The sequence below is a fragment of the Gallinula chloropus genome (assembly GCF_964237585.1).
Source record: "Gallinula chloropus genome assembly, chromosome: 1".
NCBI classification, from domain to species: Eukaryota; Metazoa; Chordata; class Aves; order Gruiformes; family Rallidae; genus Gallinula; species Gallinula chloropus.
Genome location: NC_140085.1, coordinates 45,709,499 through 45,760,323, shown reverse-complemented (window position 1 = coordinate 45,760,323; position 50,825 = coordinate 45,709,499). Strand labels below are relative to the sequence as shown.

Below are 50,825 nucleotides of genomic sequence, written 5' to 3'. Positions count from 1 at the left end.
AAACCACTTTTAATTAATGGGGGTTTTTTGAGGTCTAAGAAATAGCCTTCATTTTGCAAATCTAGGAAAAGGATGTCTCTCTCCCTGCTTTTTTTTTTTCTTGACATGAGGATGAGTTTATGAGTTTTGATGGTATTTCATTAAAAATAGCTGAGCTCCTGTTACCCATTACTGTCACCTTTGATTAGTTTAAATGCCACTATGATTGTATTCTCCCTACATAATTTATGTCCTAGGAAAATACACATCTTTGAACGTCAGATTCTAAACGTGTGGTTAAAGAAGATTCAGAGTTGCCAGAAGAGCAAATTTTGAAATTGGTATAAAAATTTCTGTCCTTCTACCTCGAGTAGCAGAGCTACGGCAAGAGCAGACCGTCTGGTCTTTGCCTACCATGGAGTCTTACTTGTCCTGTCAAACATTTGGTGACAGCCACCCTCGTAGTCATGAAGCCAGATGAAAGAAATGACGGGACAAATCCCACACTAAATTAATTATTGCTGGATGCAGGAGGTTCTCGAGAAATGTCTTTACTTCATCCTTGCCGTTCCAGATGGAGCAGAGCTGCAGAACAGGCTAGCAAGCTCATGTTATCAAATTTCAGGGAAAACAATGCACTGAGCTCCTTTTCTGTTAACTGGTAAACAAACAAATGGAAAAAAAGTGTATTTAAGAAATGACTAAGTGATTATATTTATTATGTAGTCAGAGAAACCAGCTAAAGATTTACGACTTTGTCACCTACTTTAGTCACCGTGAAACTCAAGTCATTGCATAACCATTACAGGCCTGATCAAGCCAAATTAATGATGGCCAGAGGATTCCCAGGAATACCATGGAATTACTTACTTCCAGATTAATATATGTTGTAGAAAGCCAAATACAATTGGCTGTATTCAACTCTGTGCAAGTATCAGATAACTGACCAACATTATCAACAACTGTCCACCACGTCGTCCACAAATCAGGAGCACATTTTCTAGATGGAATGCATATTTCTGTCTCTTGAAGAGGATGAACATTACTGTGTCAAGTATCTTTGAAAAATCAAAATACTTGGCCTTGTTTTTTTTTTTAAAAAAATCTGTTTATTAAGAAAAAAGCTTCTCTTTTTACATAGAAAAGATACAGAGGAAATAGCTGTACAACTGAATCTTAATGACAAAAGTTGCAGAAAACCTAAATAATATAAAAAGCCACCTCCAAAATGAGACTCTGACAGAGCGAGACGCAAAAATGAACATTGAACAACGGTGAATCGCAAGTATGTAGAGAAAGACACAGCCAGTACACCACAGGAGGCCTCATGCCAAAGGATATTCCTGGTTTAGCATTATGCCTTCAACGGGAAAGTTAGATAAATTTAATTATTTAAGACATTTTGGTATCCGATGTATCCTGCAATCTATTATTTAATTTTCCAGCTTTTCAGAGCTGGAAAGCCTTTAACAGTTTGCTTAAAAAGAAACTCTGATGAGATGGATGCTTTGTTTTTCACAAATAGATTCTTATAAGTCTTCTTGGTTTGTCTTGTCTTCCAATGGCATTTATTAGATTATTTTCCTGGTGATTATGCGAAGGAAAACAAGACAATGAGGAATACTGAATCGAAAGCTGTGAACTGGAGTGCTCTTGCATCACCACCTATGACAGCCTTTGCTGAAGCTTGCAGGAGACTCAAGAGTTCTGCCATGGCTCCTTCAGGGCACCTTCCTGAAACCTGGGCGCATCCTCCAGCACTCCACTGATGGCACGGTTAGGAGCACCATTGGGAATTACAATGGTCTCACAAACTGACCCCGTGCAGGTTAAAAAAAGACGGTAATTATATATCTATACATGGGGAAAAGAATGAGAGCAGACACTTGAATGGCAACAGAAGACAAAGATTTATTTTCACTAACTGTCAACTGGTGTTAAGATCGCTCAAGAGACATCCAGCAAATTTGTAAGACCACCACAGATATGACTACATATGCATATTCTGCCTATCTCACTACCACGGCTCTCTTCATAAAGGCACTAACTATAGATATATGAAAATGGACAGATAAAATGCCAGGGGAAAAAAAAAAAAGAAAAGAATTGCTTGTATGGACTTCTATGTTTATGTTTGTATACATTCATGCTTTAAATGTACTATTTTAAAATTAATTTTAAAAGTCACTTTTATTTTGGCAAAATACAACTGATAAAATGAAACATGCAGAACACACAGCTCGACAGAACTCAGTGCATAATTTTGACAGAATGAAGCAGTTCTTCATCACCCTCTGTGAGTTGGGAATACATTCATATCACAAGGCAAAAAAAAACCAAACCAAAACAACCCACCCAAACCGGACAACATCTGGCTTCTGTATAATGCATCTGCTTATCCACATCTTCTCCAACATCTTTGGATAGTAAAATCTACGTCTGACCACAGGTTAAATTGTATGGTTATATTTTAACAGTCTTCATAGTGCAGCAAGGCAAGACAGACCTGCCCGTGTTTACTGTTCTATCTCCAGGCTATCCATTTTTAAGTCGGGGGGTTTAAAGCTCATCACTTCTTCATAGGTAAGTTCTGTAGAAAAGAGGTGAGGGAGAGAGAGAATTAGGTGACAATTCTTTTCAAAAGAAAAAATATTCCATAAAAACCCCCCCCTGGCTCAATGGCTGCACATGACTTGTAGTTTGTATTTGCAGTCCTTTTAGAGTCCAGGTGCAAAAATAGACTGAATTCACCAGGAATCATTCTGTTAACCTCAGATTCTGAACTAAGACTCACAAATACTGTTATTGTACAACATGGCCATCCCCTTCAGCTAATTACTAAAACATATAGGCCCTGAAATGGAACCATCAATTATGACCTGCCAAAATGATGTAATAAAAGAGAAAATGGAATGGCAAATGGAATCTTTAAAAGCACCCAAACTGGTTTTAAAGTGTACACTTTTAACTGTGGGGAATTTTCTTTACCATCTCGCAGTCAATTGCCTTCAACGTAAATCACTCGCAATGCTGATGCCTTGGCATCTAGGTTTTGGGGGGTTTTATATTTTATTTTAAAAAACTTAATTTGAAGGTCTCCTGCTAAATAAGTTCTTTTGTCTTAGAAGAATGTAACCGTTCTAGTCTCATCGAGAAAGGTTTAATTAGAAGCATAGAAGCCTTGCTATTTTACCCTGCTTTGGGAATAGCCCTTTATCTTTTCATGCCCTGTTTTGTGCCTTCCACAGTAACAGAATGTGATGTTAGTGGCTACCTCCTATGTATTTTCTCAAGTTAGATATTGTATTTTAAGGATCAAATCCCATTCACACACAAATATGTAACTAACAGTGCATTACTTCTGTTTTCCAAACAGAAATGCTTGAGGTGATTCAAGCTTGTGTATGAAATAGAGCTCTCTGAGACAGCCGCTACTCATGCAAGCAGACCTTCCACTCCTCTAAAAAGCGTGTAAAAATCTTTGGGCTGAGTCTTGCATACGCTCTGGCTGTGTTATGCTGGAGCACGGTGCTCAGTGACCAGTGTGCCAGCTTCAGCCAAGGATTTCTCTGCAGAACCCCCGAGGCAGAAGGATGTGTTAGGCGACTCCTTCAGTGACTGATCTGCTGCTATTAAGTAGCATGTGGCCACAGGCAGCCGGGGGTGGGGGGGAGCAGGCTGAAGTCAGAGGAAGCCACCGTCCTCAGAAATTGGATGCCTGGGACTCTGTTAGAAGTTATCCCTGCTGGCTGTGCATTTTATGTTTACAAAGCTCCTCACTCTCTTCTCGTACCACCTACTCAGCAGAGAGTACAGATGCTAAGCTGGGATGCATGCGACTGGAGCAGCGGCTAAGGAGAGAGGGTGCAGAGCATTCAGCTCTGAACAGCATACACTTGGCCTCTGAAATTCTGAAATATTTTTTACTGACTAAATGTGTCATAAGGAAATTTGTGACCTTGGGCTGCAAACCTCAGCAGGGCACAATGGAGGCCAAGGAAACTCTTAATTGCATTACACGTGAGAAAAAGAGCCTGAAATCTCATTTTACTTTGGTGCTCGGCCTCTCTTGGGACCAAGTGCTGCTGATTTTTAATTTGAACAGAAAAGGAGGGGAAATAATCCATTGACATTTTGAGAAACTGGGTCAATATTTCATGAACAATACAAACATTTTATGCAAATGTTGACCTTTCATGTCATCTTACTTAAATGTGGCACACACTGTACTTGGGAAAAAAAGGAAAGAAAAAAAAAAGGCAATTCCCCAAGATAAAAATATGGCCAGGAGGAAGAGGTGTATGTCCTGTGCCAGCTTTGAGATTTGTGTTCCAGGGGGAGGGGATGTTTCCCTCTCCCTGTACAAAAATGGAATTGTAACTGTAGTTCCAGCAAGGACAGTGATGTGGAAAGATATGATTCTGTGGTTCTTAGAGAATTCACCTCCATGTCCTCATTTCAGCTCAGAAAGCGTTAAGCCAAGATTGCTCCTGAAATAATTTCAGTGGAGTTTCATCACAAACAGAAATCAGCTTCATGACTCAGAAATTGTTAAATTTTCCTGTTAAAGATGCAGCCAGCAGAAAAAGTAGCAGAAAACCAATCACCCACTGTTAAGTACAGCAGCAAATTGAACATGCCTCTCCATAAACAAGATGTATGGGTGGTGCTCCGTGTGCTGCCGGCGTTTGCAGAGGACAGTATTGTGTAAGGAATAAGCAATACCAGTCGATCCTACTTGTTTGTATAGATGCCACAGGCTTCTAGAGAACCCCTTCCAGGGCTTCAGGAGGTTGCTTTATTGTATAGAGACCCAGGACCCTGCTCCTATCTTTCTTTAAGATGTATTTGCTGTAGTCAGTCTACTTGTCTCCCCTGTGATGTCCCAGATAAAGCTTTGCACAAGTTGAAAGGCATGAGTAAGAATAACACATGGGAGCTTGGTATTTTTCCATCACAAACCTACTCACCGTGTGAATACATTTTCATCAAACCCTTCTGGAGTAAAACTTATAGAATATACAACAGAAACAGAAGAAGATTTATTTTATAGAATACATCATTAATCTTAAGCTACGAGAAGGACTTTGTTGACAAACAGGAACAATTAGTTTTCTAGAACATTATTCTCAATTTAAAATGTCTAGTAAGGGTTTTTAGCATAATTCCTCATAAGACAATGATGAAACTGGACTGTACTTTTCAGTATACTTGCAACCTAAATGTTTATCAGTGTTACTTCCGTGGCACTGTAGTGCAATATGATCATGATGCAAGCATGGAATTAACTAATAAAAAGAGGTTGTTGCACTATTTCTCAAGAATGCGTTTTGGGGTGTCACTCCATAGTAAAATCATCACCTCTCATCTCAAACAGGATCAACAACAGGTTTTATCTATTAATCCCAAGTGCTGGGGTATATAAAAATGATTAGCCAAATACACTTTTATGTGGAAAAATTCCATTTTTGGAACAGAGATGATCAGAATCTCAAATAACATCGCTTTCCCTAGGACAGTTACTCCAGCTGAGGATCTGACCTGCGTGCTTACCAGGTAACTCACATCACCTTTTAGTTAAGATAGGGGAATGTAGTGAGAGCTTATAGAATGGGGGAAGGGGACAGAATCCAGAAAGGAAACATAACCCTTTCCACATCTCCACTCCCACAAGCACATATGCATAATTATCTTGTTTCCCTGAGAAGGCTTAAGAGTTCAAATTGCTGTGGTTGGAAACAGAGGAAAACTGTTACTACAGTAAGGTTTTGTTCTGTTGTGTGTGTTTACTACTGCTTGCAATCCTGTTACCTTTCCACTCGTCTATGGTTCGCTCCTTATTCTCTATTGACTCGTCATACAGCTCGGCCTCAGGTTCATCGTCCGGATCGTGATACTGTACAAAGTAGGGATGTGCAAGTGCTTCTGAGGCTGTAATTCTTTTATCACTGTCTAGTATAAGCATCTTCTCAAGAAGATCTACAGCTAAGAGAAAATGAGAAGTATGGTTCAAAGCCAGAAGAGACTGTAAAAGAAAAGGCAACTGTTTCCATACAATCTATTCTCACTCACCTTAAACAAGGTTAACGTTACTGTTGAACCCATATAATTTAGACCTTCAGATGTTTAACAAGTTTTGAAGATTTTAGACTGTAAGCACAAATTTCAGAGCAGAAGGAAGCTTCTGGTTTGCTTGTGGTGTGCACAAAGGTTTATTATGCTCTATTTGATATCTGATTCGCCTCTTCAGACATCCAAGGCCTTCATTCTGGAAAGATCTCTGCGTGCTTAAAAGTTAAACATCCTGTGTTGTGCATCACATGCTTAACTTAGTCTCATCAGTGTGAGCTTATGTGATTTAAAAGTGCAAATGTGAGATGACACTTTTAATTAGCTGCATCAATGAAATCGTCAGATGAGCCAGCACAGAGAAAATATGTTGACAGTTGCAGAATATTAGAAATGAGAAAGATGTGTAAGGCTGAAATTTGGTTTATATATAGTTTATCATAACTCTTTCAAATATGATGTAAAAATGATTTTCATTGCTTTAATTTTTTGTATTGTCAGTAATATGCCTTTATGATATTAATACATAGCATGCTTTCACGTACCATGTGCAAATAAATACATTTTTTTAATTAAAAAATGTTCACAGCTACTTGTATTTGTAAAAATAAATTTCTCTTTGAATAGGCAGAAAGAGTTGAAAACATTTTAACTCACACTACTTCCCTATACACAATATTTGAATTTGCACTTGATGGAACTGACCAGGCACTGCAGTAAAATAACTCCAGTGACTCAAATGTTTGTCTCCTTTGCCATGTCAAAAGAAATGGATCACAGAAACATCTCTTTTGGGCAGTCAGAACCAATTGGTTAGACATAAAAATGATTGTGCAGGGTCAGACCAAAGGTCTGTCTAGCCCAGTATCCTGTGTCCAACAATGGCCAATACATTCCTAGGAAATAGCACTCAAAAGGGTCATTCAAACAGCTACACTTCCTGGTATATTCTTCTCCTCGCCAGCAATTTACAGCTCATGGCCTTCCTGAGCCAGAAGTGATGTCTCTAGTGTAGGCCCCATGACATTTTTATTTATTCCTGCTATAAATAGTTGGCTTTTGCTTTGCTTTTCACCCCCAGGCCGTTTCCCTTCAGGAGGTTCCAGTAATCTCCACCAGAAACAAAAGACACAGGCTTCATGAAGGGAAAACAGTCTCAGGATCAAAGGTTAAGCAACGCTCTTCCCACTGGCCTGATCATTATTGTATGCAATTATTGTATGCAGCAAAGGAAGGCCTGAGTTCCTGCTAGTGAAAGGTTTAAACTGCATCAGTCTGACTTTCTTACCTAATGGATTTGCACCACGAAATACTGCTTTCAAATCCTGTTGAGGCATATGTGGAAGAGATTCGATATATTTTCTTGCCTAGGAATAAATCAATATACAGACATAATCGTTATGTTTCCTATCGGCAGGAAGCCTTCTTTACATGAAACCGTAACGTGTGGCTTTGTTTTAAACAGTCACTCCTGTATATTGCACAATAAGCACAAGCATTTTAAACAGGTATACTTTCCTCTAAGGGTAATGTGTTAGTCATTCGTGTTTTGACCTACACTTACTGGTTTGCTGTGGTATATCCCCAGGGAACACGTGCATGCAATGTTCAACTAGAAATTACATCTTAAATTATCTTTCATTTGCCCTCAGCGAAGTGGTACAACCCAATCTGTGTCCTTCTCTCCTCTCTCTCTCTCTCCTCTGTCGAGCTGTAGATACACTAACCACAGAACAAAATCCTGATACTTCCAGAGTACAGACCTTCAGATGTTTAACAGAATTTATCAAAGAATCATAAAATCACTGACTGGTTTAGGTTGGGAGGGACCTCAGACATCATCTACTTCCAACCCCCTGCCACGGGCAGGACACCCTCCACTAGACTAGGTTGCCCAAAGCCCCATCCAACCTGGCCTTGAACACTGCCAGGGAGGGGGCAGCCACAGCTTCTCTGGGCAGCCTGTGCCAGGGCCTCACCACCCTCACAGTAAACATTCTTTTTCTTAATGCCTAATCTAAATCTACCCTCTTTCAGTCTAAAATCATTACCCCTTGGTCTGCTCACTACGCTCCCTGAAAAACAGTCCCTCTCCAGCTTTCCTGTAGGCCATTTCAAGTACTGACAGGCTGCAATAAGGTCTCCCCAGAGCCTTCTCTTCTCTAGGCTGTACAACCACAACTCTCTCATCCTGTCCTCACAGGAGAAGTGCTCCAGCCCTCTGATCATCTTTGTGGCCCTCCTCTGGACTCACTCCAACAGCTCCATGACTTTCTTGGCCTGGGGCCCCAGAGCTGGATGCTGCACAACCTGTGGGTCTCTTGAGAGCAGAGGGAAAATTCCCTCCCTTGACCTGCTGGTTACGTTGTTAATGATGCAGCCTAGGACGCAGTTGGCTTTCTGGACTGCAAGTGTGCACTGTGGGTTGATACCAAGCTTTTTATTCACCAACATCCCTAAGTCCCTCTCATGTCCTGACACATGTGCAGGATCTTGCACTTGCCTTGTTGAACTTCAAGTGGTTTTCACAGGCCCACCCCTCAAGCCTGTCAAGGTCCCTCTGGATGGCATCTCTTCCCTCCAGCATGTTGACCACAGCACACAGCTTGCTGCCACTGGCAAACTTACTGAGGGTGCACTTGATCCCACTGTCTATGTCTTCAACAAAAATGTTAAACAGTGCTGGTCCCAATTCCCTGAGGAATGGGGTCCTCCTGGTCTCCATTTGGATATTAAACCACTGACTGTACATAGGTTGTCTTGTCCCTGTAGCTATGAAAGGCTCATCCATACTCAGCTAGGAAAAGACTGTGCTCCTATTGGGTCCACAATGTCAGCATGCACACTGACATGATGTCAGCCCCAAACTTCTGGGCTGAGATTAATGTTTATCAGCAAGAGAAGAGGTTGAATGCTGGTCCCAAAGACTGGGATAGAACAGAATGGAGTTCTGAAATTAATCAGTTGAAGAAGAGGCCAATGACTGTCCCCAAATCCATAGAAAACCCAGCTGGTCTTTGAACAAACCTTAACCCCTTTTAAAACATATTTGTGCTACATGGACATCTCTTCCTGCAATCCTGTGTAGAAGATGACTACCTGCAGGAGACTAATTAAGCATCTCTTGCCTACTGAAGACAGCAAAAGAAATAAAGTTGTTTACACTGAGCAGCTCCATGGCTTCATGTGAGATATGGGACTGAGAACTATCTTCAGGACTGATCATGTCAGCACATCGTGAAGTGACTATAAACCAGCCACGCTTGGGAAATACACCCTCAGTGCTCCCCACCACCATCTTAATTTCTGCAGCTACAGTGAACTGAGAGGGAGGTATTTTAAGCTATTACACATCAATCTCTTTTCAAACTGTGCTTGTATTTAATGGGGCAGACCTGTTTATTTTTTTCTGTTTTTTATAAGATGCAAGCATGATTCTAGCCTAACCCTAGACTACCCTAGACTGCTGTATCATTAGTGACACACTGCAGTCTTACTGAAAGAAGCAAACCCTTATGCACTATGTCCCCAACCTGTTACACCTGTATTAGCATTTGCTTGCTTTATTATGGGGGATGATTTTTTTTTCTTAACAGCTGTAGCCAGTTATGCAGAGAACAATGTTTAAAGACTAATGAAACACAGGCTTTGCTCCACCTATTTTATGCCCCCAAAGTTCATAAAGGCAGCAAACATCTGCTAGAGGGTGAGAGTGTGCAGCTCCTGTCAGTTAAGCTTTCCAGAGCAATAGTTTATACATATGTATGAACAGTGGAGCAAAAGAGAGTTGTCACATGTTCTTACATGGAAGCCATGGACTAGGGTAGAAACGACAGGTAAATTTATCTTATGACAAACATCTGTGGAATTGTGTATCATTTATTTCTGTGTGGACATCAATTAACATCGCTAATCCAAACGTGAATGGTCAAAATTATCTTCGACCTTGTCCACAGGTCCCTTGAAAACAACACAGACCTATCAAAATATACTTATCAACCCATCCACTCTGCTTACTCCTTCACCACAGAAACGTGAATCTAGACATTTAAATTATCCTGAAAAGAATGAAAGGCAATCACCATTTAAACCTGTATTAGCATGAAAGACTGACAAATCAGCTCAGTAACTTGTGCTGAAACATCCCATGAGGTTTCCAATTCTTTAATCCTCTACTTATAACTGAAAATAGGCTTGGTACTTCAGAAAACCTCTGGAATGGGAAAACCTGTCCAGGACTGCAAGCTGCATTTAAAAAAAACAGTATCTAAAGAGTAAAGCCGGACTACAAGGTAAAGAAGAACGTAGGAACAGAACTAATACTCCTTTGCAAGAGGAAAGTACCTCCAAGCAAGGTATGTATCTCCTTTGCCATCACTCCCCTAAGCAGGCAGCAGCAGCCCAGAGATGACCTAGCAGTGCTCCCATTCATTAACTTGGTTTTTTGTGTTGTCTCTATGCTCTAAAGGTATAATTAGCCCCAGTAAAACAGTTTCAGGATTCCTGTAGCTCACTGAGGTATGCTCTGAAACACCAGAAATTAAAGACAAAAGCAGATACTCTCTCCAATAAATATTTAAGGTGCTTAATCTCATAAACAAAAAGCTTGCAACTGAGTACCTCTGGGCAAACCACACATTTGTATACACTACCCTGAATGTGTTACTGCAAACACCACAGGATCTCAGTAACACATAATGGCTACACAAGGACCTACACTTAGGACAGCACAGTCCGAGGTTGGCTGGTTGATCCAGCTCCTAGCATAAGGATGGATCCTCCTCCTGTTTTGGCCATCCCCTGGTGCTGGGTACCTCCAAGCACCTGTGCATTGGCCTGTGTTTCTTTATGCTGGAACATTCCAGAAATACAGTGTTGCTCTGGCTCTCCTACTGCTCCTCCTTACTTAAACCACTGGTATATTAAGTTCAAAGAAAACCCATTAATGAGCTGAAAAAATAGCTGCCAGTATTAGATTTAAGGAAACAGCTGCAGCTCAGGAGGCATCTGTGTGCTGTTGTTTATCTGAATTTTTACAGTGTGCCCATTGCTCGCCTTTATCAATCAATACCACATCTCATTCCTCAGCTGGATATCCACAGTTGTTGCCTAAAATTAATGCTTTACGTGTAGCTTTAGCAGAGGATCCATGGTTATTGCTTAAAATGAATGCTTTAAGTGCAGCTTTAGCAGAAAAACAAAGTGGAAGTTTTTAATGTACTAGATTACTATTTTAGAGAAGTCGTATGGAGAGTTAAAAACCACACCATTAAATTACAGATATTATCGTGAAAGCAGACCTCATACAAGCATTTGGAAAGATGAATAAATATGAATTTTAAGTTAGGGTTCCAAATAACAGCAGTCATGCACAGCACACATTATTTGATTCTTATCTCCCTATTTAGGTCCCTTAAGACAACTGAAAGCCTAAAAATTAAAGAGGCATCAGATTTAATAAGAACAACATAATGCCCTGCCCTGAGCATGTTTGATTTTTTTTTTTTAATTGGAAGTCTAGCAGTAAAATAAAACACCAACTGCAAAACTCATTTCAAAACCAGTACGTGAGAACAAGTATCAAAATTAACCCAGCTGACAGATGAGGCATTTGGGTACCTCTGAAAAGAATATTCTTTTTAATCACAGCATTCTAGCAACAGAAAAGAGAGATCACACTGACATGCTTGCCCATCTCCAAATCAGAACATCTGCGTATCAGAACAAACGACATATGATGCCAATTAGGGACAAGAATGATAGAAAGTCAGTTAACCCACTGAAGCTGTGAACTCACATGCTCTGATGAGATCTTCTTCAGAAGTTCAGAACTGGGAGTGCCCACAACTTCCATTATTCTCTTTAGTTGATCGATATCTGCATGATTTCAGGGAAATAAACAGCAGGTGGGCTTCTGGGCTTAAACAGTTATTGAGCTTTCATGCAGATAGTTAAGATGGTTAAAAGTATCCAGCAAGACAATTCCATCATAGTGCACGAAAGGATACCAACTCGTACCTGCTTAGGCCTAGTCCTGGAGTATCAAATTATCTGTCTGTATGATGTGAATCTCTGCTGGGTATGTGTGTATGTGAGAAAGGTGCACACAAAATATTACTTCCTTGTCCTGGTTCCCAATTTAGCTTAGTTTTAATAGAACATTTATGTTTCAGTGGTCTGAAGGATTTCTGAAAAACAGCCTGTTACAGCACGTAGGGCTAGATTAACAAACTGAGGGCTGCTATGTGGAAAATTCTCATTTGGTAGCTTTAAAAATCTGTTTTATATCACTCTCTAGATTAAAAACTTTAAAATCTTCATTTTTCATTGTCATATGTGACCTGTAAAGTATATTACATTTTCTCTAGAGAATGTGGGTTACTTTACAGCTTTATTTACATTGATGTAATCACATAATTGCAGACAATATTTTGTACCAGAAAAAAAAAATATTTCTCAAAAACTAGATGCATTGATATTTCCAAACACCACCTTTCATGTCATCGGTCTGAAGCACAGTCATCATCCAGATGATGAACATCTGGGCAACACCTGTGGTTACACTAGAGCCTAGTGATGCTGAGCACAATAGAAAGGTCAACGTAGAGACATGGTCTCTCAGCTCTCTTAACGGTTTTGCAGGCAATTCTCATGTCATGTTGTTTTGCACCTGGCAACCGCTCAGTTTTAGCAGAAGTGTTTGCTTTTGGAGGGGTTTCAACCTAGGGAGAAACGTCAATATTCAGTACAAACGCATGTGCCTTTGTTTCTCATACTAAAAGCTTTCCTCCTCTGATGTAGTTATTTCCTCATTATTTGTTTTTTTTTCAGTTTTCTTTTATTATTTCACTACTTCCCTCAGCAATGTTTTGTGTTTTGGTTTGGTTGGGGCTTTTTTCCCCCCTTCTGCTAGCACAGGAAACACCATTGGAAATCCCTGACACTCCATCAGGGACCACAGCACAGCACTAAAGAAAAAAAAGGGGTTTGTTGCTTCCATGGCACTTCTGGATCAGCTGGCTTTTTTTATAATAGGACACACCGTGTCTGTTAATTCAGTTATTATTTAAAAGTTAATTTGATTGCACTTTAGGAACTTCCAGCCTAAAAGCAGTTCTCTTTTTAAAATTATATTAGCCAATCAAAAACTACCACCTTAACTTTAGTTTTAATGTACTTCAGCAAGATACACATGTGGAAGAAACCTGCTCTGTTGTAACCAGGTTATTATTTAAATACAGACACACAACAAAGAGTAAATGTAACTTATGCTTGTTTAGAAACATCTGTTACAGGGTTTTTTCCCTACCCATGGGTCTCATATTCAGCTGTCATATATATGCAACCAAAAGATCAGCAAAAATGGTTTACTGTTTTAGAAGTCTGTTACCTCAAAACCACTCAGGTCACTAGGAAAAAAAAAAAAGAAGAATAAGAGAATAATTTATGTTTTATGTCAAGGATACAATCATTTCCTGGAAATAGGGCCTTCCCTTTCAATAGCTCTGCCATGATGCATCCAACCGACCAGATGTCAACTGCCAAAGAACAGGGAGAGAAACGTGCATGATGAATCGAACGGATCTTTAAACAGAGCTGATGCTCGGTTTGAAACTCTCACTATATCCAGCTTACCTGTTTGGTTGTAGTGCATCCAGTTTAACATAATTTCTGGAGCTCTGTACCATCTTGTTGCAACATATCCGGTCATTTCATCGTCTGTTTGTCGAGCTAAACCAAAGTCTAAAATCTGCAGAATAAATAAGAATTAATAAATACCCCTTCCCACTTTTGTTACAGGTACTGATTTTCCCCATGACTTCTATCTCAGTTTATCCAGCCGTCCAAGCACCTCACCACCAGCGAGGTAAAACAGCAGCGCTCTGTGGCCGAGCTCAGCCGCTCTCCCTGCTGTGTCCCTGCAGCCTACAGGTCCACATAAAGACACTTCCATGGGGATGAGCCTGGCCCTCTGTCTGCTAAGGCAGACTTCACATTTTGCCTGGAGTTAAATTTTCCTCTGGCACTCGTTTGCTAAAAATAAGCAGTGTTGCAATAAAATGAATCATTACCGAGTGGGAACGCGTGTGCAAAATGCCAACAGCAAGTGCCGCTGGCCACTTAAAACATCTGAAGACCACACGAGCTGATGACAAATCCACAGAGTCTCTGTTGTTTCTCTCTCATGTCGACCTTATCACTGTTGCACACAGGTCACATTTAGCCCACTCACGCACCGTTCCTGTGCCACTAGGTGAGAATCATCTATACTGCGTAACAAGGTAGATTAAATCGCCTACCATCTGTTTTCGGTAGAACTCCCCCACTGAAACAACACAGCCGCTCTGTTTAGGTACACATATTACTCACAGGCTCGATGGCAAAATGTTCCCCTCCATATGCTCTCCACTGCTAAGTTTACATTGCAGGGAAATTATTTCAATTACATTTTTCCTCCTCGTTTCTTTGCTTTCCATATTTTGATTGGTCTATGTCCCGCTAATTATGGAGCTAAAAGGTATTCCTGACTCTAAAAGAGACCGTTGTGAAAGGGTGCCATCTGAACCTCAACACTGTTCCTTAAGTAAACAGAAATGTGAATTAAGATCAGGAGCAACCTCCCATGATGAGATCCAGGATTATTTATTAAGATGATGGCTAATCCTTTTCATTGGGAGTGAGAAAATGTTAAGAGCATCATTCAAAATCCCTCAGTTATAATCCAATTTAAATATATAAAAAGCCTGAAGAAGAATATTAAGATATAAATAGCACATTAACATCTTTACTTTTAATACAATTTAACATCATTATTTTTTAAATAAGCAAAACTAAAAGCGTGAGGCAAACAAGGCGTGAATAATGGAGTGAAACTCAAACACTAAAGCCCTTATTTTTATAAGGGTTTTGGAAATATTTTTCTTTCATAGCTGATCCTTTCTATTCAATGTGTGTACATACATTTTTGTTCTTTTTGCTTCTATTTCCTTTGTGTTTGTACTTTCAAGTATCCAGTAGTTTGGTCTATTTCAAAACAATTTGGTATCAGAGGAAGTAAAGCTATAAATACATACAAAGCAAAGAGCAGTGCAACAAATGCTAGGGAGGGAGGTGTACTGATACTATAACAATAAAAAACAAAAAAGACTGAAAGTCTCCTTTACTTGCAGCCCAGGAACACAGCACACATTTCAGAGTGCATGATCAGACCCAGGAGACCCATAAAACTTCACAGATGCTGAACACACATGCATGAAGACATTAAAGGGATAATCATGAAACTTGCTGAGCATCTGCAAGTGCCACTAAACCAAACAGGAACCCGTTCCTCACCACACATCCGGACCAATGTGAGAACCTGACTGTACTGCTTTTATTCACTATTGTGATTTCTTTTTTTTTTTTGCTGATCTTGTAAGTATTTGGAATCTTTTCTTAATTCCCTCACAGCTGGAATAAAGTGATTACATCAGAGTCTCAGTCACAGGGAGAAAGATGTTTCTGGCTGTCACGGAGAAATACTAAACTTCTCATTCTTAGGCTTAAAGGCTTAGAAAGCTAGAAGACATCTTTTCCTTCTCCAGTCTAATGCTTACTATGCATCACACAGATACGTGAATTTATATAGATATATACATTAAAACAGCATTTCAGAAGTGTGAATTATATGAGGTTTGTGCTGGGCTTTCGTTGTTTGTTTGTTTGGCTTTTTACTGCCTCTAACTGGTAAAGTAACTGGTAATACGGGTATCTTTTCCATATGATTATTTAATTTAGCTTGTAGAGTCTGTCAATGTGAAAATGAAAGCTGTTACAAGGCTTCATCTAAACATGGCAGATGCACATGCACAGCACAGGTCAAATTTCCAAGATGCACTCAGTTAAGTATTCACGGGCCAAATTATTAGGCTAGGTACCATCTGCGAGGATCTAGGGGTGGACATTCTGCAAAGATACTGGTGTTCGCAGTAAATTAACATTTGGGAGAAAACACATGGTCATGGAAATGGGTTTTCTGTGTGGGGAAGCAACAGTAGCAAACAGCTGAAAGTAATGGGGTCTGAAATAAACATGGTAGCTAGTGGTTTCTTAGAAAACCCTTGAGAGCTTTTACAACATTCCCCGTTACAACAGCAAGGTACCTACCCTCAATTCACAGTCTTCATTTACAGCTAGGTTACTGGGCTTCAGGTCCTGGAGCAGAACAGTCAGAGTTAGTCAAGAACGATTTTAACCTTTTGAAGTATATAACAAGTATGGTGAGTAACACATCTGATGCACAGAAGGACACACTCCGTTTTTATTATTGCAGCGAGCGAACTCACCCGGTGGATGATTCCAGCTGAGTGAATATACTGTGAAACAAAAAGGAAAAAAAAACAAAGGGTAAGATTTGAAGCTAGAGGTGAAGGAAGGCACAAGTCACTTATCTCTTTGCTTCCGAGACTGATGGTTTTATATACAGAAAAGACGTCACGCCACGTTTTCAGATCAAACAGAGATATGACGAACTTCAAAACCTCTTTGTCTTGTCTTATGCAGAGCTGGATATTTCAATAAAAGTAACCAGGAAGGCTAGATTCCACCATAAAAGATGGCACTTGCAGTGATTCTACTGTTGAAAGTTTCTTACCAATTCGGATTTTGTGCCAGTCTTATTTGAGTGTCCAAATTGATCAGCTAGTGCCTCAGTGAAGGCAGGGACCTAGGGACCAGTATGGTTGAGTCCTGGATGATGTAAGTCACCTTCCCATACCGTGATTGCTGAATGTGGGTGAGATACTCACACCGTGGGAGAGGTTAGTGACCAAAATACCCACCTAAGCCAAAGCACTGCTGCAGGTCCGCTTTCAAAGCAGGGACCTATAGCAGTATTTCAATGGCTATTTAGTGTCTTAGTGTCTTGGCTATTTTATATAAAACTCTCAAACTCAAAGATTGAGAAAAGCTTACTCTGTAATTTCCTATTGTTCCCTTGTTAGAATTCACAGCCAATTTATCTATGTTCTTACTGACCAGGATCAGCAAGACCTTGAAAACCTTCCTTTCTATCCTCCGGAGGTAAATTTGCCTTCTTTTTTTAGGAGCAGAGATTCCATGTAAAACCTGTGTACCAACTGGGAAAGCCCAAAGAAAACACAAGGGCATTCCTCTTGTTCCAGACCTACGCACTGTTTATCAGAAGGGCAGGGCCACCCTTACGTGCTCCTCACAACAGATATGAGCCACCAAATGAAGAGGAAACCAAGCCACACTTGCAACAGTGGAGGACAGAAGGTCTCTGTTGAGACCAGGGCTCCTCTCAGTGCCACCGAGCAGCCCTCTACCAGCCAGCTCGGGAGCCTGCTGAAGTATGCAGATCCACACACACAGAATCACAGAATTGTAGGGACCTCAAGAGATCATCGGGTCCAACCCCCCTGCCAAAGCAGGGTCCCTAGAACTGGTTGCACAGGGAGGCGTCCAGATGAGTTTTGAATATCTCCAGAGAAGGAGACTCCACGCCCCCCCTGGGCAGCCTGTCCCAGGGCTCTGACACACTCACTGTGAAAAAGTTCTTCAGCATATTTGTGCAGAACTTCCTATGCGCCAACTTGAGGCCACTGCCCCTTGTCCTGTCCCCACAGACCATAGAAAAGAGGCTGGCTATTTCTCCCTGTGTCCCACACTTGAGATATTTATAAACATTAATAAGATCCCCTCTCAGTCTTCTTTTTCTCAAGGCTGAACAGCTCCAGTTCATTCAGCCTTTGTCTGCTCAGACAGCTTCTGCAGGCCGTGAAGCCTGCACCCCACACTGCTGAGCACACCTGCCAGTGAGCCCAAACCTTACTCAGGCATGTGAATACACCTTGTAACGACTCCAGCATAGATGTAAGGGAGGAGTTATACACGAGCAAAAGCTCTTTGACTAATGAGACGTGAGAATTTCAATTCCAGAAGAGATGAGCCGCCAACAACCCCTCCCCTTCAAAACAGAGCCAGAAATGCACCTGAGCACATCGGAAATTAATATTCACTTTAGAGCACAACTCCTACTATTATTTAGCTCTGACACAACACAGCCTTATATTCAAAACTGCAAGCTGGATAATTAACTCTGGAATCCATCTTCCTAATTAAGCTATTAACTTAAGTAAATGAGACAAAGCAATTAAGGGCTCAGTTCTGCAATTTTTATTCATTAAAATCTGCACTTAAATTGACAAGAGCCCGCCCGCCCAAATAAGAATTACTGTCTCAGGCACAAGGTGACTTGCTGAAGATAATGCAGTAAGTATATTTCAGTCCTAGTATTTACCACAGCTTGCTTTCAAACATGCAGGTATTTTCCACATCTGAAATATCAGTTCCTGTTACGTTAGCTACTAAAGCGGCTGCCCCTCTCATTTCTTTTTGCTTGTACCTGGGAAAATCAACACTGGTCCAAGAAAACGCTTATCACTGAGTAATGAGAAGTATTTTCTCTGTGCTTTCCCATCTATAGACACGTACATGTTTAATGTCAGAAAAAATTTTAGATCTCTGAAAGAAAATTTTGCTACAGTTTCATTGCCAATTGCCTGTGCTATTTAATTGTATGAATTTTAACTGGCATGATTAAAGGAACCGATGACTCTATACAAACACTTAGTGATTGTGTGCAATGTTGTACTGCGTTAGGATAAGCTTCTCCTTCCAGACATTCCCCACAGAACCCAACTGACATGGTTACCTCTTCACCCACGTGATACTCTCTATGAAAATCGGGGCTTATAGCAGTCTTTCAGACCAGCTCAAAGCACAAATGTGAGCTACTTGCCATATCGTCCTTTATCAATTTCACAATTCTCCAGAAGTTTTTTCACTGTCTTCTCACGGCAGGTGAAGTGCCTACAACACACACCGTGTGCCACGGAACGCGTTCGCTTGAGACGTTATACAGCGAGTGATTACCCTTCAGTAACGAATTAGACAATGATCTAAAGTTAATGTTAAAGGGGACTATTCACATGCACTGTGCATGTAACACTGACAGGCCTGGGCTTTTAGTTCAGGTTAGAAAGACGATCCGACAGTTTCTGAAATGACTGCTGCTACCTGCACACTCTTAAGACATTGAAGAGAAAAACAAACTCTTCAGACATTAAAGAGAAAAATACAAGTGTTTAAGTACGATCACACTGCAACGAACAGGTTGTTACCACAACCTTTGGGTTGCTGACTCTAAAACTCCTGCAGTCAGACAGTACCTTAAGACCTCGAAGTAACTGGTAGATAAGAAACTGTATATGGTCATCTGTTAACTTCTGGCACTTCACAATGTTATTCAGGTCAGCACCCATTAAATTTGTCACAAGATACCTGTGAAAATAAAACAGAGAGAAGAAAACAAAGAAATATGCCTCCTTTAAGAACTGCAGGGTGCAAATCATTCTAACAGGAGCACATCTGTACAATTTCCATTTTCTACTAACATACAGTTTATACACTTTAAATCTGCTGTGAGCTTTAATAATGGAGTAACATGAGATTTATTACCATGAAAAAGAAAAATCCTTATGGTACATTAAAAGCTATTATCTCTGTTTTCTCCATGACACCCTACAGCAGTTCAGGGAGGATAGAAGGAATCCTATTTTGAGATGAATAGGAAGCCTCACCCAACATCAAAGGGGGAGCCTGAGGCACCGAAACTACAGTACCTGCAAGGCCCCAAAATATCTGATGATGGAGATTAACATTGGATTGGTTGAAGAGTGGGGTTTTTTTTAACTTCCCTCCCTGCCATCACTTGAAGTCTTTTTTAAACAAACTTTTCACAAACATTGATTCTTTTCCAAAAAACAAGTGCTGGCACAAAAATACTACATTTCTCATACCCAGTTCTCATCTGTGTAATTTTGCCCCAGAGTCAAAGGGGTTTCACCACTAATTTCCATGGAGAAAAAAAAATAAATTATTACATGTTCTGCTAAATTGCTTAACTAAGTGCATGTGCACAATGTAAACCAAGAGGAACTCGGCATCAATCATATGTCTGAGTAACACCAAAATAAGCCTAGTCCTAGCATAGTCAGGAATCTAGCCTAAATTTACCTTGTCTCAACTAACTAACAAAATACTTCCCTGCATTCCTGAACTACCTCACCTAGCTGTAAATAAATAAATAAATGAAATCTACAGCTATCAAATAATGGAAGTTCACTGGCTTGACAATTTCCCATACACCCATAGTCTTTTTAATTATCATTCAAAAAAGTACATAATCAAGGCTCACCCTCCTGCTTCTGCTTTTGTGGAGAAGTTGGAAAAAGATTTATTTGGGTTCCTCACACAAAGCCAGCTGTGGCTGCAAGTGTATTAGGAGTACGTGCTTCCTTTTTAAAACCAGAGTGGTGTGTGCTTACTTATTAATTAGTCAGAACGATTGTAAAATTTTACTTACACTTCATTAAAATTTTCTATTGATGTTGCAGGTGTAAAAACATCTAGTAATCCTATAACCTGAAAGGTGAGGGAATCGACATTTTATTTTTAGAAATCTGTAAAGAAACATGTAATTAGTATTGACAGTGCTTGGTATTTTTGGGATGAAACAGAAAAATCTGGCATATGGTCTGATCTGGAAATAGGTGGTCTATACAGGTATAGCCTCAGCTATCTCCATGACCAACACAAAATTATGTCAATTACAAAAAGCAACCACAAGACTTTAGACAATCAGAAAGAAAGGCAGGATAAGTAACGTCTCATTACAGAAAGGCTGCCATAAGGCTCAGACACTTGTTATACCTAAGATTATGCACATTTTCCTGTTGTTCTGTTGTTTAGCATTTTTAGCATCTTTTCTTCAGGATACCTTTGGACCCACCATATTTTATTCAGGCTTCAATTCATCATGCCATTTTTAAGCAGGTGGATACTCCCACCGAAATCAACTGTTTGCCACATAAATTTAGAATAGTATTCAATTATTTGAGGCCTTGAGTTCTATTAGTTAAAGAATACCTGTTTCATCTAGCTCTTACACTGCTGTTTATTTCAATGACAGTATTTGCTCTTAGCTTCTTGACAGAATACCAATCCTGAAAAAGCAGATTTGAGCTTGTTTTTTTTTTCTTTCCTGGTCTGATGTTTCAAGGGCATCCAACAATAAATAGTGAGCAGAACACTTTGCCTTAGTTAGAAAAGAGTAGGACCACTTGTTTTGGATTTCATTATCTGCATCTTCAAGATGAAATGAGGTAATTTTTCAGTAAAACACAGCCTTTTACTGAAAGTCTGGTGATGTCACTACTCATAAAATGGCTAGGTCCAGGTATCTTGGGTAGCTCAAGAGTTGCATACGCTTTTGAAAAAAGATTTTACCTCACTGAAATTAAGCCCAGATTGCAAACTTTCATCATAACAATTCAAAGGGAAAGAACTCAGACTCCACTTACGTTCTCATGCTTCATGTGCTTAAGCAACCTAAGCTCTCGGTAGGTCCTCCTTGCATGAATAAGAGACTGAAAAGGTCTTGAGAGCTTTTTTACTGCCACCTTCTGTCTTGTTTTGGTATCATAAGCTGAACTGGAAGAAGAAAAGAAAAAAGTCCACGTTGATGGCATGTTCTACTTCAAAACCCTTAGCTAGTTCACTGGAGAAACCTGTACTCTCTTGGGGAGGTTGTGTGTCTTACTCCTTCCTTTGCCCTCTTTCACCTTCTACTCCAGGACTGCAACCAGGGGAGCCAGTCAATATTAACTTGGAGTACTCAAAGACAGTTCCCTTGTTTTCCATGTAGCAAACTCCTTACAGTTATGATAATGTTCAGGACTCATTCCCGGGTAACCCTTTCCCATACGGCAGGAGAAGTAACCAGAGGATTAGCTCCATTAGCACAGGTCCAGCCTCCAGCTCCACAACAAGGCTCATAGGGAATATGGGGATTCAAACTCTGGGTCTTACTGAACAAACTGGAGTCTTTACTAATTAGAGGCATTGCCACAAAACTGGCAGCAATGCCACAAAACTGGCCTCAAACCAGGCTGTTGATACAGCCAAGGCCATAGTTTCCTTGGGAAACATCAATGACAACTGAACAACGGGTCCACGTCTCACACTTCAGCCCATGGATCCTGCTGACACACAGCCTGGGCTTAACTTCATATAGATGGAGATGCCTCGCTGAGGAGGACACTACACACATCACAGTTTGCACAAAAGGGAGACCCACTGTTTTTTGTGCGTTAGAAAGACACGACAGGTACAGCAACCCACAGAAGAGTGCCGCCTGTTACACGGCACAGGAATAGAGATGATCCCTGCCTGTGTTACTTCATGGCACTACACAGCACGATTACAGAAAGATTCAGTTTGCTGTCTTCTCTCATGAAGAATTTTTTTTTTTAAATTGTTACTTTTATCCATTCAGATAAAATTGTGTTCAATTAAAATACCTTGAAATTCTCTGTTTAAAGTGTGGCTAACGCTGTCTGTGCTTGCTAGAGAGCGTTAGCAAGCTGAGAACCGTCACACATTTATCTTACAGAACTTTTTTGGAGTTGTAAACATTGAAAATGAGATCGTGAAAAATCCACATAGCACAACCACAACAGTCACACCAAATGCTATTAGCTCCTTATGAACAGTGTTTTAGACACTCCTGCGAACTGTGGTAGGAGACACCTCCTAGAGACAAAAAACCATCGGTCGTGCTTGGAGTAGCTCCCAGACTACTCCACTGAGTCTATAATCAGCTCCAAGTAGGTGGAATCCTACACTTATTTGGTGCTTTGCTACAAAGTCATGAAGAGACACCGAAAGAAGAGCAAAGCCTCTTTATTTGCAGGCAGCTGGAGGACAAGGTGGTGTTTCTAATGAGCAGCAACGAAGGACACAAGCAACAAAAGGGCAGGATGAACCGTCTGGCATCCGGAAGATGACTGTGAGCCAGTTATCCTCAAATTCACCCAACCTCCGTGAAGGCCAAAGCAGGGCACAATCTAACAGTGTTTTTATTTGATAAAAACAAAGCAAAAGGAAATAGATTTAATCAACAGGTTTCTCACAGGCAGTGTGGAAGGACTGAGTCACTCATGAGATAAATTAAATAGATAAGCAGATTACTTAGCTACTTTCTTGCAAGCATCACAGAAGCGGATCATCAGGGAAGCTTTGAAGTGTACAGGGTTGTGGCTTGGCCAAGCACCTCAGGAAGGGCATTTCCTGAGCAGAAGAAAGCAAGCGTAGGAAGAAGAAGAGGACTGGTATCGCTCTGCAGAGGGATACAGCAGAGTTACTTGTTCTGACAGTACAGACACAGTTATCCAGGATACGAGGACGCTGTGCAGCTCAAATAAATGGAGAAGCTCAAGGAATGAACAGTGTGAGAACTGACAACAGAGATATCTTAGATTCCATGTGACTGGCCACAGGAGCAACATGAAGATTGCACAAGTAAATTTGAAGAAATTAAAAGGATGCCAATGCTTAGCTGTTAATGTAATAAAGATTAGATATAATTTCTCTTTGTGTAAACCTGGCCAGTGAATCCAATGGAATCTTACAAATATATTACTCTCTATATCCTTTCCAACTTTTTTTCAGTGAAAAAGGAAATGTTTATCCAGATAAATAAATACCATCGCCCAAAACAGCAGTCTGTGCTTAACATCTCAGCTCTTCTGGTAATCCACAAGCCTTCCCACTCATGCTTGCACTGATTTGGGAAAGACTGTGTACATTATACAAGGCTAGGAGGAATTAGGCTTTAAATCCTGTTATCATGATAAACATCCCTTTCCTTGCAATTCTAAGGTCAAACGTGGGTTTCAGTGGTTTAAAACCCACTGATCTTTAAAGATGGATTGCCTTTTACCCTCCATATATATGACTCAAGGCTGTAAAGCTTTCAGACGGTATAAAGCAGTATTTTTTTAGCTTCAGTAATTCTTTTGACAGCAGCTTTTAGACCCGGGGTGGAAGCACATAAAGCGAGAGAGCGGTGAAAGAAGGGAAAGGAAAAAAAAAAAAAAGGAAACAGACAGCAGCTTGAGTTCTGGGAGCTCCAATGGGAAATCATGAACTGAAGCCACACAGGCCAGGAACTGACTTGGTTTAAATGAGTTCTTCCACAGTCAAGAAACTGTACCAAACGATAATGAGAGCTCAGGCTTGTTCCTTGCCTGGTTTACCATCACTGGAACGCAAGTCATTAACAGCAGAGCATTCAAAAACACAGATTTTGCACTGTTGAACTCTCTTGTTTGTCAGATTGGAGGATGACTTCCATCTGTGGTCTCTGCTACTGCCTCTGCGATCACATTTTGCAAGTAGCAGGCCACTGCCTGCATTCTTCCCCATGCATGCTTATGCTGCTTATTTCAGACTCAGTCTCCCCCTCTTGCTGTTGTATCATCACAGCAGCAATCTGGGCTGTACCCTGAATATCCCCTGAGTAAACTGTTAGGTAGCAGGAGGAGCTGCTTTCCTTTCTGTGTGATTTCCCCACAAACATAGAACTATCAGAGTAGGTCCTGGATAGGACACCTCTGGTCCCAGTCACAGAAAAAATATGGGTGCTTGGCACCTACAAACCCTTCTTTTGGGGACCTGTAACCAGCCTGACTAAAATGATTCAAAATGGGTTCTTAAAAAAAACACCAACCCATGCTGTTCACTAGGTATTTAACAGGGAAGAAAAGGGGTAGAGCCGTCCTCACCTGCCTTTATCCTGAGTGACACCCAACTCACACACTCCCACCTTGACATCTAGTCTGGAGAGGGCTTCTTGGCCAGTCTCTCGGTGTTGTCATCACCTCACAAACAACTGCCAGCAACGTACAGCACCTTGTTCTTTCCCAAGGTTATTTCCTACAGGCTTCAGCTTTGGCCAACCACTTGTGTTTAGACCTGGTTTACATTCACTTACACCTAGAAATAAGTTCTCCTCTCCATGGTTCAGCTACTGTTTCCTGAACTTCTCAAACTACCTATTCCGAGGTATCTTTCCTCTGATTATGATGTCACCTCAGGTAGCTGGACAGAACAGTACAATGGAGATAAACTTTGATACTTGCAAAGGGATATCATCTCCCATTTCTAATTTATAGCTGGCATTTAACTTGATGTAGGCAGTGAAAATAAGTGACTTTTTAATTGCATACTGTCAGTGAGTATCTTTTACATTACGATAGAGCAATATGCTCACATGCCTTGAGAGTATACGGGAACACCTGTTTATACAGACCTTCTACCATAACTTAAAAAGAAACACAGATCTATTTTTTGCTTTATTTTACAAGAAGCAGCTTTGTAACAATCTTAGCAACAGCTTTTTCAGATATGATCGCTCTTGACCCAGAACCCACTGCAGTTATGACACATTTTTTGCTGCCTGTCCTTTCAAAGATCAAGGATAAAAAGCCATTATTCTGCTTACAGGGATGCCATCCTTTTCACACAGATTAGAGGCTTTTGCTGATCACGATTTTCCATCATTGCTTAAATTAGACCTACCTTTTCAGTGTTGTCAACTATGTTTAATAATTCTATTGAAGTTACACTAGATGAAATAGGAGTCGCTATTTATATGCACATTTTCCCAGTCCTTAACCTTTCAGAGAAAAGTCTGAACATCAGGAGTTAATGCAGCCCAAGAACTCAGGGGGCAAAAGGCACATGGATTTTAACAGCCTCACCCACGGGATTTTTGATGAGGCATGGATCCTTCACAGCTGATGTTTATAAACACAGCCATACATACAGTCATTTCCCTTGCTACTGGACAGACAGGCCATTCATGTGTGCAGCCAGCCCAGACCCTTCAGTGCCTTTGGGATTAGGAGCCTATTATTTAGCTATGGCTGCTTCACCTTCAGGATCAAATCTACTTCAACAGCTGGACAGCTGCTTGCAGGAGCCCAATCTAACAAACTGAGTGGAGCTGACTTGTATCCTGTTTACAAACTCCAGTATCTGATGCAGGAAGGATACTAGGATCTCCTCTGTAGTTGGTCCTTCAGCTACTTAATGCTTTATGGTTGGAGAGGGCTTATTAGCCAGGCACAGTACTATCCAAAATCCCTGGAGAAAGTTCTGCTCCAATGCAATGTTTTGTCTAGTGAGGTCTCTTCATTCCAGAGCCAGCTCAGGCCTAGCTGATGCAGAATGAAGGCATGACCCAAGCTGGTTGTGCATGGTACCAGTCTCATGTCTGCAGCAAACTCTCCCTTTACTGCAGGTTACCTGTGTCAGCCAATATTTCACCCCCATCACCCCCAGACAACCACACGTTGTTTGGGTTGTCTACAAAGTGTGATTTTATATCTATAGAATAAATATAGCTAATTATTTGTGATTGATTTAGGGTTAAGCATAAAAAAATACAGAGAAGATTACCTTTTCCAATTTATTTTATATAACTCAGTGTCCCAGCTTTTAAGGAGGCTGTTACCCCTTTATCACCACAAGTTTGACAAATGGTTGGACACACTATACCAAAATTAAAGAGAATGCAGTAAACAAGCAGATCCTTAAATATGCTCCATGTGACAATGATACTGAGTCTGGGTTTTCCCCACATTGTTCTAAGGCTTCTAATTTCTTTCTTTCACTGCAGCACAACACAAGTTTCTTTCCTGTACTGGCTCACATTCCTCCAGAACACGTGAAGATTCTCCACTATATGGAAGTGTTGAAGAAAAAAGAAAAACCAAAGAAGAAAATGCAATTCATGTTCAAAACACAGATTCAGATGGGCAGAACTTTACTGATTTTGGTAAGAAAGAAGGTAGCATCCAGAGACCAAAATGGAAAATAATTTCTGCCACATATTTTGTACAGCCACAACTTTGAGCTCTTATCCACAGACCTCAGCACTCTTTCATGTACCTACTGACTCCTTCCTTCCATGACAGGAGGCATGAACATCCTCATGGCCAAATGTCCCCCTAGTTTGCAAGGCACTGACTTACTAAGAAAAACAAGTAACAGCAGCAGCAGTTGTGTGCAAACATTGAGGAAAAGGGATAGAAGACAGGTCAACGTGCAGGTAACCTAATCATGGAGGCAAACAGCCCTTACTGCTCCATGCACTGGTAGGTTAGATAGAAAAGGAGACACAGAGGACCAGTGTCTTGGGACATTTTGTAGTCCCCAGTCATATCACCTGGGTTCCTCACAAATGCAGCAAGTGACAACTCTTTTTACATCTTTCATAAACATTCTGTAAGAGAACAAAAGTCACCACACCAGTAACACAGGGTTTATTTTTTGTTTGCAAGGTGTAGTTTGTGAGCTTTGTCTTCCGGCTTTTCTCCAGGATATTCTTCTTTGTTTAAATGAAATTTTTGGGTTTTTTAATGAGGCTACTTTTTATTGGGGTTTGGAATAGTCTTGAAAATGGCACACACAGCATCTACCCGGTACCAGAAAATGGGCTGTAACAGCTATTAGGAGCTCAGCAGGAGAACAGGAAAAGGTCACCCATGGTAAGCTTCAGTTAAGCAGCAGGATAAACCCAGGAAATAGATAATTTGTTTCTGCTTTCTAAATGTTTTGTTTCTTTACCTTGGTTATTTCCACCCTCTAAAAGCCAGATTTAAGGTACAGAGTGGGTATTTGTTTACTAAACCGCAGAAATCACAACAGAAGGAAACAAAGAAAAAGTGAGATGGTAGCAAGACAAAAGGTAGGAGGATGAGTAATGGGCAGCTCTGAAAGGACATGTTAATCTTCTCATTAGAGAAAAGCATCCTTGCTGGATGATGACAGGTTATTGTATTGTAAAATTACATCCCATCACTTGGATATTATTCCAACACACCATGCTGAGCACTGGCATCAATCGCTTTGGCTTTAGCACAATCACTGTCAATTATCTCAGATTCATTTACCACTACATCTAAACATAAAAGTATGAAAGATCTCCTGTATGTGAAACATAATTGAACCACAGTGAACATAAAAGTATGTATGTAGTTTTAGGGGACACTGAAAAAATACTAAAAAATAATTACCCTCCATATGTTTATGCAAATACATCACCAGTTTTCTTCCAATGCAGCAAAACGACCATAAAAACGCTGCATCAGCCTCCGAATCCACAAAGCTATTTTTGTTTTCTGATCTGTCTCTCATGGCTCCACAGCACCTTAAATATTCAAGTATTTACGGAGGAAGAGACGCGCTTTTCTAGGTGGAGTTACAGACAGTGTACCACATGTCAGTGGGAGAAATGCAAGTAAAATCATGCTTGTAAAAATATCCAAAACGAACAGAAGACTGGGGTCATAAGCTGTTAACTTCCTCAGCACATGTAACCAACTCGTGGATACTAAAATAATAATTCATTTTAGATATCCAATAAGCCTAATGTCACTATTTGAACAAGAAAATCTGTCAGCTGCCACTAAGCCAGTACCCTGCTAATGATAAATGTATTCTGTTCATCATTTCATTAAAAAAAAAGACTGCTAGGTAGTTAGAAATTGTGGGCATAAAGCTAAAGCTAGGAATGCTAGTGGCTAATCCGGATATAGAGTTTGATGTGAAAGATACCAGCACTTTAAAACACATTACATAAACCTAAACAAATAAAATCTCACTCACATTCTGGTCCTCCTTTTTCCTATTCCTCCCCCCACTTCTTCACATTTCCTGTTTTGTCTCTCTACGGCACCAAAAATATTAAATAGTGGCAAATTGGTCCCAGGCCATGTAGAGGTTTCGAAACACCCTGTCCCATCCTGACTGTACAGGCAGATCTAAGCCACTGGATTTCTAGTATGACTGGTTAATAGGTTCTGAGATTGCAATCAGCTCCTTGGGAAGCTGTGTTGAAGCAACCATGCCTAAGACTTCAAGGGCTCAGGAATAGGGACAATGTCCCCCAGCCCACTGCAATCACAGTCATGACTGATGGCAGGAGAGGAAAGCAGATAGCTAGTGCTACTGCTGCATCACATAGTCTACAAGGTGCATATCATAACAAACTACATTGAAGTAGGGATGGAGGACACCCTCCAGTGAGGATTTTTATTCTGCTACTGTATTCCCACAGCCACACAAGAGGTTGGAATTCCATGATCCTTGCTGTCTCTCTGCCAGAAGTGGCTCATCTTGTGCTGCTCATCTCTTCTTCCATCTTCTGCCCCTCTCCCTAAAAAATACCTCATTAATTCTCCCATTAAAAAAACACGCTCTATACAAAGTGCTCTTCCCTGCTTCTTGAGCTTGCCTTTTCCTCACCCTGCCTGCAGCTCCTTCTAGCACCCTCCTCACACACAGATGTTTCCCATCCACTTTCAAACTACTCCACAGGCTTTGTGACAGCATCATAATTAAAGATCTGTCACAACTAGTCTCATCTGTCTCCACAAACACCTCCTTCTTCATTCAATCTCCTTCATCAAAAGCTTTCTTAGACACTTTAATTTTAATTAGGAACCTTGACTCCACCAATTACCACCCCGCTTCCCTTTCCAAAAATCAGTAACCACGCTGTTCCAACAACTGGAAGATACTCAGGATGAAAGTGGACAAAGCAATGATGACCAACATGCATTCCATCTTCATATTCCAACAAAACCACTCTCAAGCAGCCTTCTAGTGATGTTTCCCTGGCCAATGCTCAGAAACACTCTTTCATCTTCCTTCATGCATCTTTCTCAACATGCCTTGAATTCTTGATCTCCCTTGGCTCAGTAGCTGCAAACCCCACCATGTCTTCACTCCTACTAGCTATTTCATCACTTTCCTTCATGATGGTCTTTCTCATTCTGCTACGTTTTTTGTTGCTTATTTCATCCACTGATTATAGCAAAGCTGTTGCAAAGATCCTCCTGCTAACCAGTAACGTTGATCGTGCAACTCCTTTTATTTCATTCTCCTCTCTATTGCAACCTCACTTTCAAGACCTTACTTCTAAGTATCATTATTAAATATACTTCCCCTTGAGAGGTGTCCTGCGTATGACTGGACTCACACATCAGCCTTCATCACTCAGTTTTCAAGTAATTACTTGGATAAGCTTAGAAGGGCTCATTGGAAATATCTGCAAAACTAATGAAAGGCTTCTAAACTCTCATTCTGAATGATGCATACTAAAAATAGACAACTGCTAATGGGTCTTGGACAGGAGTATTTTAACAATATTGTTTGAAATGTTTCCAATTAAAAAATACAACCACAAACACATGTAGGACGAAGTTCACCCCCTGGACTTGCACTGGAAACAAAAGACCGAAGCCAAAAAGAGCAACAGCCCACTGAAATCAACTGGCTCTACATGTGTTTGGGATTCTGTCTTCAGCCTGTAGAGATCTATATGGTTTCCAATTTCCAGCTGCATTTACATACAGCAGGTGTGTGTTACCACTCCTCTAAAAGCTTATCTCAGCATTTACTACTTCAACTAGCATGTAACATTACAGTGATAGGTATCATAACTCTAGTAGCCCGATCTTGTCGTTGAAATCATACACTACACAGATCACTACAGCTAAAATGAAAGGCCCCTTAAAAACCAAAACAAAAGCCATCCTAAAGTCATCAAGTACAATGATGGATGAAGGCATTTTTCTCTTTGTCAATTTATATCAGCTTTCAAAAAAAGCCACACATTACTGAGTTGACTCAGCATCTCCTAATGGTCCTTAGCCTGTAAAGGACAGTACCAGCAATGTTATACTCCCATCTTGCAAACTGCTGCCCTCAAAACACTTGCGAGGGACTGTCTAACCAGAAGCACAGGACAGGGTTGATGGGGGGGAAGAAAGAGGTTAAACTTCAGGATTCAGGCCTTCTGATTTTATTTTTCCATTTGTACTTCCTTAAAGCAAAGGAAAAAGCCTAAACTCCACACCATCTTTCCCCATTTGCCCCCAAAATTAGCCAGGGCAAAAACTTAATGGATCCTAAGCGTGCACTTAAAAGTTAGGAGAACAGGGGGACCTGCTGAGTGCTGTACTGTGTAGAGGACTTACAGCAGGCTTGGCTTTCCCGCTTTTATTGATCTGAGGCCTGTGCCGTTACACTGTGACTTAGCAGGCCGCACTTCAAAGCGTGCGATGTGTAAAATGGGGTTAGGCATTGCATACTCTTAAAATTAGAGGAGACTGACTGCATGATACAGGTACTACTGATGCCAACAGCCTCTGAGGAAGCAGAGCAGTAGTTTCTGGCTGCAAAGACGCTCTGGACTCACTTTGGTTCATCTTGCAAGGTCTGCTCTTTCCAAAGGAGGCAGAGCACAGCAGCCTGCAATACGCTAAAGGGGAGCAACCTGTTGGAGAGACAAGCAATCTGCAGAAGGCAGTCCATACCTCCCAGGCAAAAATAGGGCTAAGTAGGTTGGAAGACAGTTCACAAAGAGCTGGATGAAGAGAAGCATACAGGCTTAAAAACAAACAAACACACACAAACAAAACAACAAACAAAAAGGACAAAGCAGAAAACAAACCACCAGTAAACCAAGACTTTATCTAGGTTACATAATTTGTGGTATTATAAAAAGTCTTCAAAAAAGAGAAGAGATGGAGCAGCTCTTTCTCAGGCTTCCAGAGGAAAAGGCAGACAGATACCAAACCATAGAGGACCTAGCTCAGTAATACAGCAGGGAGGCAAAGATCCTGTAAACCAGAGGTATGGTTTATAAGCAGTACCACTGGGACAGTTGAAAGACTCAAACACAGACAGAATTCTTATTTAAAAGGCAGAGGTACAAGGGACAAGAGTTTAAAAAGGCACTTTGACCTGAGTCGTGAACTGTTTTTTTTCTCTAGAACTCAAATTAAATGGTTGTAGATTAAGATTACCTTGTGAAAGAAAGCTTGCTTGCTTCCCATCTAAATGGCTATCATTTTAAATGCTGCACTTAAGATTTTTAAAACTCACAATTACCAGGGATAATGCCTGGTCTATAAGAGTCAACCATCTCTTCAACTTCTGGGAGAGATAAATCCAACTTGGAGGGGCGGCACTGCAAAAATGCATTAACAAAACCCACCCAAACCTTTAAATGAAATTGATTTTTGGCTTGAGGAGAAATAAAACAATTGTCTAATATAAAAATCTCAACTTGATAAGCAAAGCTATAGCACAAAAAGAAAGTAACTCAAAAATAAACAGATGCACATGTAAATTTAGTATTTGCTAATACTCAACCCCTCAAAAATGAAAAATTAACTGTAATGGACTCTTGAAAACTCCACTGATCATTTTAAACGGAATTAAACTACCATACACACACCACACTTCTGTGGGGCTTTAACTTCTGTCCCCCAATTAAAAAAGAACAACAAACCAAAGCAGATATGACAGCAGCAAGTGACAGAATATCCATCAGCTTGAATGGCTACAGGAAAGAGCCCAGGTAAGAGAAAGTCCTCTACAGAGTTAAAATATAAGAGTAGCTCCATGTACTGCAAGGGTGAAGCACTTGAGGGAAAGACCTCACAGTTCACACTGTGGTGTAGATGCTGAAGCACAACTCCGCTTGGCAGTGTGGCCAAGTTCTTCTGAGGATTTCCAAGAAGGACTGACTGTTCTGTATGATGTGTCAATAGAAAACCTGAAAAAAGCAGTAAAGCTCTTTATGTCAAGGAAGGTCTGCTTTTTATATTCCACATCTGAATAAAAAAATCCCAAGAAAAATCATACTGGAAAGCACTGTGCATGACATAGATACCTCTCTAAAAGCGAGGCTGTTTTAAACCAAAAAAAAAAAAAACATCTCCACAGCATGCTTGACACATCTACAGGTAAAAACTATCCCAAACACAAATTCTATTAAGACTCACAAAATGTTAATAAATTGGGCCAAATCACAGCCTTCTGACACAAACTCTTCTATTGATTTTGAGCTGCAAGCAAAAAAAAAAAAAAAGGCAAGCAGAAGTTAGAGTAAATGCAAACATTTACAGTATGTTTCATATTACCAGTTATCACTTCAGTTGCACAAGTCTATAGGATGTGACTGATGATTTATTGTAAAAAAGGAAGGGGTAGGACTAGAGAAGAGTTTCACTGTGGTAAAAAGACTTGTTACAACAACTTAGTTCCTGTTTTAAAGCCACTGTTTGGAGGTCAGGACCTTGGCTTCTGTTCAGCAAAGCACTTAAGAATTTGTTTAATTCCAGTGCTTTCAGTAAGACTTCAACATGGTTTTGGGTATTTTACTGAATAGGAGTACAATTATTCACAAAAGCAATATAGCATATTACTCAAGGGAATGATTATGTCTCATGGGTCTCCTGGGTAAAGCACATGCACATAGAGGGGAAAAAAGAAACCCAAAATCAATTTCAACAGACACTAAAAATAGATGGCTTTTCTGCAAGAGATGTGAACCTTCTCCTCACATCCAAGCTTCTGTTTGAGTTTATAGTTCATTGATGTTAACAAGGCTATTAATATAGAGCAATATTTGATTGCTGGATTCTGTTCTTAAGCATATATTTTAAAGTAAACCTTTCCCATAGCATCTTTCAGTCTCCATTTTACACCCCAGCTCCTAGGCATCTCTGCTGACAAAAGTACTAGGACTTCCTTGGCTTTGCAGACAGAAAAGTAGTAAGTACAACGAATTAACAACACTAACAGTTTAAAGAAACAAAGCACCAGCTGTGCTGCAAGTGAGCCACCACATGTTTTCATTTCCTTTGCAATTTCTCAAAAGTCTTGACATCCCATTACAAAATTCAGCACAGGTCTTACCCTTAAAGCTATGTCAGCATAAAGAGGGAAAGTAACCAGAAATGCAGGTTCAATTGGAACGCAGCAGTAGTTAGTTACTCTCCTATTGTTATATCCAGCTCCTAGTTTGTAAAATAAAAGAGGAGAAAGTAAACTAAAGATTTTATGGTCTTAATAACCTAGGTCCTCATGAAACTATTCATGTCAGGATAGCCACAGGACTACACACTTAGCTACAGCGGCGGGTACCAACAGTCACCCAATATTTGCCTAGATTTCCCTGATGCAAGCATAAGCCTGAAGTAATAATAATTAAAAAAATAATTCAGAGATATTTCACGTTACCCCCCAAGTGTTTCTACTGATTGTTGGAGGGGTTTTAATTGCATATTCTTAGTTTATGTATAATTGGGGCATTTCATAGGGCTAGAGAAGAAAGCAATATGTACAAAACTCTATAAAATGTTCTCTGGTACCTGACTGTGAAGAGGAAAAAAAGCGAGTGGCTGCTGCACAAGCTTAGTCCATGGTGGAAAGTTAAGTTCTAAGGAAATACATTTTTTTCGGTAGCACATTTATTTAAAGGCCCATTATGGATTGTTATGACATAATTCTACTTACCCAACTCACAAAAGAAACACAGTTCTTTTTGAGAAACCCCTTAAACATCACTATTATTTCCAAAAATTGATTCGAAGCTTTTATAAGCATAGTTAAGTGCGCATCAGCTATGAAAACAATAGCCTGACCTGCACCGGGACTTCCCAGAAGTGCAAACCTGATAGAGTGATTATGAAAAAAAAAAAACCCAAAGAACAAGAAAGGCCGCGTTTTATGATAAGATGCGATAAACCTTTACACAGCCGTAAGATAACGAAGCCCTTGGGCGGTGATCAGTCCCAATTAGCGACTCCCCCTGAACAGGGCGGGTGAAACCCCTTTCACTCTGCCAGCCAGCCCTGCCTGACCCCCGCCCTGCCGACCCGGCTCTGCTCCAGGGGCTTCTTCCATCGTTCCCAAGGCCAGAATTGACCCCGACCCACGGGGCAGACCCGCCAGCCCTCCCGCACGGACGGCGTACGTCCATCACTGCCCGGGACTGGCCCGGCCGCCGGTGAGCTCTCCCGGGCCGGCAGAGGGGAGAGCTCCGAAAGCCATGCCCCTCTGCTGCCTCCCCGTCCGGACACGCCATGACTGTGCAAGATTCCCGGCTTCGGGGCGATTTTTCACCCCGGCGGATCCATCCGACGAGCAGCCCCCGCGGCGGCCGGTGGATTTAACCGGCACGGAGCCGCGGCGCATGCGGTGCGGCCAGCGGGCCCGACGAGACCCTCGCAACTCCCCCTTGTGCGGCGGCGGAGCGGCCAGCAGGGTGGCCCGAGGGGGGCAGCGGCGGGAAGGCCGGCAGGGGCCGCCCCTCCGGCGGCGGCGGGCCCGGTTGCCCAGGTTACGGCGAGGCATGCCCCGGCCCCGCGGGGCTGCCGGCCGCGGGGTTGGGGGGGGAGGGCTCCGGCGCCGCGCCACACACCCCGGCTGCCCAGCGGACACGCCCCCACCCAGGCACCGCTCGGAGCCGGCCCCGCTGCCGCCGCTCAGCATCCCCCCCATCCCGCCCCTCTCGGCGCGCACGACCCCCAGCGCTCGGCAGGGCCGCACGGAGCCTCCCGGGCATTGTCTGCCCCTGCTGAGCGGCGCCGGGGCCGCCTCCCCCCGGCTCCCGGCCGGCAGCACCTGCCGGCTCCCGGCCCCTCTTCCACCGCCCCGCACCTACCAGACAGAGCCATAGGCGCCGGAGCCGACGGGGGTGAGGTTCTGGTAGCGCTGGGGCACCTCCCACACCGTCTTGTTGAGCTCCTGCCGGTAGAAGCCGCCGCGCTCGGACATTTTCCCGGAGCCGCCGCCAGCAGCAGCAACAGCGGCAGCCGCCCCTCAGCCGGGGCGGGGAGCGAGGCGGGCACGGCCGGCGCCGATGGGGAGGAGGGACCGACAGGGGAAGGGGAGGGGAAGGCGGGAGGCCGAGGGGGTGGGGGCAGCGTCCGGGGCCGGAGGGAGCCCGGGCGGGGGCGAGGGGCTCCCGGCGCACAGGCCCAGGAGCCCCGGGCAGCCCCGGGGTGTGCCGAAGCACCGAGCCCGCCCCAGAGCGGGCGGCATCACCGCCGGAGCGGCGACGGCTGCCCCCACCTCGGCCGGACCTGCCGGAAGGTGCGGGAAGGGGCCCGCTGCTGCCTGCATGGGCAGACAAGCCCAGCCACCCAGCACTTCGCCCAGCATCATTCATGCTTGTTAAAGCCTTGCTGACGCCTTTCTTATTTGGCCACGGCCATCTGAAGCTCCCCCTCGGCCCACCAGACCCCCCGAGCTCGGGCTGCAGCAACAGAGGTGGTGAACCCGCACCTTGGTCTGAGCCGGGGCATGGGCATGGCCCTGGCTCACTGACAGCACTTGGATGTAGCCCTGGTACCTAGAATTTCCCTGTAAAGCTTTAACACCTGCGTGTATTAAATCACCTGAAAACTTCCACTTGCATCAAGGACTTGACCCCTTGGTTTTGTTGGTTTTGGTTGGTTTTGGCCAAGGTAGAGTTAATTTCCTTTATGGTAGCTACTACAGGGCTACATTCTGGATCTGTGCTGCAGTGTTGGTAACACAGGTATGTTTTTGTTACTGCTGGGCAGTGCTTACATAGAGCCAAGGCCTTTGCTGAGTCTCGCACCATCCCACCAGTGGGGAGACTGGGGTTGCACAAAGGGTTGGGAGGAGACACAGTCAAAACAGCTGACCTCAACTGACCACAGGGATATGCCATACCATGTGGCATCATGCTCAGCATAGATAGCTGGGGGAAGAAGAAGGAAGAGGAGGATGTTCAGAGCGATGGTGTTTGTCTTCCCAAGTGACTGTTACACGTGACTTGCTTTCCTGGAGATGGCTGAACACCTGCCCGTGCATGGGAAGTGGGGAATGAATTCCTGGTTTTGCTTTGCTTGTGTGCTGGGCTTTTGCTTTACCTATTAAACTGTCTTTATCTCAACCCATGAGTCTCCTCCCTTTACTCTTCTGACAGTCTCCCCCATCCTACTCGGGGTGTGTGTGTGTGTTTCTTCCATAACTTTTTATGCTTCCTTGAGCACCTATGTGGCCTGCTTGCATAGATTGGGTGAATGGGGATTGTTCTGCATCTGCCTTTGAGTCAGCGTGGAATGTAAACCCCCTCTTTTCAGAACCCTCATAAAACACAGAAGCCCACTGTGTTGCTATACCATGAATTGCAGTTCACTTTGACAAACAGATGCTCAGCTCATGATAAGACATCACTGCGAGTGTACAGAATGTGCACACTCGAACAGTTGTGAGCATGATGAGCCAGAAGGCAGGTTCTGTGGATGGTCTCAACACTGGATTGTTCTAGTTCCAGCTCCAAAAGCCCACGTTGCATCACAGGATTTCCATACTAAGCCTACCTGAGTGAGCACTGCCAGCAACTTTGGCATTTGCTCAGTGCATTTCAAATTAAAAAATAAAAATAAAAAGAATGATGCTACTGCAGCCATTTATTGGCAGCCATCCACTCAGGGGTGCTAAGTGCTCCTATAGCCGTGGCTTAGTTCTCACTTCTACCTTGCTCTAGTGCAACAGACATCTCTGGTCCTCTCCAGACCGCTCCTTGGTCCCACTTGAATTAGTCTGCAGAGGGCTTAGTACTTAATGGAAGTGGTAAGTGTGAAAAATCCAACGGTACATTTGTATATCTTTTCCCAGTACCATTGTTTTGTGTTTTAAAATCAAAATAATAGAGCAGTCACTCTACGCCAAGACAAGAAGGAATTTTTCCTCCCTCCCACCCCACAGTAAGCAGGCCCAAATGTTTTCTAGTGCCGAAATGAAGCAAGTAATCTTGCTGACTTTTATTCTAGTTGGTCTCTAGAGGTGTTTTGGCCTCTGGCTCTCACCCACTCACCAAGCATCAGATTATTTCTCGCTAACTGCAGCCCTGGTTTTTGGAAGTTGAGCCTATCCACATCTGCCCAAGCTCCTAATCGTGCAAGTTGCACAGGAGTTAATTTTCTGTCTTGTTGCTATTTACAATCAATCTCAATTTCCTGTCTCCTGTGAGCTTCTGTCAGGTATTTGTATTGCAATCGTGACTCTGAGATTGTGCTTGATTACCTTCTTTTATTGGACACTGCAGAGATGACGTTCTACTCCATGTAATGAGGGAGATAGTAGAAAACCGTAGAGGTTGGAGGACAGCACATTTGAGTTGTCTCGTAGCTAGGGAGGTTACAGGTGTCCAGAAGCCTCCCATAAAGCAAGCCCTGACAGCTGCTCCTCCCACGGCAGAGAAGGAGGATCGGCTCATCCATCTTTGCTGGCTCTGCAGAGGCGCATGAGGAAGAGGCAGCTCCCTTCTCAGCCACATTCTTGCCTTTTAGTTCCTGTTTTACAGGCCAGCCAGGTCTGTGTGTACAGAGGAGAGGAGAGTCAGCACACGCTGAAGAGCTGTGAAGACACAAGGAAGAGATAAGGTCTTGGCTTCCTTTGTAAACACATTGCCTTCTTAGGACCTTTTGTTTCTTATATGTTAAAGACTGGTACATTAAACTGTGCCCGAGGCTGTGCTGGGGCTGCCCATAGGCAGGGGGAGCCTACAAAACCGGTGTGGACAGTACTCACCCCTTATCCTCCTGCCCCAACCGCTGCACAGCTCCTTGTGATGATTCCTCACCATACTGAGCGCTGATGGCTGGAGGGTGACAGGCCACCAGGTCTCACTGCACCTCACACAGGGTGTCAAGGAGCAGGAGAGAGGCCCTGTGCTGCAGTGGGGTAGGGCGAGATGCCAGGCAGCATATGAGGTAGGATCCAGCTGTGTGAGGTAGGATCCAGCTGTGTGAGCCTCTTGGCAGGTATGCAGGGTGTCTGGTGGGCGTGAGCCCTGGCTGCAGGTGTGAGGAGGTCCAGCATCCCCTGAAGGGAGGGGATGGGTGGTCCCTCTGATGCACAGCAGCTCCAGTAGGTACCAAAGGAAGAAAACTTGCTGGTGTTGCAGGGCACTGTTTCTATCGCGGCTGGTCTTGCGCTGCATAGTCGAATCCTACATTATCCTCACCAGAACAAACCCCAATGAAAATCAAAGGAATTTATTGTTTTAGCCAGTTGTGATTACTAATTTCCAGTTATTCCTCATTCATCTTGTACTTCCTTTTTTTTGACACATAGTGCAAAGCTTGCATGTCTTTGCTAACCTCCTCCTGTCTCCTTCTGATTCTCACGTTCTCTCTCTCTCTAGCTCTGTTTTGATTTTCAGTTTAGGATTGACAAATTTAATATGTAACACAGTTTAAAGATTGCAACTTTCCTAATAACTGTGGAAATGCAAAGAAAGAAAATGCCACCTTAGTACTGGAACAGGGTAATTTCTTGTTTGGAAACATAATCATATTATTATAAACCCAGCACTGATTTAAAATGGGCTTTGAAAAACATCAGATAAACTGTCAGCAGATCAGAGTTCAGACTGTTCTCAATATAATTACTGTAAATGTAGGGAAGCCCTAACTAAAGATTTACCGAGTATCAGTGAGGTTTTAGGATGAAACACCTTGATTTTGTTACTAGATCTATCGCAGACTTAATTTTGAACTTGGAAATACCCATTCATAGATTTCACCACTTCCACCTGAAATGAATAATGGTAAAATAAACCCAAGAATGCCACGGAGATGCTTCTCGTGCTGTTTTCATTTGAAAACATTGTAAGGAATAATTAACATCTTCATGAAAGAAGAAAATATATTGGAATGTTATATACATTACTGCTAATAATAAAAGAGTGTGGCAATTAGTTACAGTGCCAGGTTTTATTTGCAGGCTCTTGCAAATTTCTGAAGCCACATTTCTGAATATGTAATTACAACATAGGAAAAGCTGTTACCGTTTGTAAGGAGGGAAAAGACAAAGTACAGGCAGCGGGAAAGGCTTAGGGAAGCCCTCTGTAAATAGCCAGTCAATCATTAGCCAGTTTTGTTACTGAATTACAGGGCACTTGTTGCACAGGCCTGCAAGATGGTATCACTCTTATTTCTGCTATTAACACTCTTTGCAGGCAAAGACCTATTTGGAAGCCTTATGTAGTACCCAACTTGATTCTGATGACCTTCTCCAGCCTGAGATCATTGTGGCTTGTTGCAGCTCAGATGTTTAAACTGGAGAAATGTTTTTTGACATTGTGAGAACATGCAGGGTCTTACTTTGGAGGAAATGGTTAAAATTTAGCTACTCATTTTGAACCTCAAGTTTGATAATGAAAAACGCAAAGTATTTCATACCTATGATTAGGTATTAAATCCACCAAGGAACCCTGTTATTGACTGAGGACTTTAAAAATATGGCTTATATCATAGTAACTACATGGCAAGAACAGTTTTTATTCTTTCTGAGAAGACAGATTCTAATGCGGTTTGACTTTGGAACTGGGGCTTTGTTTCCTCCTCTCCCCCGTTCTTTCTATGTGAAGTCGAGATGGTCACTAGATACCTCTGTGCCACCTTTCCACATTTATGAACTGAAACTAGGATTTTCACCCTGTTTTAAGCATAAATATGTAAGGTTGATACTACCTCAGATAGCAACAGTCCTTTTATGAGCTGTGATATTGTTTTCAGGCATTGATAACGTTCTTCAAATATTCCTTTCATACTTCTGTGGATGCAGGGTGGGTAGTATTTTCTAATATCCTGTTAAACTAATGTAATTCTGAAAAAATATCACTCTCCTTTACCTGAAGTTATAGTGAAGTGCATCTTGGCCTCCTGTAGTTTAGCAGTACAAGGTGGCAGTCCTTCACCAGGAACAACATATGGGTATTATTCTAAGCTAGTGTTGAAATTAGATTTTCAATGTGATTGGGACTGCAAACATTCTGTCAAAAGTCTCCAAACTGAATTTAATAAAGTATAATATCCTGCTCAGTCATGTCAACAAGGGCTTCTCAGCATATGTACATTCAGAACACGGCCATCATCAGAAAAATGAATAGAGATTTAATGTTAAAATAATTCCTCATTAAGTAAACAAAGGTTCAGCTATAATTTGGGAAGACTGAGATGGACTATTAATATGTGGCAGTATATTTTCCTTTGCATTTCTCTTGCAATCCATGTAATTATGTTGCCTGGTGTCTCACAACAACTCCATGATATTTTATTCTTATGCATAATACAGCGTCATTCAAACACAGCCTAATATTGACACGTATAATCAGTAGCTGCAGAGAGCCCAGCGCTGCTCCCATTCAAGTCAAAGGCAAATTTCATTATGTGAATGGGAGCAGGAACATGTTGTTCCAAATGCATTAATTTGGGTTTATGTCCTGAATAAACATCAGCTGTAGATTTCTCCTGGTTGACCGAAGACAGGCCAAAGATAGTAGCAGATGTGCTGTAAGAGCCAACGTACACCAAGCTCTGTGCTTTTCTGACACATGGAAGAAATCACACTCAAGGAAGGCTCTTTAATTGACTACTCTGTTGTCTCTTTTGGCTCCAAAAACGACACAGTGGAATCTTTAAAATGACTGTGCATTTCTCATTCTGAATTCCTCTAACCACAAGCCAGAAATATTTATGTATTGGAGCAATTATACTAACGAGTCATCTATTTAGCTAAAACTGTGTTTATTCTACACACTAAATTAATGTGATGGAGAGAACATGTCACTTACAGGGTTCCTAAATAGCCACGGTTGTAGATGTGTACAAACTTGCACCTACAGCTGTAGGGCTGCCCTGCCTGATTCCCCTGAGCTTGAACACATGGTGAGTCCTAACAGAGTCCTTCAGAAATATGCTGATATTTTCAGGTAAGGCAGAACAGTGTGGGAGTTCTGGTTCAGCTTTAACTCTTCACGAACACCTAGAGGAAACACTAATGCTAAAACTTGTAAAAGCAGAACACAAATCTCCAGTAAATTATCAGCCTGGCTTAGTATGGGGTGCATGTATTCACATGCCTTCATTTGCCATCTGCTACTCATCTACAGAATTTGGTACTTCAATCTGGTGCTGTTCATTTCCCATGAAGCAGTTACACTCAATCTTGTCACACTGAAAATACTGCATCCTTCTCCATCCTTGTTTTCCAGTCATTTGATACATTGTGAGGATGCAACTCAGGCTGTTTGAGAAAAATGATACAAATGCATTTGTTCTATTGCATGTGCATCTCTCTGTTCTATCTGCAGGCTTTTTGCCACCAGCATGACTCCAGTGTACAGTGGGCTATGCCACAAAGGCAGAAACTGGATTTTCTACTTAAATAACCATTTCCTCCTCAGTGATGTTATAATGTCACCTTCTCTTCTTGGGTTTGGTTTAATATCGTGTGTTTGGACTCTGCTGAACAGACTTTTTGTTCCTTGAAGTAAGTGTGTGAGCAAGGCTCCAAATAAGGGTTGTAGTGGACTGTAACATGTGTCATTGTTTGACCCCATTTGGTAACGAAGCCCCACACAGCTACTCGCTCCCCCTGCCCCCTGAGTGGGATGGCAGAGAGAATCAGAAGAGTGAAGTGAGGAGGCTCATGAGTTGACATAAAGACAGTTTGCTGTCTTATAACTCCTTGTGCACTCCCAGACTCCTTGCTAGTGGGGTGGGGTGAGAAGAGGCAAAGGCCTTGGCTCTGTGTAAGCCCTGCCCAGCAGTAACGAAAACATCCCTGTGTTACCATCACTGCAGCACAAACCCAGAACTTAGCCCTGTAGTAACTACTATGAAGGAAATTAGCTCTACCCCAGCCAAAACCAGTGCACGTGACTAATTCCTCTGCAGATGTTGAGCAGTGTGGACAATAATGGACCTGGTGGAGGCATGCCCTCAGCTGAGGCTTGATAAACCCTGTGAAATGGTTGTTGCATGGCTTGGCACACTGTTCATTTTTTGGCCACATTCGAACACAAAACATACTCTGCTTGTTAAATATATGGATCAAACTTTCTGCTATTATTATTATGGCAGGTTGGTAGGACAATAATGTGATATGTTTCAAAGCATTCCATAAAAAACCCTGTGATCCACATGATCCACATTCTGTTCAAGAGCTGCCATGCAATACAGGGGACAATTTTTCACATTTTCATTACAATTCAGGATGTGTTTGATACACATTGGATTTTCAGGCTACTTATTTCTATTGTTTCTATTGAAATCTAATAATCTTTCTATTAATGAACCTACATAGTCTATGTGAAACTGCTGTAAAAGAGTAGTTTATTAGTCCTCAGGTTTTTTTCTAGTTGCAGGAGTTCTAATGAACTGAGCTGAATAAGCTGTACCTATAGATAAAGCAACTATGTTATATATATTGCCATTTAAAAACAAATAAAGCCTATGTATATAAAGGTGTATAGACATATGCCTACTAATGTTTCAGAAATAAACATCAGGTGTACCTCTGTGTAACTGGTTTACATTATTGTACATGATTGTACACAGTTGAATTGATGAATAAAAGCAATGGCAGAGATAAGGCACTTGTGAGAAACAACTGAGGACCCTGAACCTGAGGATTTAAGCCCTTTAATGGCCCTTTAATAAATTGGAAGCTAACAAAGGGAGTGCTGAATCACTGTATGATCAGAGATCTGGAAGGAAATGGTGTTATCAGCATTTGCAGTAAGACTGGAGGTGACTTCCCAGATAGGTCATTGAGTTACAGGTGCTACGTTCACCATCACAAACTTGCTACAAACTTACTACATGGCAATTTAATAGTAATTTATTTTGGCCTTATCAGAAAATCTATCCTAACTTGTAAGCCACCAATATATGTTTGTGCTTGTGCCAGTGCTGCTCTGTGGCCTCTCCTTGGCAGTTCTGTTCCCCCCGGTGTATTTTGAGACACCAAGCGTGTCTGTGCGGGCATTCAGATGAAATATGCCAAGCTCTTTATGTCTCCTGCGTTAAGACAGGCTCACCCTTCCCTCTATGATTCTGAGGAGAAGGACAGGCAAAAACTGTAACGTGTCCTCCTGTGGAGCTGATTTTTTAATGAAAAATACCGTGTGATGGCTCACTGTGACCACCAGGGAGTTAGGAAGCAGTCCTTTTTTTGTACTGTAGCCTGTTGTTTAAGCCAGAATTAATTATTCCCAATTTCCTTGAGGTTTTGCTCAGCCTGTAGCAAAACACACAGACTGTCCTTTTTGCTGCTTGCTTTCTGTTATCTCCGGCTTCTAATGGCAAAATAACAAATAGGCTGCAGTTTTCTTATTGACTGAGCCTCTCAGGCCTGAATGGCAAAGCAGCAGGCTTTCACAAGTAATGGCCATACCCACTGCCTTCTTTCTGTGAACACTTAAATGACAGGACAGTGACCTGTGGCAAAACCTTTTACATCCCCAGAGTGGTTTAGGGGCTTCTCTCTCAATCTGAGTGTAATTAAGCTTAGCAGAGGTAGGAGACCTACAAGGAAAGGCAAGAGGCATTTCAATACAGTTTTTCAATGCGTGCAGAGTTACCATTCCTGTCACGCTAAGGGGGACCAGTGCAAAATGTCTTTACTGGCAAAGGAAGCACATTTCTTCTAAACATCAGCCTGTTTTACAGCAAAATACCTTGCTAAGCTAACATTTCTTAATGCAGCTCCTTATCGTCTGCAATTACCACTTTCTGTAGGATTAGACTGTGTATAACTTAAGGAACTTCTTATCACCAGCTAATAAGGCAAATATGTCCTTAATTGCAGATAACAGGTAGTGATTTTTATGCCATGCTACTGGCGTTCTTGAAATCATCACAGAGTGTGAGCCCACCTTTTATTCTGCAGTTACACACTCCATCTCACCCCAGTTAGCTGCCTTTGTACATCTGCTGGCCTGCCTCTCTTATGCAGTAGTGTGAAACAGTGGACGAGCTTTTAAGGAGCCTTTTATACTTGAAGTATAATTTTTGGGTTTGTCTGTTCCAATCTTCTCCTGAAAGACATCAGCCCACTGCCTTGCCCAGCAGTTTCAACCATTTTTGCTTTGGGGTAGAAACCAATGTTTTCTTTAAAACCTTGGATTGATTGTAAGCATGGGCATTGAAACAAAGTCTCTCTGCCAGTCATAGAATCATAGAATGGTCTGGGTTGGAAGGGACCCCAGGGCTCATAGAGTTCCAACCCCCCTGCCACAGGCAGGGCCACCAACCTCCAGACCTGGATCTACAAAGGTTGCCCAGGGCCCCATCCAACCTGGCATTGAACACCTCCAGGCATGGGGTATCCACCACCTCTCTGAGCAGCCTGTTTCAGCACCTCATCACTCTCTCTTGTAAAGAACTTCCCCCTAATATCTAATCTAATCAGTCTTTATCCGTCTATTTCTTAACATAGAGGTTTAGCAAATAGTGTATCAGTTTTAACTATTTTTCCTTCTAGAAAGGTCCATAAAAGGCTTTTCCCATTAGTGGTTTTAGAAGCACCAGGTGTTCCATAATTTTTCTTCTTTTACTCCTTTTCATAACTTTATGTGTTTTGAAATATTGAAGCAGAAAACCTTGAATTAAGCTCCATTTGAAAGTAGTTTTTGTTGTGCATTGTAAAATCCACATTGTTTACTGTCTTCTGAACATAATGAATGCCCTTGAAGAATGTCCATTTACCCCTCCCTGATTCGCACCTTGTTTTTCTGTGTGATGCTGTTACACCTATCCAGCAACTTTACCAGGTCTCTTTTCCCTGGCTCAGCAATTATAAATGTATTTTCAAGGCCCAAATCAATGTCCAGAGTTGCCTCATTTTGTGCATCATGCACGAGCACATCCTTCAAACAAGGGTTAGCAAGATTTCAAGGGCCCTGTGCTAGATTGTTTTTTCATCCAAATTAGACAACAAGCATGCTAGAAGGAGCTCAGTGGAGTGGGGATGGTTTTGCCTTTATACAAGTAGAGACTGCTGGGTTTTGAGCCCAGAGAGATCCACGTACCTGTGAATGTTGTTGACAGCTCTCCCAACATACACACCCCATGGTGCTCAGGGCCTGGTTCTGTTCCAGTTTTGCTGTGTGCCACTCAAAAGAGGCCACGTACCATCTTTGTTACTCCTCCTACAGCTTCCTGCCTCTCGCTTCGGTGTGATGAATTGCTAAACTCATGTTTCACTGAGCTCTTAATCCAGCCGCATACTGGGAAAATATGGTACTTTCTGTTTGACTCTGCTATGGCAGCAGAAGAGCTGTGCAGTCACCAGTGGCTTTGTGGACATGTGATCCTGCAAAGTCATTCAATCTCAGCACTATTTTGTGTGCTGACTTACAGAAATTGCTAGCTATAAAGTAGCTCCTTTATTCTCAGAAAATCAATAAATCATGTCATTAGCTATTAGAAACTCCCACACTCCCCGTGCAGGTGGAGCACTAGATTTTTTCCACAAGCATCCAGACTTTTGAAAATTTTTTTACCTCCTAGATAAGTGTTTTTCTCACATTGCAACAGCTGCAAGGTGATGAGGTCCTTTTAGTTTCATTCAGCTGGCTTCTCCCTATTCCTCATTTGCAGTTTAGAATTCCAGCCCCATTCCAAATTGGCAGGACTCTCACTCTGCAAATTACAACCATTTGTTAAGATTGGACCCCATCAAGGCATTCATACTGCACAGTTTTGCATCAGTTGTGATCACTGGAACAATATTTGGTGACAACGGGAGCCCCTGGACTTGACCTGTGAGATTCCTTCCCAGTTCTCTGTCCTTCCTATTAGAAATCACACATGCAAAAGACCAAATGGCAAAAGAGAAGGAAAAGATAAATCACAATATATGGATAAGAAACAGCACAAGAAGAAGTTTTCTGGGAAGGGACAGTCCCCTAACCTCAATCCCACTGGCCAGTACATCAAACCCACACTGCATAACAAAGCTTAATTACAAGAGAGCTCGGATCTTTGCAACTACACAAAAACCCCACGTAGATGAGAAAACATCTTTTTCATTCAAAATTAAAGTAAGATGAGAAGGCTGGATTTTCCTGTAAGAGTTCCCTGTTTTTGGTTCATTCCTTCTATAGTCATGCAGCCATAGTTATCAGCAGTTCTGCTTTAATAGGGAGAAGAATTTTTCCTATTCTTAGACTTTAATCAATATTCACTCCAGTAGTGTGAACAATTTCATCGCTTCCTTTCTTTCATTCTTTCCTATGTGTCTTATGACAAAATAAGTTCTGAAGGTGTTTCCCTCAGTCCCACATAGCAGAGCAGTCAAAAAGAAACTGTGAGCAGCTGGGTTGGCTACCAGTTCCCCCCACTGCTGTGTCGACCATGCATTCTCTCTCAGTAGCTTGCTTAGAGAGAGAAGGTTTGACCTACACCATTCTGTATGCTCTCTTTCTTCCCTCATGTCTACTTTTCACTGTCCTGTATCCAGCCTATACGGCTGGAGGGATCTGCCTAGCAGGGAATTTCCCTGCTGTAGCACAAGCTGCAGACAGTATGAGTGTGAGAATAGCCTGGAAGGATCAAGGCTAAGAGGACATGAGGAACAACATAACTGAGCTTGGTCTCAGTGGCCTTCTCCTTTCCAGTCGTGAGCCCTGCAGTAAGCATAACTCAACCTGAACTGCTAACAGCTATCGACATTTGTTCAACAAGTAAACAAAAAGGGCAACAATAACAAGAGCTTAACCAAGCTTCAGGTTTGCTTTCTGAGGTACGTACCAATGAAAGTCTAGCTTAGACAGAAATAGCAGTTTCATTAGATCTCTTGGTTAAGGTGATGGCCCTCAGTGTTAAGGAATGTGGCAGGCAATGCTTTGAGAGGAAACAGCAACAGATGAGGATGCTTAGTCTGTAAATGTTGTAGCTTTCCCTCTTTATTTAATGGAATAACTGTTATCATAGAGGAAAGCAGACAAATGTCCCACACATATGGCAAGCTTCAGCAGTCAATCAATTCCCCGAACACAATGAATGCAATCCTTCCAGCTCTAGGCCTCTGCCACAAAGCTAATAGCTCCACTGTTCTGGAAAGCGATTCCATGCCCCACATCTCTCCCTGCAGGTCCAGCTTTCCCAGTCAGTGCAACCATAAACACTGGATTTTTGCACTTCCTGGTGCAGGGATAAGTTGCAATCCTGCAGTCAGGGAATGCCATGATCAGAAGTCATTACGATGAATTCTCTGAAGTAATGTGAAGGCACATGGGGAGTACCTTTCCATGATTTTAAAGACTTGACACGGGGGCTGCTGGAGTCTCAGGAACTAGTGACTGAAGTGAAACAATAGGTTATTGCTCCCCCACCTTTTTCCTGTCAAAGCAGGACATTAATGATAAATCTGTTTGTGTGAAATAGAAGTAGGTTTTATTATAAATAAATCTTGGATGGAAACAGAGCAAGCAAGAGCACTGCTGTTTCTCTTTTTGGCAGGTAACTTGGTAAAGTATGGGACAGGTGGCTTCAGGAAGTGAAATACTCCGTGCCGCTGCAAGTGCTTGGTGATCTGTTAAAAGAGCAGCTGTCCCACTCCCAGCCATAAGGAGAAGGCAATTATTACAGCCTCAGCTGTGACTATAGGTAAGCAGAGGGGCTTCAGCACAAATTGAATCCTGGGTCTTTTGCTCTTATTTACCAGAAGCCACACACTGCCCCAGGCATTTCACACAGCAAGCAGACACATCCATTATCAGCCAGAAAAAGGAAGGGTGTTCACTGATGTTGGCAGTTGCCCAGACCTTAAGAAATGTGGGTTCAGTTTTTGTGGTCTCACAGACTTCCTATGGGAGTTTATAAAAACAATTTAGTTTGTCTGGTCCAGATACTTTAAAAGGCTTGTGTTGGGGTATTTTAGCCTAAAACTTGTATGTGCTCATCCTCTGAAGAACACACTGTGATGAAGAACTCAATACCAAACTTGCAAAGGGGTTGAGCATCTAGGAAGTGTTAGAAAAAAGTGACTCCTTTCTTCTAACACTAGGAGAAACAGACATTTCTCTGCATAAGTCCTCAGTGTTTGGAGAACTCATCTAGGAATGAGAAAGATTTCAATTCTTCCTTCAAGCTTATTGTCTTAAACCCTAGATTTCTGCCCACTGCCTAAGGTTGTCCCAGTTCCCAGCTCCAAGGTGTGTGACAGTACAAATGGATCCAGGTGGGATGGAAAGGAGAAGCTATTCCTCCTACAGAATTTGTAGTGTTTTGTACTGACAGAATTTAAAGACCAAACAAGCTGGAGGACAAGTAGGCTGCTCCTTGGTTGTGTAGCACATCTGGATTCTAGACATTGCTTTCATCAAGTCAGCATGGACAATTCTTTAGAATTTAAAATATCTTTACCTGTTTTTCTTAGTGAAATTAGATTGCTGTTTGAAAAATGGAACTGCTTCAAACAAAGGAAGTAAGAACACCTCTGCACCCACATAACTCAAGTCCTTCAAGTCCCTGTGGATGAGGGAAGGACAGGGCAAAGAGAGGAGAACTTTGGTTTTGCATAAGCAGAGGGAAGCACAGATTCCAGCCATTCCTTTCCTGAGTACCACAACCACCTGAAGCATGGCCTCCAGAAAAGGAGCTCAATGGATACACTTCAGGAAAGACTAATTTTTAGATCCCATCAGCTCAAGTATAAGAGTTATGATTTGCTAGGCCTGAAAAGATGGAGGTAGTTCCATTTTTTCCCCCAAAAAGTAGAACTGTAGGCAAGGGACCTTCTCTATTAAAACCTCAATAACTATGGACTTGGGCATTAGGAGTACAAACCAGAGTTTTGAAGTTCATAGTATCAGACTTCTGCATCTAACTACTGAGTACAAACTGAGGTGGGCACAAAAGCTGACCTTCTGGATCTGATCCTCCTTATTTTTTTACCCGCTCTTCTGATACAACAGTAAGTTTTTACTTTTTCCCAAGGCTTTTCATGAGCCTTAAAAATGCTACACTTGCATGCTAGCAAGGGTCTGTATGAATATCTAAAATGTTGCATATCCAGAGGAGGGCACATATGACAGGATGATGGGCAAGCACACCAGTGTTAGTGTGGGGGACAGCAACAGTGGAGAATCAAAGGAGTGTCTGTGGATGCAGTAGATTACTAAAGAACATAAGCATATTAAATTTGCTGTGGGAGCTACAACACAGGCCAAACCCTAGAAAACAGGGCAAAAGAGACCTTATTTTCTTCCAGTGCAAGAACAGGCATCCCACTAATGTGAGCAGGTGAGGGTGAGAAATTAACCCCACTCCTCCACCAGCTCATGCTAGGGGCATTCTCCTCCACCCTACACTATGTAAAGGGGTACAGCCTCCACCCTGTGCCACATATGTCCTCCCGATGCTGAGTTACTCACTGGCTCCTCCAGAGTGATGCATCCTGGTTCCTTGAAGCCAGGGAAGCTGCAAGTTCTTGCTCTCAAGGAATGAGAGAAAAAGGTAGGCTTGTAGGGTGGAACCAAACAATGAAGAGTGTAAAACTAAGCAAGTTTTTATTGCCCTGGTCTATCTGGTTATGCCAGTGTGTTTGGTAGTGTGTGCTGAGGATTGTGATCTTAAGGCATCGCAGGTGTTGTTACCAACCTGTGATACAATCACACCTTCAGTTTGCTGTGTGAACTTATCCTGAGGGGTGTATTGGTGTTGTGCACTGTGTATGGAGTAAAGGTGGATGAGCCAACATGACAGAAAAGGTGGGACTAGTTGTCAGATGTGGAACTCCATGCTGCTGTGGCTTACTTAGAAGGAGGCCAGGTACTCACAGGTAACACAGAGTCGTGCTGAGCAGACACATGACTACAGGAATGAGTAATAATTTTCAAGTAAATACACTTGGCAAAAGTTGCTAACAAAAATAATCCATTTTCCAGTCTGTCAGAACTGATGCCATTGACTCCCTGCACCTCGATGATGTTTAAAATACTGCTGACTGCTGCTGTATTGATACAAGTAATGCAAATCCACACACTTTCTGACAGTGAAACACAGGAAAACAGTTGCTCCGCAGCCAGAGAGTCTATTACAGCAGGAAATGTTTTCAGAACAAAAAGTGTCTGGGTCATGCATAAACTTTGCAACAGCAGTTATTCTGGCAGCCGAAGAGGCTGTTAGGGGAGGCAGGTCAGTTCATCTCGCTTGACCTAGAGTGCTTCTTTC

At 42.1% G+C, this 50,825-nt stretch overlaps 1 protein-coding gene across 1 annotated transcript; it reads right to left on the bottom strand.

Moving 5' to 3' along the window:
• Positions 1–1,898: 1,898 nt before the first annotated feature.
• Positions 1,899–35,595, bottom strand: MAPK11 (mitogen-activated protein kinase 11; the record flags this gene model as incomplete). The annotated part of the gene is made up of 12 exons (XM_084279088.1): positions 1,899–2,569; positions 5,791–5,964; positions 7,337–7,415; positions 11,846–11,925; positions 13,515–13,586; positions 13,684–13,798; positions 16,195–16,242; positions 16,374–16,403; positions 19,281–19,392; positions 20,477–20,535; positions 21,474–21,603; positions 35,483–35,595. 12 exons carry the CDS (start codon positions 35,593–35,595, stop codon positions 2,496–2,498), a joined length of 1,086 nt encoding a protein of 361 aa, XP_084135214.1. The 3' UTR covers positions 1,899–2,495.
• Between the last annotated feature and the right edge of the window lie 15,230 nt (positions 35,596–50,825).